The sequence below is a fragment of the Dendrobium catenatum genome, unplaced genomic scaffold (genome assembly GCF_001605985.2).
Source record: "Dendrobium catenatum unplaced genomic scaffold, ASM160598v2 original_scaffold_92254, whole genome shotgun sequence".
Lineage (NCBI taxonomy): Eukaryota > Viridiplantae > Streptophyta > Magnoliopsida > Asparagales > Orchidaceae > Dendrobium > Dendrobium catenatum.
Genome location: NW_021410695.1, coordinates 53 through 72,141, shown reverse-complemented (window position 1 = coordinate 72,141; position 72,089 = coordinate 53). Strand labels below are relative to the sequence as shown.

The window sequence follows — 72,089 nt, the reverse complement described above, 5'->3', positions numbered from 1 at the left end:
TCCTCGAGAGCACCGGCGCGGAGGCCCCAACAGGGGGGGGAGTTTAATTTTTAGGGCACATAAAAGTTCCCTTACCTCTATACCAACATCCACCTTAGCGACACCACTATAAGATATCTTAATAAATTTTGTGCCATAATAGATATCTACTATGGCACTTTAAAGTGCCCTAATAACTAATAATTTTTGTAGAGTGGCCATGAATATGGTAGGTACCGAGCTAATGATTTGACGAAGAATCTTCATGTCTCCCTGTATAGGGCCAATTTTTTGATAGGCCAGAGTGAGTGATGTCTATTGATCTATTCAGGTTGAGTCTCTCTTTGACTTTCAGGTAAGTACCACTCCTCTTAGATTGCACAAGCAAATTTCTCTCGCTGGCTCCCTTAAAAATGAGTTCCTCCATCATGAAATGCTAATCCTACTAAGTATTGAGATAGCATATTCCAATATACTCATATTCCAGCTTCAATTGATTACCTCTCCAACCTGCAGACATTTTTTATTTACACAGGGATGCTCTCAGGCTCCATCACGTCCAAGCTTTGCAACTACTTTAAGCACACACAAATCTGATTCTCTATTAGAACAAGCACATCGAGTTGCTCCCATGAGAGCACGGTAAGCCATCTAATCTGCAGTAGGGGTGTCAATTTTGGACACGATTCAAAAATTCGACTCGAACACGACACGAAAATTTCGGGTTCGGGTCAAACCAACCCGAACCCGGTCAGATTCGGGTTTGAGATTTCAACCTGTTTTTTTTTTTTTAAAGTCGGGTTCAGATTGACCCAGAAACCCGAAATAACCCAATTTGACCCGTCATGTCAGCCGTCGCTTCTACCAGCCATCCGCGTCAAGTTGTCGCATCTGCCAGCCGTCTCGCATTCGTTTCCCGCTAATAGGGTTGTCGGTTCACCCGGTCGCATACTCGCATCCGCCATCCACGTCAGTCTCGGCGTCTCGCGTCTTCCATCCTCTTCGTCCCACTCTCACGCACCACGGCACGCTGGCACCGGTCCGCCTTCACTACCTTGCCCGGGTCAAATTGTCCCGAGATCGAATTCATGTAGCCCTTCTACAAGCCGCACAAACCCCGCGAAACGAACTCTGAAAAGAACGGGAACTGGGTCGATCTATTCCAATTAGACTCAGGCTAATACATAATCCAGGAACTGAGCTTGCCGCTTGGGCGCCCTCCTGAGCGAAAAGAGAAGTCGTCCATATCTCCTGGTAAGGGAAGGCTAAGACGGCGCCTTGTCGCATTGTTTCGGAGGAACCAATCCGCTTGTTCGAGCGCCTTATTTATGAGGGCGATAGTGAAGTGTATAAGTACAGTTCAAGCGCTAGGTGAGTTTTCTTTTGACCAGAATAGTATCAGATTAGTTCCGAATTCGACCCAAACCCAACCCGTGACCCGAAATTGACACCCCTAATCCACATAGGCATCTTCTCTTGCTGAACTCGCCCTCTGGATTCATCCAAGAAATGTTTTGCAGCCAATTCAATTTTTGACGCTATCCCACATTCCCTTGGAGCTGGACACAAAACTGGTATCAAGCTTAATTTAGCTAATCTCAGTGAGCTTTGGATCTTCATTATACTCTTCGCATGGCAGAAGGAGCTCAAGGAAAGCATATATACCTTGGTGTTTTGGTTCCTTCACTAGCCTTGAAGCCTTGGACCTTTACCTCAATCATCGATCTCATTGGCTCCATTTCGCTCGGACTCTTCCTTCTACAAAGTCTCATCAATCTGTTGCTCCTGTCGGAGATAATATCAATCCCTTGTCGCCTACGTGTCGGTTGAAATCGCATTGGAGGCTGCATCCCCTCGCAGATCGGCGGTCTTATTGGAATCAACTTCCTCGACCTCGGAGATGAAGAAGCTAGTGACTCTTTCAGAACTAGCGAAGCTTCAAGTAGTTTTAAATAATAGAAATATTAATAAATAAAAATTAGTGTTAATTAATAGAAATATTTTCTAGTTGTTAATTAATAGAAATTAACTGCTAGATTTTCTAACTATTGGTTAATGAGAATTAGGGTCAATTAATAGAATCATTAATTAAATAATAATATTATTATTTAATGATTGCATAAAATTTTAATATGATTTAATTAGAAAAATCTTAACTTAAATTTCATTATTTATTAATTTATTACTTAATATAATTTAATTAGAAAAATCTTAACTTAAATTAGTTCGAGTATTAATATGTAATAAATACGATTAGATATAATTTTGATTTTTTTATAATTATATAATATAAATTAATTCTATTACTAATAATTATTATTAAATTCTTATTTGAACTAAGAAACTTTAAATCCTATAATAAATATTCAAATGTTCATAGAATTTATAGGATTTAGGTGTTATTTAGGATGGCTTTCTTATGTTTAGTAATGTTGCCAATTAAAAAAATAAAATTTTAAAATTGTTGGAGAAAGCAATTTTTTGTAAATTTTTTTAAATAATAAAAAATAGCAATCAATTAAAAATTATAATTAAAATTTAAAAAATATAATAAGAAGAAGATTGTCTCAAACAAAATCCTTAATCTCTATCATGCTAAATAATTTTATGAATTTATCACCATGAAACATCATGAGGATTTAGTACTCCATATTTAGAGGAATTACTCAATAGTCCGTAAATTGGATAGCGTGACGTGTCTGGATTAGCTTCTGAAAAAATTTGGACATTGCATAAAATAATCTCTCTAGGTGAAAAATTATTATGTTCGGAGATCAATTCCCACATTATTCAAGTGCATTGGATTGGATGAAGTGGCCTCCGCAGTCGTCTAGTCACAACACGTAATGATCTCTCAGATGTTGGGAAAATTATTAGGTCCGGTCACCGGACCTAAAAATAGGTCCGAACATCCAATTACAACTCGCCACGTGGACTACATTTTTTTATTGCGCTTTGATTGTGCTTTACCTACACTTTACCTACACTTTACCTGCGCTCGACCTACGTTCACTTAAAATTTTACGGACACGTGTATATTCCACATGTTAATATTTTATTGATGTCCGGACCTAATAATTTGCCCGTAGGTTGGGTGTCTATGAATAAACTAATACTTGAAGGAAACTTGCTCGCCAAACCAAGCCCCGTCTCTCTCTCGCTCTTTCTCTCTCTCTCTCTCTCTCTATCTTACTCTGCTCGAGGGCAAATTATTGCATCCGGTCACTGGACGCGGAGATAGGTCCGGATAATAATAAAATATTATTTTAAATTAAGCGCATCAAAAGCGTAGGTAAAGTACAGGTAAAGTGCAGGTAAAGCGCAGGTCAAAGCGCAGGTCAAAGCGCAGTTAAAAGCGCAGGTAAAGTACAGTCAAAGCGCAAGTTAAAAGCGCAGATGATGTGGCAAAGTTTTATTGGATGTCCGAACCTATTTTTCGGGTTCGGTGACCCAATGCAATAATTTGCCCTGCTCGAGCCTCCCAAAATGGAAATGGGCAAATTATTGCATCCGGTCACCTGACAGAGTCCGGATCTCTCTCCGTCTACTGTAAAAATGCAGGTACTGTAGCATAATGTGCTTTACTGTAGACAGAGATCCGAACTCTCTGTCAGGTGACCGGATGCAATAATTTGCCCCCAAAATGTGATCTGAGCAACAGTCGCTTGGGTGGCGGCATTCCGGACGAGCTCTGCGAGATCCAAGGGCTAGATATTGCATTGAAATTGTGCAGAAACATGCTTACAGGGCCGATTCCAGATGAGATTTTTAAACTTTGCGAGCTCGCCGAGCACGACCTCTCCCACAACAACCTCGATGACAGCCACCTCCGCCAGTTATCTCTAATTAACTTTCCTAAGTACAAACTCAACGTCAGCACAAACGATGAGGTCTTGATTGTGAAGAAAAAATCGGCTACAGTTATTTGACAGGTATATTTGTTTTCATTAAAATTTGGTAAATCAGATTTGCAAAACCTATTGAAGATTACTTCACTTGGCCATTTTTTTGATTCTTTTCTACACTTAACGCGCACAAGTATGTACATTTTGCCCAGTTACTTGGTCATAGCCCTGATTGAAGTATCTTTCTTATACTTTATAGATCCTCTTTTGATTGATCACTAATGTAAAACACATTACACAGGCTTAATTGTACTTTTTTTTTTTGCTTGGATAGATTTGTTATGATAGAAGACTTTGGACACCCAGAAAATTGCTTAAAATTCATAAATTATTATTGAAACAGCTTTTCTATGGTTCCTCTCTTCTATTTGAATTATAAGCAAAATAACCTCATTCATATATTAATTAAGGGGTTTTAGCACAACCTGTTAAGTACATGCATGTGTGGAGAAAGAAAAGGGCTTGGTGGAGAGTTACTTCTGCAAATGAATTAAAAATGAATGAGGGAAAAAATAAAAGAGTGAAGTAGAAAAAAAGATCTTTTAATTATAAATTCTTCACTAATGTGAGGCAGGTTTCTCTTTTATGTATTTGATTCATACCAATCAAGCAATGAGGTACAAATAAGCTTATATAGTGTGGCTAGTGGACATTAGTTAAGTTAGATTTGTCAGTGAGTTCATAGACAAACAATAAATAGATGGACTATTTAACAATTGCATCACAATGAATCACCATCAATGTTCTAAGACGAAACATATTTTATCTTATTGTGAATATAAACAAAAAAGTAAATTATTATGATACTATTGTAAGCATTGTACTTCGAGCATAATCAAGACAAAAATGTCTCACCAAATCAGGAGGCATGAATGGCATTTGAAAGCTTGATCATAGCTGTTGTAGAGTATTTAAAATAAATGCTGATAAAGCTATTTTGTATCCTTAAAAATGAGAACCTGACTTGGAACTTGAAGTATCGCCATTCTTTTTTGCTTTTGATAGTTTATCTTTAGGGACTAAAAGCTCCATATGGATGTTTTGCTCTTGCTTTCTTCACCCGTAAACACTATGCAAATCATATGTTATTAATCAAGATTTCAGCCACCACTAAAAGAAGACCTGCATGGTTAGTAAAGAAGAAGAGCACAGAGATAGAAGCAATTTTCATGCTATCTTCATTTCACTAAGCACCAGATATACAGTGAGAATGTTTTTATAGAAGTATTTGGGGAGCAGGTCATTAGAGGTTGTCAGCCGGCCGTTTATAGTAGTATGCGGTACCAGGTGAGTGCTTTTGTGCTGCTGAGGTAGATGGTGCACTATAATGAGGTTGAGTCGCATGTGTAGTGAGAGGTGTGTTAACAACCCCCATCAAATAAACTATCTGGCTGACAGATAGTTAATTTGTCAAGCAGAGTTGAGAATCTGATGGCGGATAGAGGCTTGGTGAGGATGTCCGCCGGCTGGTCAATGGAGCTGATGTGAGAGACTTCGATTGTTTTGTTTTTGATATGATCACTGATGAAATGGTGATCTATCTCAATATGTTTGATTCTCGCGTGAAATACTGGGTTGTTCACGAGAGCTAGTATGAAGATGTTGTCACAGAAAATCGATGTGGGTGTTGGTTGAGGGACTTGGAAATTTGCCATTAAGCGGCATAACCAGAGGACGTCGGAACTTGCTGCGGCAAGAGCTCTGTATTCGGCCTCCGTAGAAGATCTCGCCACAGTGGTTTGTTTCTTCACACTCCAAGAAATGAGGTTTTTGCCGAGGTAAGTGCAGAATCCAGAAATGGATTTTGTCTTAAGTGTCTGCTGCCCAGTCTGCATCACTGTATGTGGAGAGGTTGAGTGTGCCTTTAGAGAGTGGTAGACCATAGTGGGTTGTCCCCTTGATGTACCAGAGAAGACGTTTAAGAAGATGATGGTCTTGAACGGTCGGGTTGTGCATATGCTGGCAGATGACATTGGTTGCAAAGGCAATGTCTGGCCTTATTACCATGAGATATTGCAGGGAACCTGCAAGTTGACTGTAGAGAGTTGGGTTTTCATACGGAGTGCTGTCCGTGGCAGGCCGCGAGTGCTTTAGGGAGATTGGGGTGGCAACCAGTTTGCTGGAGTCAAACCCAGACGATAGCAAGATGTCCCTAGCATAGTGTGACTGATGCAGAAAGAGGCCGTTGGGAGTGTGATTGATTTGAATGCCTAGGAAGAGTTTGGCAGTGCCCAGTTGTTTTAATGCAAAGGTTTGTTGGAGCTGGTTCAGCAGTAATTGAGTAGTTTGCGGATGATTTCCTGTGGGGAGAAGATCATCTACATAGATGAGCAGGTAGAGTTGAACCTGTGGTGTAATGTAAAGCAGTAGAGACGGATCGGCTTGGCTGAACCGAAAACCGAAGTTTAGGAGAAACTTGGTGAGTTTGTTGAACCATTGTCTTGGGGCCTGCTTTAGGCCGTAGATGGCCTTGTTCAGTTTGCACACGTGACTGGGAATGTTCGGGTCAGTGAATCCCTGTGGTTGCTGCATGAAAACTTCTTCGTGAAGGTCTCCATGGAGAAATGCGTTAGCAACATCAAATTGGAGCATCAGCCAGTTTCTCTGGATGGATATAATGAGGAGTACTCTGATGGTTGGCATCTTAGCCACTGGGCTGAAAGTCTCATGATAGTTGATGCCATGCTGTTGGTTGTAGCCCTGTGCAACTAGCCTCGCTTTGTGACGGTTTACGGTGCCATCGGCGTTTAATTTGGTCTTGTAAGTCCACTTGCATCTTAGTGTGGGAGCATGGAGAGGAGGAGGTGTGAGGGACCAAGTCCCTTGTTTTTGCAGGGCCAGGAATTCGACTGACATAGTGTTTCTCCACTGGGGTAGTTTGGCTGCCTGAGAGTAGCAGGTAGGCGTACAGTTCAAGTCTGTTACATCAAGTAGATCGAAAATCTTCTTTGGCTTGAGACGAACGGTTTGAAATCGTGTTTGCATTGGGTGTAGGGGAGGTGGATGGTGAGGTGAGGGGTCTGGTGGGGTAGTGTGAGAGATTGGGAATGTGGGAGGAATGGTTGTTTGTGGGAGTTCCTGTGTGGTTTGTGTGGAGATGGATGCAGTGGGAGTTTGGGTGTCTGGTTGATGGGAAGATGAGTAGGTGGAGGTGGTAATTAGTAGTAGTGGTGGAGTGAGAGTGGTTGTCGTGGGTATCGGTTGATTAGTGGGTTTTTGAAATGGAAATTGATGTTCTTGAAAGATGACATGGCAAGAGATGTGGAGTTTTTGAGTGTGAGGATTGTAACAGCGGTATCCTTTGTGAGATGTGGAGTAGCCAAGGAATATACAGGGAGCGGAGCGAGGAGCTAGTTTGTGAGGAGAGTGTGCTTGAAGCCAAGGAAAGCACAGACATCCAAATGTTTCGAGGTGTTCATAGTTGGGTAGATGTCCATGTAGAATTTGGTAGGGAATTTTAAGTTTGAGGGAAGATGTGGGTAGCCTGTTAATGAGATAATTGGCAGTTTGAACAGCTTCGGCCCAGAAGTTGGTTGTGAGATTTGCTGCGTGGAGAAGGGTGCGGGTCGTTTCAATGAGATGTCTGTGCTTGCGTTCTGATACTCCGTTTTGTTCCAGGGTATAAGGACAACTGAGTTCGTGGTTGATGCCTTGAGTTAGCAAGAATTGCTTGAATTGTTGGCTGGTGTATTCTCCACCTCCGTCTGAGTGAAGGGTGGTTATGGGAGTTTGGAATTGAGTTCTTATCATGTTATGAAAGTGTTGAAATTTTAAGAGACTTTCGTTTTTCGTATGCATTAGGTAGAGCCAACAGAACCGAGAGCAATCATCCATAAAAATAATGTAATAACGATGTCCATGGGAGAGGGAACCGGAGAGGGACCCCAAACGTCTGTGTGGATTAAACTAAATAGCTTGGATACATGATTGGCTTCCCTTGGAAAGGGAAGCTTGTGACTTTTGGCCACTTTACATGAAAAACAGAGAAAATTTGAAGAGCTAATACATATGTTGGGTAGTTTAGATAGAGTAGTCATCATGCGGTAGTGAGGATGACCAAGTCTGGCATGCCAGAGGGAGATGGAGTCGAGCTTGGTGCTGAAAGCTTGAACGGAGTTGCGGTGAGGAGTGTGCAGAGGGTAGATTCCATTTTGATTATGTCCACGGAGAAGGATTTTGTTGTCCCGGAGATCCTTAATGATAAAGCCATTGGAATCAAAATGAGATTGAACATTGATTGTCAGTAGTGAGATGGGAAATAGAGATTAGATTGTGTGTGAGTGAAGGTACGTGAAGTAGATGGTTGAGTTGGAGCTTACGACTGGTGTTGGGCAGGGGAAGGATACCAGCACCATTGTGATGGATTGGAAGAGACAAGCCACTTGCTATTGAGACCGTCTGTACCCTGATATGGAGTCGAGAGTTGCAAGTTGGAAATGTACAAGGTGAGGTGGGTGGATGCTCCAGAGTCTAGAATCCTGTCGATTGTGGAGTTTGGTTGATTCTGAGTAAGGAGTGCTCTGTTGTTATAGGGAGATGGAGGGACATAGTTGGAGTTGTATCTATGCCAACATGCCGATGCTAGATGACCAAGTTTTCTGAAGATCTGGCATTGAGGCCTGTCAGCATTCTTTGTGGTGGTGGGAGCCTGGGAGGTGATCTGTTTGAGCCCGAGGGTAAACTGAAGGGAGCTCCTCGTCCTCTATTGCTTATGGAGTCTAATGTGCATCCACGACCTCTTGAAGCGTACAGTGCTTGGTGATCTGGATTTGAGGTTTCGTCCTGCTGTATCTCCGATTGGAGGTTAATCTCTTCGCTGCAGAGCAACGAGTACAGTGACTCCAGCGTTATGGGATGAGGCGAGGTACGAATTGCTGCCTTGAATGGATTGTAAGAGGGAGGCAGACCCCTTGAGTGTGTAGAGGATGATATCCTCTGTGTCTATGTGACAACCCGCAGTCGCTATGTTGTCAACTAGAGATTTGATTTTGCTGAGGTATTGTGATACTGTTTGGTCACTCATTTGGGTGTTGTGGAGTTCATTCTTTAGCTGAATGACTCTCGACCGATTCGTGGGTGGCAGGTGTAGCTCCAGCACAGTCCAAATTTCATTTGAAGTCTTGAGATGAAAAAATGTAGGGAAGCACCGATGGAGATATGGTGGAGTATAATGCGGAGATAAGGTTCTGATCCACAAGCTTCCATAGCTTGTGATCTGTGTCAGTGGCTTCGGGTGGGCGGGGAAGAGTTCCGGTGATGTATCCATTAAATCCGTTTGCTGAGAAGGCCTGGAAGATCTGTATACACCATATGGCGTAGTTGTCTATCATGAGTTCAGTGTGCACGATGGACTTGAGATTGGACATTAGAAACTTGAGAGGAGGAGGTATTATCACATCTGCCATGGAGGTAGATAGAGTGGATCAGGACGAAGACTGAGAGACTGAGGTTTGTTCCGTCATCTCTAGGGAAGGAGAAGGACTACCAGACGTTCATGTGCTCTGATACCATGAAAGAAGACCTGCAAGGTTAGTAAAGAAGAAGAGCACAGATATAGAAGCAATTTTCATGCTATCTTCATTTCACTAAGCACCAGATATATAGTGAGAATGTTTTTATAGAAGCATTTGGGGAGCAGGTCATTAGAGGTTGTCAGCCGGCCGTTTGTAGCAGTCTGCGGTACTAGGTGAGTGCTTTTGTGCTGCTGAGGTAGATGGTGCACTATAATGAGGTTGAGCCGCAGGTGTAGTGAGAGGTGTGTTAACAACCACCACCTACAGAAATTGCCTCCCTCAATCAATTTTTCTAATGATTAAATCTCAGCCACTGCCTTCTAACCAACTGAGGTTAATATAGGAACTATACTGCTTTAATCTCTTCTATATATAAATGTGCTCTATTGCACTGCATTGTATGTTTTTTCTAATGAAATGAATATACGCGTTATATCTCTTCTACATTTATATCTTCTTCTAGTTTGAGTTTTTCTGTAATTACACAATATCTGAATGGGTTCTGCTTCTTTGTTTTGATAATTTCAACATGGTCTCAAAGATGTTGTCTTCTGACATTCTATTGTGAAATTCTATGAGCGGTTTGTGGTATGTTCTCCTTTATTTTTCATGGATTCAACAATTATTAAACTTTGTGACATTTCAATTCCTTCTCAGCTTAAATTTCTTATATCCAACATAAAAAATATTGTTGCTACACAACTTCTTGTTGATAATTACCCAACAAGGCGCTCTCAAATCCTCAAACTATTTATTTGTCACTCCATTTGGACTACCCTTGAGCGACTGGTACAATCTACAAATCGATCGTGTTATTCAACTTAAAAATGAGCTTCACCTCAATATGAAAAATCAGTCCATGACTGATTATCTTTCAACTGTGAAACACATAGTTGACAATATTTCAACAACTGGAGGTTCTATTGATGTCGAGCCTATATATTTTAAGACATCTTTTCGTACAAAGCTTTCTGCGATCATCCTCGATGACCTTTGAGTCTTCTTTGTAGTGAGGAGGTAAACTTTGCAACTAAAGCTTGTAAAGAACTTACTCTTGCTGACTCCACTCCCTCAACAGGTTTGTAATTTGCTCTTACATATGTCCATGGTTGCGAACTTGGTTGATTTCCTCCTGCTTAAGGTCATGTAAAGCTTTACCCAAAATTTTCTCCTACTCTATTCAATTGTCCCAGAACTCTCGTGGAGTGCCAAATCTGTGGCAAGTGAGGTCATTCTGCATTCAATTGCTGGCATCGAGCATATCTCACTTATACTCCACCAACTCCACCTGTTACCCATGCCTTACTTATTGACGCCTCATGTTTTTCCTCTCCATGGCACCTGGACAGCGGTGACTCAACTCATTTAACTTGTGATTTTTAGTATATCCAACAACCATCCCCTTATTAAGGTTCTAATCAGGTTCTTGTTGGCAGTGGGAATACTCTACCAATTCTCACTCTGGCAAGGGTCTTCTTCCTAAAATGTGATGAAAACTTTTCTCAACTCCTTTGCTTCATGTTCCTAACCTCTCTCACATAATGTCCTTTCTATTGCTCAACTTACCAATGATACTAGCTGTTCCATTTCTTACGGCCGCATCTTCATCTCCAGATATGTCAACTTTGACGAAACTTCCGTATTTCCATTCAATGCTTCACCTTCCAACATTTCTACAGCACCATCACTTGCTATACTTTCTAGTTCACTTCCTCATGCTAGTTCAACACTCCCAATTCACTACACTTATTCGAAATTCTTCAACACCCTTACACAAACAACTTTAAATTCACCGTTCAGTATAGGAAAGTAAGCAATTTTTGGTGAAAAGCTCCACTGCAAAACAACTAAATCCGTCGCTAAATAAGCTTTACAGTGGATTATATTCCTTTGCTAAAAGTAACGTCGGAAAAATATTTGCGTCAGACATAATCTGTCGCAAATATTTTGTGACGGTTTTACGGTTGATTTACGATGGATTTAAACTCTAAAAACAAACATACTCATTTTAGAAAGCCCGCACAAATTTCGTCACAAATATCGACGGATTTGCCGCTGAAATACTGACGAAATTTTTGGCAGTCTTATGACGGATGCATCGGCCACCCTATACCTCATTAATAACATCAAAAATTTTCATCGTAATTTGCAGTGGAAATTCCGTCGCAAATTGTGATAGAAATTTCCTCCGCAAAATACGATACAAATACGTCGTATCATTGTTTGCAGTGGAATTTTCATCGCAAATTCACTGGAAACTTGTAGCATAAACAAAAAAAAAAGCACTTGATATCAATTATTCAACTTTTTAACATTCACAATCCAAGTATTTTATTTATGCATTCGTTTCATGCATCATACATGACACTAGATAGATTCATTTATATATTACATAGTCCATGATTTATATTTCTGAATTAAAATCTTTGATTCTTTAGGATTAGAACCCTCCTATCTTGCATGCATAGCACGGTTGATTGTACTTAGGATGTTAGCTGGCAGCTCACTTCAGACAAACATAAGCTCAAATTGTACAACTCTTAGTGTGTCTTTTTTAAATCCTAAATTAATTCTAGATATATGGTTCATTCTTAGATGCCAAATTCAATCTTTGATTTTTTAAACTCAAAATTTTAATCAAACCTTTTATATCTTCAAATCTTAGGGTCCAAAAAGTATAAAAAAGTATTCATATATTAGTTAAGCATGTATAGAATGCTCTGGTGAAATCTGTTTGCAAAAGAAACGCCTAACGGTTCAAAAAATTCATTTGTACAAACTTATGTTAATATTTTAAATAATTTCAATTAAAAAAGAAGCTTCTTATTTATATTTCTACAATTCCTACAAAATTTAAAAAAAATGTTATAATTAGAGCACAATAATATCTATGTTATGATGAAAATAGTTTATGAATTGGAATTATAATGACTCCTAAAATATTATTTGGCCATTATATGTCAAATATATATCTTTTAAAATTTAAGGGGTTATTACTCCCTCAAACCGCAGAGGTTTCAACCTTAGAAACATCTATAAATATCTATCAAAATCATTAAACCTGCTAGAAGAAATATGGCTATGAGCCTCACTTATCAATTGGGCTACCAAATTGTCAAACTATGAAATAAAATTAGAACTGACAGTAAGAGTAGTACTCTATTGACTAACACTGCTCAGTTGTCATATTAGGGTTGTACGAATCCATTACATAATCATAAATAGCACATAGTTGAATGGGCATGCAGATGAAAAAAAACAAGAATGAATTTCCAAACATTACAAGAACTATCCCAATCGATTAAATATCAATTTTTATAGCTCTGCAGTATCCCAAAACAAATACTCTGATATCAAAAAGAGAAATTCTCCCAACCCAACTCGATATGACCCACAACAGATAAGTCGTACAGTGTTGAATTGTGACTGGCTAGCCCAAGATCTAAGTTTTAAGTGACTTTCATATTTTCTTATATTTTAAATTTGCACATTCCAAAGAGGTTATAAGTAACTTCTATAAGCAGAATAACATACCTCATCCACAAAAATTTCTTTTTATTTTGTTTATCATAAAATATATATATATAATTTTTACACAATCATAGTATATAGCTATTGAATAAAACAAGAAAAATAAATAATTAGTCATGATTATACAAAAAAAGAAAATGGCTCTACAAACTTAAAAAAAAATAGATCCTAAATACACAGCTATTCAACGGGCTCTTATCCTTTACCTTGACATGAAATAGAAAGCAAAATAAGTGTGAGCTAACCCAGCTCAGTAAGTCACAACACCAATCTAAATTTCTATAATATTCATTTATTATACATTTAGCTTAATGTAAAATCAATTCATCAGAATTTAGCATGTTGAGCATAATGAAAATTACAAATAATTAAAATAAAGCATACCATGCACTAAAAATAAATAAATAAGTACTTTATATATTATAGCAAAAAGTAACAAATTCCTCTCACGTCGTATACCTTCCATTAGAAATAGATATCAAAATTCAAGCCCTTATGACTTTCACTTCTCTTTTTATGACTTTCAATGCTTAACACATCAGATATTCAAAACCAAAATGTGCATTAGTGAATTACCTTTTTCAGGTTGAGTCAAAATAGGTAGAATAATACACTAAATCCGGAAGTGTTACAATATCAATGATATGTCTATTGCTACAAATCGTATTTTTCATGCTCGAATCAAACACATTGATATAGATCATAAAGTTGCCAGAGAATGTATCTAAAATGGTTGTTATTCATCATGTCTCAAGCTACCAAGGATCAATTGGTTGACATTCTCATCAAAGAACTACCAACACCTCACTTTAATCTCCTTCGTGACAAGTTGATGGTTTGCACTCCCCTCAACTTGAGGGACGGTGAAAGTGATATTGATTAGAACATCTCACCAATTCGCCACTTACATACATAATATTCTTCCTACAGTTTAAACCATTGCCACCATCAAAAACTATCTCCCGCAATCAACTTTTCTGATGATTAAGGATTCGTTTGGGAAGACTTTTATTTGGATACTAGAAAGCTTCTTTAAGAATTAGTAAGAAAGCTATTCCAAACGAAGCCTAAATCCCAAGCACTGCCTTCTAACCAATTAAGGTTAATATAGGAATTATACTGCTGTAATCTCTTCTATATATAAATTTTCTCTATTGTATTACATTGTATGTTTTTCTAATGAAATAAATATGTTCTTTCTTTCTCATCTACGTTTGTTCTGTAATTACAATATTTGTAAGCATTCTACTTCATTAATTTGATAATTTCAACAAGAAGAATGACCTTTAGTGGGAGTGCGACAATCTTTATTAATACTTAAAATTCTCATAAAGCTAGCCAAGAGAAAATTAATCAAGTCGAATGAACTAAAAGTGCCTTACTTAAAAATTTTTGTAGGCCTACCTAAAAATTCATTTTTTTTTTAAAATAACATTTAGAGACAAATGATTTGAAAAATAATAATAATTTATAGGAACCATTATTAAGAAATTTTATAAAAACAAGCACATAATGGTGCAATCAAGGGCGAACGATGGGATGGTCAAGGCTTAGGATACTTACGAGGTGATTTGATAGCTCCATGATCTGTTAGTTTGTGGCTTTGACTATCAACCAAGAGGTTTTGGATTTGAAGCTTAAGTATGTGATGTGTGTATGAATTTGACTGAATTAGCTCAAAAGTTCAGAAAAAGTAAAGCCACCACTACTTAAGAACAAGGCACCATCCATTCTGTGTAGCTATAGGAATTGAACTGATCAAGTTAGTTTGATCCAATATGATCTAAAGTTTCGGCAAGTTGGAAGTTATTCAGGCTCCTGGCTCAAGCACTCAGGCTATTATGACTCAGTGAAATGCTATATACCTAAACTTAGCTATGACGAACACATCATTCTGAATTTATGTAGTCATTATTTGAACTAATTAAGATTTTTTTTTCCCCAATTTTGAGTTTTTTTCACATTAAATCACGGTGTTCTTTATTTCTATGGCATTTATTCTTTTTATTTGTGTTTGTTGCATGGTTGTTCTTTCCCCCAATAACTAGTATCAGAGCCATATTATTTAGTTCGAGTGAGAGTAATTGCTAACGAAGCAAGATATAAGATTGTGAAGTTCAACAGTTTAAATTTTGCATTTTGAAGGATGCAAATTGAAGATTTGTGCTAGAAGTATTTATCGTTGGAACGAATCACCAAAAAGTTGGATTCAATGACTATGGAGGACTGGGAGGAGGTTCTTTATAGAATAGCCCTAGGTTTGATTCAACTTTCACATTCCTCGTCTCAACATAGTAAATGAGAATATTATAATCCTTCTCATGGTTGCAATAACTAAGACATAAGAATTCGCTGGCCTCAAATAAAGTGTTCTTGATGAAGAAGTTATTCAATATGAAGATATTAGATAACACTTCAATTGCAAAGCACCTTAATAATGTAAACATTGTGACGAGTTAGTTGTATTAAGTTGGCATCAAGTTAGATGGTGACATGAGAGTGTTGCTGCTATTATCTTTATTGCCAGATAGCTCGGATGGGCTAGTTAATGCTATGTGTACTTCTTCAAGGAGTTTAAAGTTGAACTCTCAGGATATTGTGGGTTAGTGTTTAATGAAGCGATTATGAAGAGATTCAGAAGAAGATGAATGGTGAATCTTTAAATTCTACTCTGAATGTTGAAGCAAGAGGATGGAGTTTAGAGAGAAATCCAACTAAAGAGAGATCTAAATCAAGGAGAAGAAATTATACTTCAGATAGAGTTAAAGTTGTGTGCTAGACTCATGGAAAAAAAAAGTCACTTGAAGAAGGATCGTACAATCTCAAAGAATGTTAGCAGTGGGGGTCAAGATAAAGGTCACACTGGAAATGTATCTGTAGAAGAGTTTCAAATAGATTCTCTAATTTTGTCTTTGGATAATTTTAAATTTTAAGTTATAGATTCTTGTGCTTCATTTCATGCAAGTCCTAACAAGGAGACACTCAAGAGCTACACTAAAGGTGATATGGGCAAGAGGTATTTGGGAGATAATAAGCCCTGTAGCATTATAGAACAAGTAGATGTTGATATTAGATTATTAGATGGGTCAACTTTGAGATTCAAGGATGTTAGGCATGTTCTTTATCTAAAGAGGAATTTAGTTTCTAATTTAGTTTATGTGAGTGTGCTTCCAAACTATACCATGTGACATCATTCATAGGAGATGTGTGGAATGTGATAAAAGGGGTTTTGGTTATAGCTCATGGTAGTATTGAAGACACCTTATATATTATCAACAAAAGATCAAGCTCTCTTGGAGTAGATTATTCATATTTTTATAGAGGTCTTTGGCATCGCAGGTTTCATCATATGAGTAAAAAAGGCATGTATTCACTTCTTAGTAGAGGAAAGCTTCATTGTTTAAAATTTATAAATATAGATTTTTATGAAGATTATGTATATGGAAAGAAACAAAAGGCGAGCTTTTCAAAAATTGGTTCAAAAGTAAAGTTAAAGAAGCTAGAATTAAGGCATACTGATATATAGGGTCCCACAACAGTTTCTTCTATAGGAGGTTATTCTTTATTCTTTCACTTTTATTTATGATCATGGTAGAAAAGGTATATGTGTACTTCTTAAAATGTAAGTTAGTGTGTTCTATATTCTTAAGAACTAAAATGCCATGATTGAGGTTGAGACATGTTTAAAGCTCGAGTGTATTAGATAAGATAATGGTGGCAAATATCAAGATAAGAAGTTAAATGAGTATTATACTTTGAATGGGACAAGGCATGAGCTTAATGTTCTAAGAATATCAAGCAAAATGATGTAGGAGTGCACATGAATAGAAATATCATTGAGTGTGCTAGGAGCATGAGGCTGCATGCAGGTCTACCCAAACAAATTTGGGCAGAGGTAGTAAATATTGTTGTTTATCAGATCAATTTGGGTTCAGTTCCTTTGACTGAGGGATTACCTGAGGAAGCCTAGAGTGGCAAGGAGGTAAGTTTATCTCACCTCAAAGTTTTAGTTATTCATTATTTATTCATGTTAATGTATGATTTAGGAGTAAGCTTGATCTAAAATCTTTCATGTATACATTTATTGGATATGGATCATCTGAATTTGGCTATAAATTCTAGGATTATCATAATCCAAAATTCATCAGGAGCAAGGATATTAAATTCAATAAAATAAAATGTACGAGGATAGAAATGAGACTAATGTAGATTCTTTCAAAAATACTGAGATAGATGATGATGATGATGATTAAGAAGATAAAGGTGAAGAAGTGTAGAGAGTTCCTCAGACACCTACTACTGAAATCAAGAGAACCAACAGAATCTCAAGACCAACACAAAGGTATTATCCTTCCTTATATTATCTATTTCTAATAAATATTGGTGAACCAAGTCCTATGATGAGGCCATTCAAATTGATGATTCAAAGAAGTGGGAGCAATTAATGGATGATGAGATGCATTCACTTGAGTTAAATCAGATTTAGGAGTTGAAAGAGCTACCAGATGGCAAGAAAGTACTACATAATACTGCATAATAAGTGAGTTTACAGTTTGAGAGAAGAACCTGATGGTACCAAACACTACAAAGCCAGGTTTGTAGTGAAAGTTTTTTAGCAAAGGGAAGGAGTGAACTATACTAAAATTTTATCTCAAGTGATGAAGATGACTATAGTCAAATTTTTACTGAGCATTATAGTAGTGGATGATTTACATCTAGATCAAATGGATGTAAAAATGGCATTTCTTCATGATAACCTTTAAGAAGAGTTGTACATAGTGCAACCTCAGGGATATGTGATTACAAGTAAAAAAATGGTGTATAGTCTCAAAAAGAGTATATATGGGTTAAAATGAGCACCAAGATAGTGATATAGGATATTTGATAGGTTTATATCAGATAATGGATACACGAAGTGTCAGGCAGATCATTATTTCTTCTTCATATATTTTGATAGATGTTATATCATTTTGTTGTTGTATGTGGATGACATGTTGATTGCAGGGTTAGATATGGAGAAGATAAGATATTTGAAGGAGCATTTATCAAAAGAATTTGAAATTTAAGGTTTGGGACCGGCAAAGAAAATTATCGATATGAGAATCCACAGGGATAGAAGTGTAGGTATATTGAAGTTGTCTCAGGCAGAGTATGTTGAAAAGGAGCTACAAAGATTCAACATGAGTGAGGTAAAGCCAATTTGCACTCCCTTGGGTAGTCATTTTTAGCTATATGTAGAATAATTACCTAAATATGAAGTAGAGGAAGAACAGATGAAGAGGACTCTATATGCTTCAACAGTTGCAAATTTGATGTATGTTATGATTTGTATAAGATAAGATATAATATATAAAGTGAAAGTAGTCAGCAAATTTATGAGTAGCCCAAGTAAACTTTATTGGGAGTAATCTAAGTGGATTCTCATGTACTTGAGAGTATCATTTGACAAATCTCTTTGCTTTAGAGATGCAAGGATATGTCTACAGGGATATGTAGATTCTAATCTTGCTGGAGATCTTGATGACAGTAGAAGCACAACTGGTTATATCTTCACTTGGAGAAAGACTATAGTGAGTTATATTTTCAAGTTATAGAAGATATTGCGCTCCCAACTATAGAAGTTGAGTATATTGCTATCATTAAGGTTAGCAAGGAGATGATATGGTTGCAAAGTTTCATAGTTGAACTTAGCAAGGGGTAAAGGAATGTAAAGTTGCATAGTGATAGCATGAGTGATATTCATCTAGCCAAGAATATTGCATTCCATACCAGGATAAGTCACATATAACTTTGATATCATTTCATCATATTGCCTCTGGAAATGGTAAGTTATCTTTGGAGAAAATTCATATAACCAAGAATCCTATAGACATGCTGATGAAGACAGTGACAATTAATAAACTGAAGCTATATGTAGCTTAGTTGATCTTCATGAAAGGTGAGAGCAGAGGTGAACAACAATATAGATACTATGATTTGTGTTACAGATCAAAAGAACAATGGATTACAATTAGCTTTTATGTTGGAGATTATTAGTTATGTGTGGAATCTGATAAATCAATCAGGTTGCACTATTTCCTCGGATCTCAATTCAGTATATCGAGTTCACTGGAGGATTATAGGAGGTCCTTACCCTATTTGGGTTCTGACACTCTGGCATTGTATTCTCGAGCGCCCCACTACTATGCACTTGAGTGCCCAGCGCTGCTTACCCGAGCGCCCTAGTGTTACATATTTTTATTGGAGAAATAATATAGGGCAGAGCATTGTGGTGCTCTAGACTACAATGTTGCAGCACTACCTGGTAGACTGGGGACGAAGAATGGAACGTCGTGGCATGACAAATTGGCAGCGTGGTGTTGCGAGAGGGGCTGACAATTTTTTTTCTCGTTTTTCATTAAGGGGCATCCCTTGGTGGTTGTTGAATGGTTTTCTCTTTGTTTTTTTGTGAGAATAGTGTAAGAGAGGAGAGACAAGGAGAGAGCAAGAGAGATGAGCGTTCAATATTATTTCTCCCAAATTTTTTATAGTGAATTTGTTGGTGTGGTATGCTCCGTGGGGGTTTTTTTTTTTTTTTTTTTTTTTAGCTTTTCTATGTTAAATCCTGTTGTTCTTTATTTATGCTACATTTACTCTTTCTTATTTGTTTTTCTTGTGTGGTTTTACGTTCCCCAACATTTTAGCCCACACTGTACTTTTAAATATGAAATTTTCATTTAAACTTTAAATTAAAAATTAGGAGAAAAAATATAAACAATTTTGCATATGAATACCTGATATATTTTATAAGAGAATTGGGCCATTTTTTTACACATCTTTAAGTTTGTCAATTATTTTCTCTCAATAAAGTAAAATAAAATTATTAGATTACACACACACATATCAAAATGTCATGAATGTCTATCAATTTAGTTATATTATCATATGATTTAATTTTATCTAATTAAATTTTGATTATAATATATAATAATTAATCATAATAAGAGATGATATATGTTCAATAATATGTTTAAAAAAAATAATATCACCCTAGCATAAAGTTGATGTCATCCAAAATCACCTAGAATAGGTATGAATCTCAATGCATATTTGGATTGAAAACTTCAAATTTTAAATTCATAATTAATTGCACTATGATTCCTCAAAATTTAAAATAAATTAAATGTCTTTGTGAGATTTGTGTGTGACAAGAGTGCATATGGTCTTCACATCAAAGGTGGTCCTATCTGAGTTCGAATCATCCTGGATCAAGCACATGAAGTGAAATTGAAAACTTCATGACATTAATTGAATAACCAAATGATTTATAAACCTTTGATGCTTATATCCAAAATGAGCATCGTAACAAAATGAATACAATGAATCCAAGATCGCCTAATTTCAACATAAGAATATTTTATTTTGAGAGCACTAAAGCTAAGGATCCTAGAACATGAACAGAGCACCAATACTAGGCCACCATTCAACCAACACCATTAGGTATCGCTTGGTGCGGTTGTTGGAAAACCACTCGAACGTTGCTGACAGATCACCGCTTGATTGCCACCTTCAAACAACTGCCAAATGGTACCATCAAACAAGTGTCCATTGTTGCTATCAGAACATAGCTCTTCACCTTCATCTCGTCACCATTCTTCAACTAATTTCATCCGACTTTAGTCCTATAACCACGTCGCTTGACTACGGAATGTCGATAACTATTGCCCAACTACAATCTCTCGATCTCAATCTCCTGAGTAGGATTTGCTAACTTCTATCACCCAACTATGATATAGTGACCACATAGCCTGACTGCAGTCCACCAACCTCCATCACCAACTATGGCCCACCAGCCCTCGTTACCCGATTGTAGTCTGCCACCCAACTATAGTCCTAAGACCTCCACCAACCAACATCGTTCGGCTGCAATCCTGCGATGAACTTCACCTGACTACAATCATCCAACATTTATCACCCGACTGCGATCCTTCGGCAAGCATCTCCCGACTTCATCTCTCTAACTACCATCACACGACTACTATCCTTTTTACCTTTGTTGTCCGAGTGTAATTCTTAAAACCACTATTACAATCTTATAATCATTACTTATCGCTACTCTAATGCATGATAACTCATCACATACCATCTCTAATAATATCAATATACGTCATCACTTATAAGATCAATACACATCATCAACATCAACTATAACTTTGAACATGAGCATTAGAATTTATATTATATTCTTTGATCTCTAGTATTCCCTTTTTCAAATGAGTATGATCAAATAAACAAGCAAATAATTTTTTTTAAAGATAGCTCTCATACCAGCGGCTCTTCCAACATCAACCTATGTAATTAATGAGAAATATTAGTGCAATCATATCACAGGCTGTTCTCTTTCCTGCCATTTCCACGTATGAACTCAAATGGCTCTTATAATTCTTACACTTGTTATTATCAATGTGTGTGATGAATATTTATGTAAAACTAAGATATTAAACATTTTTACATTTCTAACTCATAAATGTTATAATACGCAATAAAAATATTCTGTTTTTTTAGCAAAGTCAAGAATTGCGGCATCTTTGCCTCTTTTTTTTTTTAATTAAAGAGCTCTGTATTTCTTTTATTTAATAATTTAATTATATCACACAAATTTAATTATAATAAGAGATAATATGTGAATCATAATCATTTTTTTTTTCAGAAAATAAAGTCAAAGTCATTTTTTTTGGGGACATTTAGGCCATTTAAGGCAAACTCACACAGACAACGCATACACAGAGACTCGAATCTTAGACCTCTTAGTTGGAAGCCTTAGCTCTCAATCAATAGGCCAAGAAGAATTGTGTAGTCGAAGTCATTTAAACAAGTCGTTGTCGGTCCACAGCAAATTATTACATAATCGGACCCACAAACATTTATCCTTTTTTTTTTTCTTTTCATATTTTATCTAAGTTTGCTAATTTTAAATATTGTGTCTATAAATGGAACACAACAAAGGAAGTCGACCAACCATCTCATTAGGTGGACTACCCCACCAATGATTGCAGAATAATTGGGGGCTCTGTGCAGTAAAAAAAATGGAAAAATAAATTATATCAAAATTCATCACTAATCAAAATAATATAAACCATCCCATAATGTGTCCGGTTTTCTATATAAAAATAAAAATTTGTTTTAATTAATTCGATAAGAATCTTACTCATATTAGCTTTATTTTAATTGGAGTTTATAATCATAAGAATTGTCTGCACTTAGGCGTATAAGTGATCAAACCGACTCATAAGTTGGCTCAGGGTGACACAATAAATGATTCATGAGCTGAGCTCGATGAGCTAATGAGGCAAGCTTGAGCTAGTCTTTACTCAACTTGTTAGCTCTCAAATCGGCTCATTAAAAAATATTAATATAAAATGCACTTAGTATATAGGATTTTAAGAAAATAGTTGTTAAAATATTTAAAATTTATGTCTCACTTTCTTATATTAAATTATTCATCATTATTCTTCTTCTATTTTATCTTTTTTTTTTTTTACTATTTTATTATAATAATTGCTTGAATTATAATAATTTATCTCTTTCGTAATAAATAAGCAGGTCCGGGAATCAAACTCAAGCTCATAAAATAAAGCTCGAGCTCGAGTAATTAATCAAGATCAAGCACAAGTCAGGTTTCACTCGAGCTCGAATCAACTCATTTATACCTCTATTTACACTTATGGTGAAGTATCTAACAAATAAAAAAGTGTCCACATATTTATTTGGATTATTTAACATAAACTATCTTAATATATAAAAAATTTGCTCATTAAGTAGAACTAATATTTCATTAAAAAATTTTATGAGAATATCTTCATCGAATTTTGATTAAGAGAAGTTTTAAAATGGTTCAATTTACTTTATGTTAAGTGTAATATATATAAAATAAATAAATATTGAGATCTATCAAAACAAAAAATTGATCTGAAGACCATGAGCTTATTTTTTAAAAAAAAATAGCAAATTAAAAAATATGTTTCTTTATAATTCATTCTTAAAAGGTGTGGCAAATTAAACTTAATCAATTAAATTGCATTTATCTTGTTACTAACTTATAAAAAAACATTGATATAAAAAAAAATTTGGTTGATATGTCCTCAAAAAACCGAGTTAATGTGATAGAATCTCAATGCACATTTGAATTAAAAATTTTGAAAATTAAATTTTGAACCATCAGAACTCCAATTTCAATGAATATTTTATAATCAAACTAAATGTCTCAACCAGACAGATTTATCAATACTAAAAGTAATTCAATCCAACTCTAAATGAGCCTAGATATAATATGTGAAATGCAATTAGAATCATTGCTTATAGCCAAATCAAGTATAATTAGAAGCATAATTTGAAACACATCGATATTAATTAGTTGATCAAACAATCTCAGAATCTCATATATTTATGGTCAAATTGAGCATCTCAACATGATAAATCCAGTAAGACCAAAATCCTGAAAGAATGGTATAATGATTAAAGAAACAAATACAAGTCATCAGATGAAGTGTTTCGGATTTTGATTATATATGTTGGACATGTCACTCTAAAAAAATCTATAAATAGATCCTCACTATCTAAATAATGAAGTACGCAAACCTTACCTTGAGATTCTTAAGAGTTCAAAGCTTCAAAAAATCCTAAAGCTCCACCTGGAAACCACTGTTGGACCACAAAGCTACTGTTGTCGTTGGATCATCAGCCTTCTATAGTCCTCTGATCAACATTACCACTATTGGACCACAAAGCCATTGTCGCCGTTGGATCATCAGCCTTCTGTAGTCCTATGATCAAATTGAGCATCTCAAAAAGATAAATCCAGTGAGACCAAAATCCTGAAAGAATGGTATAATGATTAAAGGAACCAATACAAGCCATTAGATGAAGTGTTTCGGATTTTGACTATATATGTTGGACATATCACTCTAAAAAATTTATAAATAGATCATAACTATCTAAATAATGAAGTACGCAAACCTCACCTTGAGATTCTTAAGAGTTCAAAGCCTCAAAAAATCCTAAAGCTCCACCTGAAAACCACTGTTGGACCAGAAAGCCACTGTCGTCGTTTGATCATCAGCCTTCTATAGTCCTCTGATCAACATTGCCCAGCTATAGTCCTCCAAAAACTATTGCATAAATGAGGTCCTCTAACCATCATCATCAAAATATGATCATCTGACCACCATCGCCCTATTATGGTCCTCCAACTGCCGTCTCCCAATGTTTCGATACTCTGACCACCTACACTTGATTATGATCTTTAAAACTCCAGTGCCTAACTATGGTCATTTGATCACCATTATACGTATGCAATCCTCAGAGCATGGTTGTCCAACTGTATTTAGCTTATCACCATCGCCAAATTGCAGTCTCCTAACCACCATCGTCCACATGGTCCTCTGACCACTATCGCCTAATTGCAATTCTCCAACCACCATCACCCAATTATGGTTCTCTAACTATCATTTCCCGACTTCAATTCTTCGACCACTACATCCACCTACATTCTTCTAACCATTGTTTCCCTTCTACAGTCCTCCGACTACCATGGTCTGACCATTGTTGCCCAACTACAACAATTCGATCATATTTACCCAACTATAGTCTTATGACCAACATTAATTAGTTGACTACTATCCTCTGAACATTTCCTAACTACAATAACATTTGCTAACTTCATCACCTATTTTCACCAACAATGTCAATGTATGCCATTTCCAAAATTTAATGTATGTCTTCGACACCAACTTTGACTCATGACATCAATACTAAGATTTATACTAAACTTTTTATTCTCCGATCTCCTCTCTTTAAAGGGGAATAACCAAATAAACAGTAAATAATCTTTTGAATATAACTCTCTTGCCACTGTTTTTCCAACTTTCACTATAAAGTTCGTTTCGTACAATTTATGTCTGCTATATTGCATCAATACATTTCCCAATAAAGAGAAAGAGCATCATTTGTAAACGATAATAAACATTGGCATACTCTTTTCAATTGTGTCTATGATTTTTTTCTTATATAAAATTTTCATATAAAAACTAGGGTATCTCTTGCATCATCTTTTATTTGAGCGTATGTTGAATCTTCATACAAATGCTAAGAATATTAAACTCTTTCTCTACCACTGTGAATGTTCTGGCACACAACATTATCATTTCACTAATTTTACTTTAAAACAAGCACAAAACAAATTTAAAATAAAATTATTTCACATTATATTAAATTTTCATCAAATCAAACAATTTATTAGAATAAAAAACCCATCTTTTTTTTTACAAATTTTACCAATATATTTTTTTATAATTGCAGGCACAAGTTGGACACAATGCCTCTTCCACAAATTTCAAAAATAAATATATCAAATATATATAAAAAACCAAGTTATAAGCTAAATTCAAACATCGACCGATGCGATTAGATTGCACGCCGCTAAACCTCATTGGTATTGGTACTGAGACGATCAAAATCTTATTTATGTAAAAAATATAAATTACATTTATGTTCTTACACCATATCAAACAATCACCAAACCAAAATCAATTTCAACTCAAAATTACATATTTCTCCTTTTGTTTGCTTGCTAACATTAGTACCCATGTAAGTTTAAAAAAATGAGAGAGCTCCTCTTGGCCACAAAGTGGTGGGTGTGGTTCTTCATAGATCACTTATGTGTTATTATGTGCCAATCACCATCAATTTGGCTGTGACTTTCAAATTGGTGTCCTTAATTTAGACGACTGGTGGTTGTGGCTGTGATAACAATGAATCTTTTTATATTTGTCATGATATTTACTCTGTCTCACTAATGGCCAAAAAAAGTCTGATATATAAACTTTTAAAACTATTTTAAGAAGCAGTAAAAAAAGTTGTCCCAAATGAAACCTTAATCAAGTTGGTTTAGTTCTATAGTTAAGGTAAATTGAAGGTGGTTTAATTTAATATATATCTCTTTAATGAAAATGGATTATGTGAGTTCACCTTAAGGTGAGCTAAGGTCTATTTATTAAGTTTAAGAAATATATAATGGGGATTTCTTTCAATAGGTAATATATGGAGGGATTGTCTAATGGATCTTACAATACAACAAAGTATTTTAGCAAAGCAGGAGTATTATCTAATATATGCGATTGGCATTAAGTATATATGATGTACTTATTAAATATTAATTTTAAAAATTACTTTAAATTCATAGATCATGGGTTATATTTAATTTTTTTTTTTAAATAATCATATGATTTGATAGTAAGGCTTCGTGTAGGACAACTTTTGACCACTATTTTTTCGTTGCTTTCAAAAATATTTGTACTAAAAATTTGCTTTAAAAAATAATAAGAAACTCATCACAAATGATGCTTAAGTTTTTAATATGTTGAATTGAAATTAAAAAATACCTCTCAATTTATCCAAAAAAAATCAAAATCAAAATCATGCAGCATCTCCAAAATAACTAGTTATATTATAAGGTTATAAGGCCCTATCTTCATTTTATGGCTTTGGTTAAGACAGTTTTCTTTAAGAGAAGATGGGAATAGGAGGGGCTTCCCATTAATAGAATAAAAGAATGAGTTTTTGTTATGCTTTTAGAAGAGATGTCTACAAGTAGAAGGACCTACCACTTATTTTGATTCCATAAGAGTTGTCTTGAAGTAGAAGGAGCATTATAGTCGGGTGACAATGGTTGAAGGATTGTAGTAGGGCAATAGGGTTGGGAGACTTTAGTCGTGCAATGGAAGTCTAAGAATCCTTCTCGGACAATGTTCGTCGAATTTATGTTCAATGGTGGTCGAAGGATCACAATCACAAGACAATAGTCGAAGGTCAAAAGATTAGGGTTAGGAGATGAAGGTCAAAAGACTATAGTCAGTCGAGAGTGGTCGAAGGATCATAGTTAGGCTAAGGTGCTTTAAGGACCATAATCAAACAATAATGGTCGAATCGAAAGATCGTAATTAGGTTATAAAGGTTAGAGGATTGTAGTTAAGCGATGATGACTGAATAATCAAAGTAGTACAACGAGGGCCAAAGGGCCATAGTTGGGCAAAGATAGCTTAAGAAACATAATCAAAGATAGTGGTCAGACGACGACAATCGCTGAATGATCATAGTCAAATGATAGTGGTAGGAGAATTGAATTCAGAAAAAAGTGATATGTGGATCGTTTCAAACGAAATGTTCAAATGATCATAGTTGGGCGATGGTGGTTGGAGAACTATAGCTGTCATGATGGTGCTACAAGGGTGGTTGAACGATATTTCAATGATAGTGGTTGGACAATTTTTGAATGCCGACAGTCAGGAAGTGATTTAACGACAACAGTTGGGAGGTGGTTCGATGTTCGCAGTTGGGTGGTGGTTCGATAATGCCGATTGAGCTGGGGCTCAATGACGATGATCAGACAGTGGCCCAATAATGCTGCTCGAGTGGAGCTTCGAGATTCCTATTGTCTATGAGCTCTCTTAAATTATAAAGCTCAAGTTCAAACTCTAAATCCCTAAGACCATGCACCTAATTCATTATGAGAGCACATTTCATTCTCCCCTAAACAAAAAATTATTAGGTCAGGTGACCTGATGTAGCTCTACGTCTGGTAGCCAATAATATGTCGCAACGTGCTCTTACTCTTTACCGCGGGGCCCGACGACCCGCCTCGTACCGGAATCCGGGATTACTATGTTCGCGTATTGCTCGGTATTACTAGGTATTACTCGGTATTGCTAGGTATTGCTTGGCAATAATGAGAAATACCGCTCTGTAAAGACCAATACCGAGCAATACCTAAAAGAACTCGGTATTGCTCGGTATTGGTCTTCACATAATGGTATTTTTCATTTTTGTCGAGCAAAATCGACCAATACCTAGCAATACCGAGCAATACGCAAACTCCCGGGTCCGTTCCTAGTCTGGTTGTCGGGCCGCGCGGTAAATAGTGAGAACACGTGACTCCTGTTTACTGCTTACCGAATGTAGAGCTACGTCAGGTTATCGAACCAAATAAAATTTCCCCCTAAACAAGCCAATAGCCTTCTAAATATTGTGACATAAGCATGCAAAGTTTTTTCGTTCTTTTTAAAAGAAATGGTGCCATTTATAATTTTTCATTTATATCAATACTTTGTTACCCCCCAATCTTTATTCAATCACTTACCCTCTTTTTCACTCGCTTTGTTTGACTAAGATAGCCCAACGGAAAGTCAACAGTAAAAATAAAACTTTTCTATTTTTCTAATTTTTTTACAATATTTAGGTCAATTAGAATAAATTCATTCACATATTGCATATGCAAGAGTCGAACTTAGACATTTTGATTGTTAGTCAAAACTCTCAACCTGTAACAATCCAAACTCTTAATTATCGAGATATTGTTCGTTTTGGCCTAAGGGTATCATAGTTTTGTCATGTTTGTCAAACTTTTGAGGAGGTGACTCATCCAAAAATTTCTCCGAAATGACGACCCTTAACTGTGAAGTTTCGTAAAGAAATTCTAACAATTACACCAAAAGATGCGTTGATGTTTAAGAGTTTACTTTTTTTAGTAAATGGGTTTCGTAATCTCCCCCACTTAAGTAACTGGCATTCTCGTCAGCATCTTTATCCTAGAATCATCTGCCATATAGATAAGATTTAAAGGTGGCTCTTACAAATTCAAGTGGTGACTCCCGCCACGTAGTGTTTTGTCTCATATAGAGTTCAAGAGGTGGCTCCCACGACGTAGCACTTGTCTTTTATGGCTGATGTATTGCTCTGACAAACTCTTAACTATTGAGATATTGTCCGCTTTAATCTAAGAGCTTCACGATTCTATCCTGATAGTGTAACTTCTCAGGAGGTCATCCATCTCAGAATTTCTCCTTGATGATCACGCTTAACTGTGAAATTTCTTAATGAAATTTTAACAATTACATCAAATGACACATCGATGTTTAAGAGTTTAGCTTATTTTTCTAATTAAATTGAGCTACATTATTCTTAAAACAGGCTGAATATTTTTAATTATAGATAAAATTGAGCTACATTATTTTTCTAATTAAATTAAAAATATTAGATGAATATCTCTCTTACACATGTGGCTAAGAGGGCGGGGGGTCCACACCAAAGAACACGTGATCTTATATATAAAATTATTCGTGCAGGCTGAACAATAAAGCGTTATTCATATTCTAATAATATCTTCATTATTTTCATTTTATCTCATAACATTTAATAATTTTTAAGTTTTCAGTATGTTGCTCTTATTTTTCAAAAAGAACGCACAGTATTTTGGATTTAAAAAAATAGGGAGAGTTAAGCTTGATTTGGGACAATTTTCCAAAATATTTTTCTTATAAATTTTTTTTTTTGGAAGCAATAAAATATAGTGGTAAAAAATTAATCCAAATGAATTATTGATTTGTTAGCTGAATGATTCTGACATATTAATAATTATTTGAATTTAAGTATGAAAAATAGGTTGAATATTTTGAATTATTTGATTGTATGTAAAATGAATTTGGAGATTTTTTTTTGTTAGGTGTATGGTACATTATTGAAGCGTAGGGATAAGATTGCCTTCTCATTATTTTAATATTAAAATAACTAATATTTGAACAACTTTTTAATTTTCTTTATTTTTAATATTTGAGCAACTTGAATATTTTTTATGTCTTGAATTTCTTCAACATAGAATATTAGAAATATAGAAATGGTATATCATCAGTAAATTGTCTCGATCAGCACAAATTTTGAGGCAAATTTTTATTGAAAACTTCTAAATTTAAATTCAAGACTATCTGAACTTTGATTTTAACAAACTTATAGTCAAATTGAACGTCTCAAAAAGATGAACCCAATAACTCTAAATTTGACATAATACGAGGCCAAAAGTGTTCAAATCAAGGACCCGAAGCACAACTGGAAGATTCAAATCATAAATTGGGCAATCAAATGATTTTCAAAAGTGACATGCTTATAGTCGAATCGAGTGGCTCGACGAGACAAATCCAACAAGCCAAAGATCGCTAAAGTCTGATATCATTAAAGCACTTAAATACTTGATAAACCATCCACGATCAAAGAAGTAGATATTGCTCGTCTATTTGAAACACTCTAAACATATCCTTGATTTTCTTAATATTTGCTGGTCATGTCACTCCCAAAAAACTATAAATAGACTTCTCATTCTTCATTAATGGAGGAGGGAGCAAGGAAGAGAAGAAAGAGAGAAAAGAAAAAGAAATCAAAGTTCTCTTACCATTAGACTCCTCCTCGACCACCGATCGTGGTTGTACATTTGTCAAATTTCCGCCCGGCCATCAACTATCTCCAGACTTCCGCCTGACCACTAATTATAGTCAAACTTCTGCCCGGCCACCAATTGAAGCCGGATTTATGCCCGACCACCGACTATCGCAGGACTTTCGCTTTGCCACTAATTGTCGCAGGACTTCTGCCCGACCACTGGTTGTCGCCTGACTTGCACCAATTGACATCAAAATTATGCCCATCCACTGACCTTAGCCGAACTTCTACCAGGCCACCAGTCGTCATCGGACTTATGTCTGTCCACTAGCTGTCACCCTACTATGATCTTTCCAACCTCCGTCGTCTGCCGACGACGGTCCTTCTGACCACCTTCACCAGACTATGAACTTTCCGATCTCTATTGCCTGACTACGATCTTTCTAACCACTTTCTCCCCACTACAATATTTATGATCTCCATCGCTCGCCTACTACGGTCCATTCGAACACCGTTGCCCAACTACGGTCTTTCAAACCTCTACCTCCCTACTATGGTCCTTCCAACCACCGTCGCCCGACTATAGTCCTGCCGACCAAATGAACATATCGACATTGATTTTTCCAACTTTCACCATGCAATGCAATCTATATGATGTATATTTGCTAAATCAAGCCAATGTCTTCTTCCCAAGGAAGGGCCTCATTTGTAATCAACTGCAAACACTAGTGGATTCATTTAAACTGGGCAATGCCCCCTGTTTTTTTCTCTTTTTCAGGGGTTTCCAAGTAAAAACTCTGGTATCTCTTATGAACGCTACACCCTTCTTTTTTATCTGATTGTGTGTTGGATCTTCATATAGAGCTAGGAAGTTAAACTTTAGATTTCTTTATCACCGCAAATGTTCTAGTCCGCAACAACAACAATTAATCATTTTCATTAGAGCAATCATAAAAAAGAAATAAGATATTTGCATAATCTAAGGGTAAATTCAAATTATCAGATTTGTCTCATAAAGTAAAAATGCATACGAAAAAATAAGTTCATAGTGCAGATGTGTTACACTCAAATGATTATCATTAAGTTCTACTAGGGCCTACTCTTTTTTGCATCCGCCCAACACTCTAGGAATAGTTAATGTTTGTTATGAGATTTGCGACTACTACTAAGTATCAATCTTACTAGATTATGATGATTCGCTCTCTTTCTTATCGACTAACTATTTCATATAGTAATTATTATGTCCGGACAAAAAATAGAAAATCCGGACGTATACCGAGCAATACCAAGTTTCAGGTGACGTGACGCATGATTATTAGTTTATGGACGTGTCAGGTGACCTGACGTAATAATTGCTCATATTTCATAGCATAAGTTTCATGTTAGAATGACGCTACTTTAAAAAAAGTATAAAGATCAAAATGGGAGAAATGTTAATAGTATGCATATTATTGATATTTCTTAGGAAAATTTTACTTATTGTTATTTCTACATTGCCACTTTATCTCGTGTTCACTCGTGACTAATAGAAGGTATTTATAGGTGAAGGAATGATTTATTGAAAATTTCAATTTTTTTGCAGACTTTTTTAGATTTTTTTTAATTAATAGATTTTTAAAATATTTTTCTTTAAAAAAAAAAGTAAAGCCTTTTTGGCATTTAAAATTCTCAAGATTTTTTTCGACATTTAAAACTCAATTTTGATACTTTCAAAGGTCAATAGTCATAAGAGTAAATTTTGACAAAAATTGGGGAGTTTAAAGTTAAGACTTTCAATAATTATTTTCTTCAACTGCTAACAATTTCAGAAAAGGCTAAAATTATTATTAATGATACAGTACTTGGTTACAATTATGATTTACGATATAGTAATTGGTTTCAATGCGATACTTGAATTAAGAACTTCCAAAATTAAATTTAAGGTCACCCAAATTTTGATTTCAACAAATTTATAGTTAAAAAGAACATTTTGATAAGATTACTATTGCGACGACACGAGCGTTTCAATTTGAGTCAAAATAAGCTTAAATCTAGCATCTAAAGAGTAATTAAAATTTTTCTAACACTATTTGATGGACCAAATGATCTTCTAATCTTACATGCATATACTCAATGAGATTAGGATCACTCGATAGATTATGATATCATAAAACACTTAAATATTAAAAGATTAGTAATGATAGAGTGAATCAACACGAGGTCATCTGATGAAGTGTTTGGATATTTTGACTAAAATTACAAAAATAACAATCAAAATAATAATAAATAAACATTCATTTTCTATGTTGAAGGGATCTCAAATTTGAGAGAGGGCGTGTAGATCTAAAGAATTCCAGAGCCATGTTTGACTTTGGACGTCAACGGTTACTACAAGCAGCAATCATTGCATGGCTATCATTGCTCAATAGATGTCGATAATTTTCGTCATCAAATCACCATCACCTGATCTAGTCGATATAACCCACATGCCATTGCCTAATTTGTTGTCACATGAATGACATAACTTAACAGTTGTCACTCGATCATCGTTGCTTGATAGTTTCACCTGATGACAGAGGTGCAAACAAGTCGAGTCGAGCTCGAGTCATGCCTAACTCAATCTTGACTAGTGAGCCAAATCCCGAGCTTAAACTCGAGGCAATCTCGAAAGGTGAGCTCCGGATCGATCGGCTCGCGAGCCAGCTTGCAAGGCTGCCGGTTTCGCATTCACAGTGCGCTTTCGCTTTTGCTTCGACGTCCGAGCCCATGTTACATCCACCTTTTGTGTTTGAGCATGTCCGAGCCTGCCCTCGTGGTTCTAATTTCGACCACATTAGAGCCCACTCACACAGCTCTGCCTTATGCATCCAAGCCTGCAGTTCCGATTTTTTTTTATCATTTATTTAACAACAATTAAAACTATCTAATTTTATTTATCTGTAATAATACCAATAAAAATTAAACTATCAATTAAAATATCAATATAGACAACTGTATTCATTTCCAAAGAAAAAGTATATTACTAAAAATTTATACAATCAAATCATATTATTCTGTCATAAGTATAAAAGAATATCTAATATAATAAGAATCTAAACCTAAAGGGTCATGACCAATCTCACACTCCTACTCTCTTATCTTGATAATAAATTATTTAACCATATATAATAAGCTCAAGTGCACAACAAATAACTAAATCTTATAATTGAACTCAAAGCATGACAAAGGAGCAATATGCATGTCCATAATCAAATCATAACAGTAACATTAATATAATCACAAATCAATACAAAAATAGTAAAATATACGTGCAGTGGCAATAAAGTCTATAACAAGTAAAACAATACAATACGAAAACTAGTAAAGTAGTGTAATGGAGAAATTAGTAACTAGTATATATGGGTGTCAAATCACTAAAGTAGTCATCATATCATTACCATCAATCAGTAGAGAAATCATATAATTAGTTAAACCAAAAGCTCAATAAAAACTATAAGAACTATATCAATATAGTAAAACCTTAGAATAATCTACACATGATATAAATATGTCACATGCTCAGCATATTACGTGCTTAGTATGTCACATACTTAGTATCAGTATAGTGAATTAATAGTATCAAATAATATCGATTTAGGTATATCAATAACAGTAAAATAATATAGCAATAGTAAATTTGTACAGTAATAATAATACGTACATTAATAAAATAATATCTCAATTGCATACATTTCAGTAGTCAGATTAAAGAAGTAAGGAATTTTGGCTTAATTGGTATTTTTTCAGTATCGTATCAGTATTAGTAAATTGTTAACTCGGTAAATAGAGTCATCACTCTTTATCCATCGGCACAATAATTATCTCCTTATAAATTTAAATCAGTATCACGTGAAGCAATAGAGGATAATATCAAACTATAGTATTTAAAGAAAAGCCCGTTGACCCACAATCTTGTACAAGTCAATCAGTCTCCAATTAACATCAATGAATAACTAATCTTTATTTATTTTTTTCCCTCACGCACATTATTATTATCGTCATATTATAATAGTGATATTGATCACTTATTACTCAATCACATATCCACATTAATTTTTAATGAATTGTAGTAAATAAAGTATAATTGAGCTTAATTCAAAAAATATCATAACAGTAGGCAATAGAAAATTCTACTGAGCATAAATTTATATTTTCAGAAATTAATTAAATTTCTAGAGATCATATATAACAACATTATGTAATTTTAATTGAACTAAAATATTATATTTATGTCAAAATAAAATTTTGATTTAGTAAAAATTACTGATTTTTTAAAATCACATAGTAAAAAAGTTTTAAAGAATACTCAAAATATTTATAATATCAATATGTCTAACATATAAAAAATTACGTGGTGAAAAATTTATTAAAACAAAATTATCCTCATTTTCAATAACGAAAATTTAAATTTGATCAAAATAAATTCTACAGATACTAAATTATTGAAATCAGAAATAAGATAATGATTCCTAACAATGAGATGTGTAAATCTCCTAATAGGATCGATCTATGAAAATAACTCAACGACCTCTAAATCCTAGGTCTCATTTTCTCTCTCCCTCTATTTTCTCTCAAATATCACTTTTACTCTTTTTAGCCAAAGGATTAAGGGATTTAATTGTTTTTAATGGATTATGTTAAGTGATTTTAGATATTTATAATAAAATAATAATATAATATCAATTTAATTATAAAATTTAATCAATTTTTAGCATAAAATTCATAATTCGTTAGGTTACTTCATCTCCCCATCATGTTTTTGGCGCCATTGTCAGGGAAGAATTTACTTTATTTGCAAATTTACTATATTATTGAATTAATTATATAATTAATCATATTATATTCTTTTATTCTTTTTATTTTAATTTTATTGATTACATATATGTGGTTGCATGCTTTCAAGACATAAAGGGGAGGCACATTTAAATTTTAATTCTAAAATTAAAACCAACATAAAGATTTTTTAAATGACCAACCTTGTTCAAAACTTAGATCATTCTATACCTCTTAAGGCTTTTGCAAACCCTTTAGCTGATGGAATAAACAAAGTATAAATAGACTCGCATTCATGCAAATAATTTTGAATTAAAACCTACAATTATTCAGATGGTACAAAATTCTTAGTTTGGAGGAACTCTTATTAAAAACTCTAACATACATTTAGGAAGTTTCTTAGAAATTTGTGTAATATTTAAGTATAATGGTGCAAGTAATGATATCATTAGACTTATATTATTCCCATTTTCTCTAAGAGACAAAGCAAAATATAATTAAATTCTTTACTCTCAGGCTCTATTATCATATTGAATGAGTTAACCCACAAATTTTTATGAAAGTATTTTTCCCCTTCTAAGACTGTCAAGCTTTGAATGACATTACTTCTTTTACTCAGTTAGAAGGAGAATCTATTTATGACGGTTGTGAGAGATTCAAGGAGATGCTTAGAAAGTGTCCTCATCATGCTTTACATGATTGGTTGATAATTCAAACTTTTTACAATGGAATGGCATGATCCCTTAGAGTCATAATTGATGTTGCAGTTAGAGGTTCTTTGATACCAAAGCCTTTTGAAAATGCTTATGAATTAATTGAAGAAATGTTAACAAATAATTTTCAGTGGCTTACATATAGACGAATCCTAAAAGAGTGGTTGAGATTTTAAGAAAAGATTATTTATCTATTTTGACAGCTCAAGTTGATGATATTTCTAAAAAATTGGATGAATTGAAGGTTAATAGTGATCTTAGGAGATATAGAGTTGTTGCGTCAAGATATATAGCGTTGCCCCACAGAACCTGAATAAACATATCATGCAAGGAATATGAAGGAATCCTTAGAATATATTATTCTCAAGTTAGAAACACAAATGAATAATCAATCTAATGCTTAAAAAAATTGAAGGTCAAATAGGGCAATTAGCTCTGCTAATTTATTATCAAAACTTAGTAAAACACTGTCATAATATACAACTTAGAAGTAGGAACGGATTAGGAAACCCTTATAAAGAGAAAGACAAAAAATGTATAAAGTAATTTTTAAAAAATATATCTAATGTTTATTGATTTATTCTTTTACATATGATATGTAAAAAGACAAAGTCTGAAATATGATTTAAAGCCATTTCCCATGTGCTCCACCCAACAGTAAAATCTTTATTAGATGAATAAAAGTCCTATAGCAAAAAAAAAAAAAAAAAAAAAAAAAAAAAACAATTTAAGAAAATTTTTAACTAAAAAGCTATTTTAGAAAGTATTAATTATTAAAATCAAAGCCCTTCAAAATTGATTTAAACAGGCTTAAATTTGAATTGGTTCTTACCTTGGTTGAAATCAAGGTTTGGACATTTACTTGAGTAGGTTCAAAGTGGGATCACGAAATTCAAATTGGACTCAATGACTTTTGTTGTTGCACTCCCATCGATGTTTAGCCCCAACGATTTACATGTCACTTGCACGGTCAATTCTTGGTCCCATTGAGCTATTTTCAAGAATTTTTAGTCCATCACATGTTATCGATTTTTTCAATGCCTACTTCTATCGAGCTCTCAAATGAATTATTTCTTCACAAAGCATTGATCATGTTCATGCCTTGCCTTGGTGTGCTCCTCTTCTCCTTCATATGCCATAGGTCTCCAGTCCATGCATTGTCTAGTACTACGAGCTCTTGTCATGAATGCCTCCACACATCATTAGTTAAATATTCTCCTTTCACATAAATATCTCCCTCACAAATAAAGATTAGAATGAATTACAAGTCAAATGAATAATATGCGAATGCAAAATGTTATCTTTCATTGGGGTAGTTTCCTTCAAAATGAACATTCCGACTCATTTCTCTAAATAAAAATATTATCCGAAAATTCATTCAATTATGAGTGGTATCATGCATAAAATCCAATTCTTTTTTTAAATTAGTTAAATCTCTAAATTTTCCATTTGCATATCATGATACTTGGAAATTAAAACAAATTTATATTTTTTAAATTAAAGACAACTAAATTATTAAAATCCTTAATCTTCACACTAATCCTCATAATTACTACACCAATCCTTATACCTAAATCTTATAGATTTCATTGAATCATAATAAAAACTACTACTAACAAATAAAAAGGAAAAAAAAATGATGACCTATCTAAGAAAAAGAAAAAAAAAAGTTTGGGTTTCATAAGATTCACAATAGAATCATTGCCATTCGACATAAAATATAAGCCGCTTTGAATTTGCCATTCGACATAAAATATATGCCGCTATGAATCACAAAATTAAAATAAAAAAATCATTAATCTACAAGCTCATAAAAAATAATTGCTCAAATTTGAAATAGGGTAAGAGCAAATATATTTTTTTCATTAAAAATCACACTAAGATAACAAATAGCTCCAAAAAATTCTCAATCATAATCAAGCTCTCCCTTCTAGAAAAAAAAATCAAAATATTATAATACATTTTATATCAAAAAATACTAATTATATATTTATATTTTAGTTCATACGTCACATATTATCTCAAATAATTACATTATTAAAAAAATAAATATAATTAATTATTAGATTCTAAAATAAAATTATTAGACATTTAAAAATATAATTATAATGAAAAAAAATGAGATACAATTTTCTCAAAAATATACAATTAAAATATTAAACAATAAAAAGATATACGCATAATAAGATAATGCCCCACCTAATACGACATATATCAAAAAATTCTGAGAGTTATTTTTCAACAGTAGTCGTCATCATCACTGATATGCATCCGCCAACAAAAGCTTTGAACGCCATTCAGACGACGGCTACTTCGCGACGAGTTATTTACTGTTACGGTGTAACGTTGAAGCTGTAAGGGTTGTAAGAATTTAATAATACAGAGGATTAAGTCCGCCATTTAATTATTTTTAAACGCAAATGCTTTAATTGTTTGAAGGAAAGGGCCATATAAGCGCGAGCGGCATCACGCCTCGGAAACATTGCTTCCACTTTTCAACACCCGCCGTCTCTTTCTACTGTGTTTGGGGGCTAGAGAGGGAAGACTCCGCATGCTGAAACCCTCAAAGTTGTCATCTTTTCCGGTGGTAGGCTTCGGAAGCTGTGGGATTTCCGCTTCTTCTTCTTGTTTTAGTAGCTTTTTGTTGCTGCTTTTAGTGAAATGCTAATCGGGGACTTGGTTCTCTTTTGATAGTTTTTGTCAGATCTAGCGAAGGGTTATCTTCACTGACAACAGGAATTAATGTCTCAGGGATAGGCAGTGAAGCATGCTTTGCATGGCTTCCGATTTTGTTAGGATAGCGCTTTCTAGATGCATTTATGAATTTGTGTCTTTTGCTGAATCTGTCTTTCTTACTTTTTCTTATGGGAAAGAGTCGAAAAAAAGGAAATTTTAAGCTTTCATTAAAAAAAAAAAGGGTTAGATAGTAGTTAATTGAGCGCTTGAGTAGCTGCTTCCGTCTCCTGAACTGCTCAATCATTGCTACAGTTCTGTTTGAGCTATTTTTTGTAGAATTATTGACTTCCAAATTAACTGTAAAGTTTGGTAGTGCTCAAAAAAATTTTTTTTTCTGTTGGTATCAATAGTTGCGACATCACTAAAGTATGAGTATCGGTTTTTATTTTTTGGCGTTGTAAATTACAGTGTTTCAGAGATAAGGATAATGGATTTATAAATTTCTAGAGACCAAAGGTTATTTCTCTATAATGAAATCTTCATGTTCTTAGGGCATGTCCAATCTTAAAACCTATTTTTCACTTCAAAATATATTATCAAACAGTAATTCATTTCCAACTGAACTCCATTTCTAAATAAAAAAAAAAAATTATGTGTACATTCTTTCTCATCTCTATTTATATATATATTTTTTCTAACATAAAAAAACGGGTTCTGAATAGTGCGATGTCAATATTGGCTTCACACTATTCACAAGCAAGATAAATTGCAAAAATGCGTTTCTATTTTCCATTCGAGTGGACGCTTGTTGGAGCTGCAAAACAGATGAATGATGTTCGGTTGAGATGCCTTTATGATGAAATTCTTGCTAAACAAAGAGTTTGCCTATTGTTTGTTTTTTGTATTTTTTTTCTATTGTCTAGTTGTTGATGTTGACCGCAAATCCTTATTTACATCTAGTAGACCTTTACTAAATATTCTAATTTTTTATTACTTGGGATGGATATCAGAAAGTTGGTATTTTTTTGCCAACTTCTACTTCTGTGATTGTCCTCTCATTTTTGCATGTAACTCTCACAATACCATGAATCACATCATATTATGAATGAAATGATTGATTTTATTCATTTCCATTGCATGTAAACCGTAAGAGTGGTGAATGCATTGAACAACATGTCTAACCCGTTTATTATATGTATCATATAATTTTTGGATCAACATTACCCAATTTATCCGAATTTGATCCATTTAACCCAAGTAACATTACACGAACATGCTTAATCAAAACTAAAATATTAATCAGGTTAATTTCAAGTTAATTTTGAGCTATTTGGGTCAACCAAACTTGATCTGAATAATAATCAAATATATAATTTAGACTTGAACTCGACCTGAATGGTAATCGGGTCAACTTGAGCTTGAATTTTTCGGGTTGGGTTATCGGGTCAGGTCATTTATTGACACCCCTAAATTTATATAATTAACTACATACTTATGAAAAAGAAAAAAAAGATATATAAAATAGCTAATACAAGATATAAGGATCTATAGGCTTCAATGAAGTTAGATGCATTAGAGAGTAATAAGATTTTAGTTAAAGAAGAAGATCATCGAGAATAATTAAAAAATATTACTCTGACAAATTATTAAATAGGAGTTTAAAAAATTATGTTGGAAGAGTATAATGAACAAAAATTTTATGGAATATTATATACTGATCTAAAAATCAAAGTGAAATTAGCTATAAAGAGGATGCATACAAATAAAGCTTTTAAGTTCAGATGAGATAATAATTGGGACTTGGAAAATTAGGTAGGATTAGGATACTATAGTGGTTTTGCTTAAAAATCTTTTGAAAACTTAGAGGATGACAAATGATTGGAGAAAAATATTTGGGTACAAATCTTATAATAAAGGAAATGTTTAAAACTGCACTAATTATAGAGGAATCAAACTTATGTGATATATTATTATGCTATGGAAGAGAGTAATGAAAAATGAACTTGAAATGCTTCATAGAATCTATTTAGTGTAGGATTCTAAAAAAACTTTAAATGGTTAGGATAATGCTAATGATGGTGTGATGATTTTGTTTGAAAAATACATGAGCTTAGATCATATAAACTTATATTGATTAATATTTTTCATTATCATTCTGCACCTTTGCAGGTGAAAAGGACCTTATTGGAGCACTGTTAGTTGTATCATCCCAACTTGAATTATCTTAAGCTCAATGCAAAGGACTAATGGAGAACAATATATAGTTCTACGGAGTGGAAGATGAAGCTTGCACAGGTTCACCAAAAATTCAATGTAGTTTGTTTAATTTGTAATTATTGATTGCTTAGATTGTGACATCTATTTAACCACTCATAGCTACTCTTAGCTAACTATTTCATGGAAAAAATAATCAACGATCATTCATGCATGACAAGACAAATTGAGCAAGATTTTTCAGAAAGCCCATGGAATGTGATTTGTTGTTCTTCTTTTTTCGTTTTGTTGTTCTATTGTGGTTGTTATCATCTTGGCCTTTGTTATCTAAACCTGCCAATTTTGAACCTCTATATCATCTTGGCCTTTGTTCTCTTGTGGGTATTTCCTATCAATCTTCGGAAAACAACGAGAATAACGCTTCTAAACTCCAATGAAAACCATAATAAACAATTAGTTTTTATTGCACTAATCAAAGATATGGAAGAAAATAGCAAGATACAGTTGATGCTCAATTCGAGAGGAGGATCGATCTCTCCCAAATTCTCTAGACACCGCTAGAGTCCAAAGGAAACCTAAACCTTAGAAATCTCAAATTTCAACCAAATTCAAGATGCCCTAACCCTAGGAAAACAAAATATTTAATGCATACAGCTCAAAAGAAAATCTCTAAACAATCCTTACATTCAATTTCCCTCCTAAACTCCCTTCAAAAATCTTCCTAAACGGCTCTATGAGGATCTCGGTCGGATTGCGCGTACAGGAAGAGGCGGACTCTTCCGCCTTTGTTCAGCTCGGCCGTCCCGCGTGGACCGGCTGAATCGGTCTAACAATACTCCCCTCCCAAAGATCCACCTTATCCTCAAGGTGGAATTATGGAAACTGCAGCTAAACCACTTGATTAATGGAACTGGACTAAAAAATGTATTGATACTGGGTTAAATGCTCCCTGCCTCTAGCATCTCTCTAATCAATCTCTCGATCTTATCCTTCTGGATTTGGGGATGACGATATGGATGAACAATGATAGGTGAAACTACTTCCTTCAAGATGATAACATGCTCGTGTTCCCGCAGAGGAGGCAACCCCTAAGGCGACTAAAAAACCTCTCTAAACTGCTGAATCCATATTTGTACTAAAAGAGGAATGTACCCACCCTCCTCCAATCTGATCCCATCCAGCCTATGTAGTTCAATCAGATAATCTTCCCCCACTTCCTGTATTCTCCTCACATTGGTTTTAAGTGATATCATGACTTTGGTGAGCCCTGCATCTCCCCTGATCACTACTCTTCTCCCCAGTTGATCTTGGTGTCCCCCAAGGTTTGCAATCACTTCATCCCCAAGATGACATCAGTTCTTCCTAACTCCAATGGGAGATAATCCCCCTTCACCTGAACCCCCTATATGGTCAACACTACTCCCATACATATCCCCTAGCTCGTCTCTACCTTCTCTGTACCCATCCTAATTCCATAACACCCTGTATCCACCCATGTCACCCCCAATTAGTCCACGACCTGGTTGGAGATGAAATTATGGGTAGCCCCACTGTCAATCAACACCACCACCTCCCTGTCTGTTATTTTCCCCTTCATCTTCATGGTATGATTCAGAGTGAATCCCACCATTGAATTCAGGGAGACCTCCATCACGTCCAAATGCAGCTTGTTCTCCTCTCTTTCTCCCATCCTCTCACCTTCGTCCTTAGTTTCCTCGCCATCACAGTCGGTGAGAACTTGAAGAGTTCGATCCCGATACTTGTGCCTTGGAGTATATTTCTCATCACATTTGAAGCATTGTCCCTTCGCCCTCTTCTCCTGCATCTCCCTCTCCATCAGTCTTTTGAAGTTCCCCCCACTTCCTTCTCTTGCTGGATTCTCCTGGGGAGTCTCATTAATGTTAACTAATGCAGGCCTCTTGAGTGCTAGAAGAGTGGTCGTCATCCTGTAAGAGCCTCCTGAGCTGCTACTCCTGGCTCCCCTCTCTAGATTCCTCTGATTTTCAACTAGCTGTGCCAACTTCATGGCCTCCCCCAAGTAATGAGGCATCAGAACTTTCATTGCTTCTCTGACCTCTGTCTTCAGCCCCTTCATGAAGTCCCCCTCCAATATAGTATCTGATAATCGCTCCACCATACTAGCCAGGTGCTTAAACTGCTCACGGTAGTCTGCTACTGATCCCTCTTGCACTAGAGCAAAGAACTGCTCATAAAAATCTCCTCCCCGGTCGGTTTGGAAATGTTTTATTATGCAGTCCTTGAATTCTCCCCAGCTCCTGATGGGTCTCCTCTGGTACCATGACAGTGCCTTCCCCTCCAAACATAAGCCAGTTGCTGTCAGCTTCTCTTCCTCCGTTAACTCATTGATAGCGAAGTATCTCTCCATCTTATAAATCCACCCATACGCATCTTTCCCTTCGAATATGGGCATATTCAGCTTCCTCACCTACTGATCTCCCCCGTTTCCCCTTATTCCTCCATAGCTTCCCCTTTCCCACTTGCTTGGCCCTCCCCACGTCTCCCGGTTTTCCCTTTGCCCTTTCATAACCCAAACCCCCTTCAAATTCCCCTCTCATTCTTTTAAAATCAGCACCTCGGCGGCCATAATATCCCTCTCAGCGTTCCCAATCAACACCCTTTTGCTCCGCCCCTCCATACCCATGCCTTTCCCCATACCTACCTCCTCTATCCTCCCTCTGGAAAGGCTCCATATAGGGTTTTCTTCTTTCTCCCTCCACGATCTCCACTTCATCTTCCTCCCTACGAATTTCAGAATTTTTGTTCTTCCCTTCCAACCCTTTTGCTACGGAAGCCGCCGTTTGGTTGTGGATTTCTAACATTTTTTTCATCATGTCTCGGAGATCGGTAACTAGTCCTTCCATGGAGGAAATCCTATCCTCCACCATTGTCTTGATTTGATTCATCTCCCCTTCAAGTCTTTCTTCTAGCGCATCCACTTTCTTGGTCGCCATCTCTATCCGGATTTTTGTAGATTAAAAAAATTTGATTTTGGATTTGAAAAACAACAGTTTTCTCTTTCCCCAGCAAAAATTCAACCACCGAAATTTGCCAAATCTGCCCACTAAAAGTTCCAAGTCTTGCTCTGATACCAATTTGATAGGAAACACTTGTAGATCTCAAGTATTTCCTATCAATCTTCAGAAAACAACAAGAAAACGCTTCCAAACTCCACTGAAATTTTTTTTTTTATTGTAATAATCAAAGATACGGAAGAAAATAGCAAGATACAGTTGATCCTCAATTCGAGAGGAGGATCGATCTTTCCCAAATTTTCTAGACGCCGCTAGAGCCCAAAGGAAACCTAAACCTAAGAGATCTCAAATTTCAGCCAAATTTAAGATGCCTAACCCTAGGAAAATAAATTATTTAATGCATACATTTCAAAAGGAAATCTCTAAACAGTCCCTACATTCAATTTCCCTCTTAAACTCCCTTCAAAAACCTTCCTAAATGGCTCTGTGAGGATCTCGGTTGGATCGCACGTGCAGGAAGAGGAGGACTCTTCCGCCTATGTTCCGCTGGGCCGGTCCTGCGTGACTCGCATATTATTGGTTGTGGATAGATTGTTGTTTGGAACTCTAAACCCATGCAGTACTTATGTAGTTTTTCAGATTCTCACCATTAGCTTTCATGTTAGAATTGGGGAAACGTAAGTATTAACATTAGGTCAACCTTCTTTTGAGGAAACATATTAAATTCAACCTTCTTTCATATAATATTTGTGATATAACTGAATCAATTATATAAAAACAAAATGCTACTTGTTAAGGAATATGAATGTAGTTTAGTCTCTCATTGGAATGTTGAAATAATGTATTGGCAGTAAATTTGTTGAGATACCTAAATGCTTTAGCTTATGGGTGAAGTACACATCCTTCAACCAATATATTTTGCCTAATTTGGCTCTTTACTGACTCAAACAAGTGGTATAACGATTAAAACTGACAAATTGTTGTCCTCATGATCTTTGATCAATTCTCTTATGGCTTAGCAACTCTTAATTAAATTCTACAATGGCACCAGTGGTGTGCGAATTCATTCATGTGATTTAATATATGAAACCCAATTGAATTGTAAAGTTTCCTATATGAGAGGAAAATTATGACCGGTTTTATAGGGAGATAACAAAGCCGGTGAGGTATAAGGTTTGAAAAATGATGATTAATCTTTATTCAAATACTCATTTTTTCTTGTTCAGATATGTTAACCACTACTTGGACTAAAAATTTATTGACACATAACTTGAAAAAGTTCATTTATCCAAATGTATTTTTACTACATTAGTTTAAGAGTAAATTTTAGATGTAACAATTCTAATTGCCTTACTAATATTGCCTACTCTTATGCAATAAGTACTAAATGCTTTGGAGTTTCCCTAATTTTCTTACCCTTATAACACTGTCATCATCATATCATCTCAACCCCTTATTATGTGGAATCAATTTTATTAATCGTTTGTGTGTTTTAGCTGTGGTTAGCTCAAATATATATAAATCTTCACACATAGTTTTGCCATGCTTTTTTCTTGCAATTTCTTTCACATTTATTCTATCTTCCCTTATTTATGGCTACATCTTTGCTCTTGATTTGTGAACATCTTAAAGTTTATCTTCTATAACTTTAGCTTCAATTGACTTTGCACCAGTATATTCCAATATAATCGATGCTCGAACCTCTTAAAGTTTATCTTTTATAATTTTAGCTTCAATTGACATTGCACCAATCTATTCCAATATAATCGATTCATAACACCTTTGACACCAGTATGAGGTCGATTCCATAGGCATTCGAGATTCAATGGTTTTAGATGAAGGATCCTATAACCTTTCAGATCACCAAAACACTTTTTTGCCGTGTTCTACTAGACAAAAACAGAACAAAACTGTTACTTTGAAGAGGGAGTCTTTATTGGAGACTTTGAATATCTATTTCCCTTGCTGCTTGCTGATATTAACTCAGGATGGAATAGATTGATAAAAGAAGAGGTTAAAGTTCCCTCGATGTTTCTTTACCTTATAGCAATTGAATTGAAGCAATGGGCAGTACTTTTGATGTGATGGTTTCAAGAGGGCAAGATCAAAAAGGGGTGCGTTTTATGAAATTTGAAATTTAGTTTCCTAAACTTGTGATCCTTATTCATTTCTGATTTTATTCCATATATGGTATTATTTCCAAATCTAATAACTTTGCCTATACATGCACCCAAGCATGTATTAGATAATGACAATCGTGTACAACAATTTTTTGTATATGGCATCCAATAAGCTGAATGGTCCTCAAGTCATCAAAGCATGAATGAAAATCATCAAATTAGTAATCATTCTAAGGTAAGCTTATAGAATCAATTAAGCCAAGTTCCCTTTTAATATAATTAAAGCTTTTACAAGAAAGTGGTTTGGTAAATATACATGCAAGCTGTTGTTCAGTAGCTACAAATTCTTATAAAACATCTCTTTTTCCATCTGATATCTCATTATGCTTTGTTCAATATGCGGATTTGAGTTTTTTGTTATGCTATTGCACCAATATTGTCATGTCCACCGATCACATAGTCTACCGATTTCTATTTTAGTCCAAGTAATTGAGTGTAACAACAACAAACTATGATTACTCTTCCTCAACTCTTGATAAGGAGCTAGAATTTTGTTTATTATTAGATCAAGAAATTAAGTTTTGTCATGAAAGTTGTCGAAAGTATCCGATGCACTTTTTATTTTAAGTTTACAACCAACAAGAATAATATCAAAGTAACCTACTAAATTTAATTTAGTGATACCTTTAGGATACCATAGACCAAAAGACTTGCAAGATATTTAAGTATTTTCTTGAGAGTTGTATAATGTCATTCTATTTGATATGATTGGTATTGGGCAAACATGCATACATAAATATTATATATGGTATACTTTTTATAAGATATAAAATCCAACCAATCATACATTTATTTATTTTTTGTATCAACATCCATATTTGTTTCGTCCTTGTCAAGCTTAGTATGGGGCTTATGGGATTAGTGTGGAATCTAACATTCTTATTCCAAGTGTGATGATCCTTTGTATGAGAGTAGAATATATGAAAATATATAGGAGAGTATCAGTAATATAATGCATTCTATTGTAGGGTGAGATAAATGGTGATGATATGCATAATTATTTATATATATTCATGATATGCTCTGAATTTTGATTTTTTTTTTTGAGAAGAAATGCCAAATGCATTAATAAGAAAGAAACCTAGATACAAACTACTCAATCAAGGGCAACCTATCACATTCCTCCTTTAACAAAGCAACAAAGGAAGGAGGGATATTATTCTCACTAATAACATCCAAAAAAAAATTATACTCACAAGCTAAGTTAGCACAATAATTTGCTAACTTATTACATTGGCAATTAACAAAATTAAAGAACACATTACTAAAATTCTTCATGAACAATAGTTCTTCATGTTGTCCTCCCATCATCTTCTCCGGTATGCTATACAACTTATGGAGAAAGTTGATGGCATTTTGATTATCTCCCTCTATGCAATGCCATTTGCCTCAAACATTCAATTTTGAATAAAACTTCTCAAAGATTTAAAAGCCAAAAGCTCTAACTATGCGCTATCCCAATGGACATAGCCACATCCAAAGGCCATAAAAAATCTGCCTTTACAATCTCTCACCACTCCACCAATTCCAGCTTTGTTCGATTTGCATAGGGATCCATCAATGTTTATTTTTAACCAATTGGATGGAGGGGGGTGCCAAAAATTGAACTGTCCCGAAGACTAATTAGTACCACAGTTTCCCAAAATGATTTTTTCTTTATGTAAAGTCATAATACTTATGACTCTTGATGCAATAAAAACATCACTTTCTTCCATATCACCATACTTCACTCTATTTCTATTATTCCATGAATGAAGTAGCAAAGTTAGGTACAGCTTTGCCAAGAAAGGATTCCTTACCGAAATTATTTTTAGTTTCCTCATACAATCCGAGAAAGAGTAGAAAACCGGTACCAAGAATCCCCATGAGTTCAACAACCTTATTACCTATAGCAGTTTCGGACATGTAGCTGCACAATGATCAATGTTTTCTACCTCAAATCATCCTCTTGGACAAAGGTTTGAATCAACAAGTCTTCTATAAAACAGAAAATCTGCAGTTGGAATTGCATTCATACATAACCTCCAAATAAACAATTCAACTCGGGGATTAAGTTTAAGCTTGAAGAACCAAGGATCAACCTCTTCATGCATAACCTCAGTGTACCTAGCTGCTAAAGATAAAGCTGAAATGGATTTTCCAAACAACTTAAGCTCCATTCTATCTTCCTCCAAGTTATGAAGTATATCAATATTACTAATCAAATTCACAAGTTCCTTTCCAAAAAACTGGAAAAGTTTAGGAACATTCCAAGCTCCATTAACCATAAGAGAATCTAGAGTGACATATCTTCCTCCCAATTGGTTACGAACGTCGACCATTTATCTAAGCTTCGATTAAGAATCCACACAGCCTTCTGGATATCAATCAAAGAGCCTGAAGCTATATTTCACCTTAAGATCCCCTTGAGAGAATTCCACTCATCAATTACGATCCTCCATGTGGCCGAAGAACTCTTCTTCCCATCATTCCTCCACCAACACTTCCCATATTTAGCCACAATGTTCCTATTGAGTAAAGAGTTCGGATTGTTTACTAGATTCCAAGCAAATCTAGCTCTAAGAGGTCCCACTCTAGATATGGTGGAAAAAAGACCCAATCCTCCATACTCCTTTGGTTTGCACAAGATGTCCCAAGCCACAAAATGAAGTTCATGAGAACCATCATGTTTATTCCAAATATAATCCCTACAAACCTTGTCAAACTCTTTCAAAATACTCAAAGGAACCAAAGAATGAGAAGATATAAATAAAGGGAGTGTAAGAAAGACTGTCTTCTTCAAGGTTATTCTTCCTGCAAGTGAGATGAATATGTTTCCCCAAGCATTGAGTCTTTTTGAAGCTTTATCCAAGAGATGTTGAAAATCAGATTTCTTCAACCTTCTTAAAGCAACTTTAATTCCCAAATAATCAATTTTCTCATCCTCCTTAATGTTGAAGAGCTTTGATATTTGTTTTTTCTTTCTTCTCCCTGTACTCTTCCCCATTAGCATAGAAGATTTTTGAAGATTTACCTTCTGACTTGTCCACTTGCAATAGTCTTGAATCAATTGCTTCACTATTTTGATATTCTTCAACTTTGTATAAGAGAAAAGTAGAATATCATATGCATACAAGAGATGTGAATTTTTTTTTTTTTTTGCATTTTGTGATATTTTGATGCCATTTTCCAAGCCTCTATTCAAGAAAGAGTTAGACATTAATTGAGAGCACAAAATAAATAATAAGGGAGAAAGAGGGCATCCTTGCCGAAAGCCACATCTTCCCTTAATCCACCTTGAGTTGCTTCAATTAACCATAATAGAGAACATTGGATCCCTCACACATTCCAACATTAAATTTGCAAATCTAGAAGGAATACCCAAAATCTTCAGCATTTGTCTCAAGTTTGCCCAACACATACTGTCATATGCCTGTTCCATATCAATTTTGATTATCAAAAAACCATCTTTAGCTTTAGAGCACCTAATTTTATTGCAAACCTCTTGAGCTGAGAGTAGGTGATCCGAAATTGACCTCCCTTTCACAAAAGCAACTTGTTCTTCTGATATAACCTTATGTACCACCAATAGCAATCTATTTAATAAGACTTTAGCTGCAATCTTATAAATAGAGTTGCAAAGGCTTATAGGTCGGTATCCTGATGGAGAAACTTGATCTTTGACCTTAGGAATCAACACAACCAAGGTCTCTTTCCATTCATCACAAAGCAAACCCGAAGAGAGAAATTTATTATTAGCTTTGCATACATCTTCACCAACAATATTCCAATAGGATTTGAAGAAGGAATAAGTTATACCATCACAACCTGGAGCTTTATTCTCTCCCAAATTCCTGATAACATTCAGAATTTGTGAACTCTTAAATTCCGCCTCCAATCTGATTCTATCATCTTCATCCAATACTCTCCAAGGAATGGGCCAGTTAAGTAAAGAACAATCCTTTTCCCTCCATTTCACCTTGAAATAGTTTAGAAAAACCTCTTCTATCTCCTTCGGTTTCTCCAACATTACTCCATCCGCCCCTTTAATACGATTAATCCAGTTGCCATTTCTTCTAGCATTTGCAAAGGCATGAAAATATTTGGAGATAGAATCCCCTTCCTCCATCCACCTTACCTTAGCCCTTTGTCTCCACCAAGTATTCAACTACTAAGGTAGACATTAAGCTCATCCACTTTATTTCTCAAGAATCTCAACTTTTCTTCACTTAATCCGCCTTCCATAGCCTCCTCTTATTGTAGTTGTAACACCTCCTTCTTCAAACCATCTTTTAGAGATAAGTCTTTCAATTTAGCTTTACTCCAAAAGAACAATTCTTTCAACGTTCATTTGCATTTTTTGTTTAAAACTTACATATCATCTCCATCTGATGTAAACAAACTAGTTAAAAAAGCCAAAACAAGGAGAACAATGGGCAGAACGTAACCAGACTCGATTCAAATAGTAGCAATCATCTATAACATCCAAAAGCTGACGAAAAAAAAACTATAAGATAAGCCAAAAGAAACAAAAAAAATAAAAAAAAATGCTATCCTCAGACAACCGTCAGAGCGGGTTCCTCACATGCATAGAAATTTAGGTTAATGTAAGATAAGTGCTTAGGGCTAGCAAACCGATGGTCCACCACAACAAGATCGTCCAACCGTCCAAATTAAACTCCTCCAGCAAATGCTCCCAAATCAGTTAACAAACACCATCAAGAAGAAGGATACAAATAGAGTGAAACTTGCGGAGAGACGAAAGAGGTAAGAAGATAAGACGAAAGAGGAGAAGCTCGCAAGCTTTCATAGAGGAGAAGGAGAATGGAACAAGCTCGCAAGCTTTTCCAAGAAGAACTCGCAGGTTTATAACAAATTTGCTCTCAATATTCAACTCCCATTCCCTCTCAAAACATCTCATATTTATAGGCAAGAGAGGAGAAACTAAACAGCCCAAAAAACCCTTCATATTCTTAAGTTAATGAGGGAAATGAAAAGCTAACAGCCACATCATAATATTCCCCAATTCTACATAGGAAGCAAAGCACCAAAGCCACGAAAAGCCCCACAATAGCCACAGGAAAATAGCCCATGCGGAACCCGTATAGGCGGCAAGAACCAGGCACGGGAAAACCACCCAGCACAAAAAACTAATAGACAGCCATGGAAACCCACGGGACAAAGGCACGGAAACAGCCAGCTAGCATAGGAACCCAATGGACAAGCTCAGAATTTTAAGAAGAAAAGGGGAGGAGAAGAGACAAGACCACTCCATAATGAATCCAACTTATGAGCTTACCTTAGAAGATTAATGAGCTAGCAACTTAGAAATTAAGCTCAACTCCAACGAACCATCTTCTTCCACACTTCATCATAAGCCCCAAAACCGTGGACCCCAAGCACAACCTACCATGATCATTGGATGCCTTCCATCGTTGGATAGCTAAAAAAAGAAAATAAAAATAAAAATTACATTAACATACTATTGTTCAAAATAAAATAAAAATATTGAATAATTGATAGCATCAATTCCCCCTTGGTGGGAAATTCTCATCTCCTGATGAGAAGGCTTTAGCAACTCTTTCATAAAGCTCCAAATTTTGATTTTTTAGATCAGCAGCTTCAATCCAGGTACAATCAGTTAATGGTCGATTGCTCCATTTGACCAAAAACCTCTTATGTTCACCATGTATCATTTTAGTGATTTTCATATCAACAACATCTTTAATCTGATCTTCAGATTTTGCCAAAGGAGTAGAGTGTGGCAAAGTTTCAATGTCGACAGAATCATTAGAATTTCCTTCATATAAAGACAGGTCAGAAACATTTAAAATAGGAGAAGTGCCAACAATAATAGGTAGATCCAGCAAGTAGGCATTAGTGCCTAATTTTCGAATCACACGAAAAGGGCCAAATTTCTTTCTGCTTAACTTTCTAAAAGTACGAACAAGAAATCGTTGGCGACGAAATAAGCCATAACCAAGTCACCCACATTGAAATTCACTTCTTTTCGATGTTTATCAGCAGTAGATTTGTACTTAGTATTAGCCTTTTGGAGTTTTTCAAGGACCTGCTGTTGGACAGTCTTTATGTGGTCAAATGTTTCAAAAGCTTCAACATTAGTTTTATTAGGTAAGGGCAAGCCGTTTCTATCTAAAATGTGAGGAATAAGTTGCCCATAAATAATTTCAAAAGGAGTTTTGCTAGTGGAACGATTAACAGAATTATTGTAAGTAAACTCAGCCTGAGGTAACACTAAATCCCATTGAGATGATTTTTCTCCAGCAAGACATCTTAACAAATTTCCTAAGCTTATATTAACAACTTCAGTTTGTCCATCAGTTTGAGGATGATAGGCACTACTATATTGAAGAGTAGTTCCAAGTTTTGCCCAAAGAGTTCTCCAAAAATGACTCAAAAATCTATTGTCTCGATCAGAAGTAAAAGTACGAGGAATATAATGTAGACGAACAATTTCTTTGAAAAACAAATCAGCAATGTAAGAAGCATCAGAAGTTTTCTTACAAGAAATAAAATACGCCATTTTGCTAAATCAATCCACAATCACAAAAACAGAGTCAAATTTTCGAGAAGTAACCGGCAAACCCAAAATTAAATCCATGGAAATATCCTCCCAAGGTTTGTTTGGAATAGGCAGAGGAGTATACAAACCAGAATTTTGTGTAGTTCCTTTAAAAGTCTGACATATTTTACATTATTTAACTAGCTTAGCAATGTCCTTTCTCATATGAGGCCAAAAATATTTTTCTTCAACCAAAACAATTATTTTTCCTTGCCTAAAATGTCCTCCCAAACCCCAACCATTCAATTCTCCACAAGTTGTTCTCTTAAAGAATTCTTAGATATGCAAAGTCTAGTTCCCTTAAACAAAAAATCTTGATGTATAACAAACTGAGCAGAAGGATCAGTTCCAGAAGTAAGACAAGAATCCCAAATATTTTTAAAATCAGAATCACTTAGCATAAGTATCTTTCAAAAAATCAAAAGAAGTAACAGTCGGAAAAACATTTATCAACAAGTGAGATCTTCGACTTAAAGCATCAGCAACCTTATTCAAAACTCCAATTTTATGTTTGTTCATGCAAGAAAGAAACCCATTTGGCATGTCTTTTGTTCGGATTTTTTTTTAACCCAAAAATCGTAAAGCCTCGTAGTCAGTATTCAAAATAAATTCCCGTTGAATCAAATAGCATCTCCAGAATTTCAAAACTTGAACAATGGCATAAAACTCCAAGTCATAAGTAGAATATCGAGATCGAACATCATTTAATTTTTCACTAAAATATGCAATAGACTTTCCTTCCTGACTCAAAATAGCACCAATACCAACTTGCGATGCATCACAATCAACTTCAAAATCTTTTTCAAAATTTGGCAGACTAAGAATTGGAGCATGACTCATTTTGACTTTAATAAATTGAAAAGTTTTTTCTGCCTCAGGGGTCCATTTAAAGACTCCTTTTTTTAAACAATCAGTGATAGGAGCACTCACAAAACTGAAGTTTTTAATGAGTCGATGATAAAAAGATGCTAACACATGAAAACCTCTTACCTCACTGATATTTTTAGAAACAGACCAGCTCTTTATTGCCTCAATTTTTACAGGATCTACTTTGATTCCTTTAGCAGACACAATGTAACCCAAGAATGTCAAACTTGAAGTCATAAAAGAACACTTCTTTAAATTGATATACAATTTTTGTTCCCTCAAAGTTTGCAAAATTTGTTTGACATGAAAAAGATGTTCAGATGGATGAATGCTGTAAATCAAAATATCATCAAAATATACTACCACAAACTTTCCAATAAAAGGTCACAAAACATGATTCATTGTTCGCATAAAAGTACTTGGAGCATTTGACAAACCAAAAGGCATAACAAACCATTCATACAAGCCCTCTTTGATTTTAAAAGCAGTTTTTCATTCATCTCCAGGTCTAATTCTTATCTGATAATACCCATTTTTCAAATCAATTTTAGAAAAAATTTTGGCACCACTTAGCATATCTAGCATGTCATTTAACCTAGGAATTGAAAACCTATATTTGATGGTTATTTTATTTATGGCTCAGCTATTCACACACATTCTCCATGTTCCATCTTTCTTAGGAGTAAGTAAAGCAGGCACAACACAAGGACTTAGACTTTCTTGGATTAAATCCTTTTCCAACAGTTCAGACACTTGCTTAGAAAGTTCCTGATGTTCATTTGGACTCATTCTGTAATGTGAAAGGTTAGACAATGTAGCTCCAGGAATGAAGTCAATATGATGTTGAATGTTTCTCATTGGAGATAAACCAGTTGGTAACTCATCAGGTGTTAAATCAGAAAATTCATTAAGCAATGGTTGTATTTCTTTAGAAATCTCAAGAGTTAAGTCCGTTTCTTTTCCAAGCACCAAATATACCACATCAGACTGTGTTAATTCATTTGTGTTCAAAAGTAATTCAGGAGTGGAGGATTTTGCAGATTTCTTGTTCTTTTCAGAAATGTTTCTTTGTGGAAAAAGAGTGAACTCCTTATTATCTTTAATTAAGGTATAGGTGTTATTTTCTCCATCATGAATGGTTTTATGATCATACTGCCATGGACGACCCAAAAGGATATGACAGACTTCAAGAGGTACTATATCACAGACAATTTGATCCTTGTAAGTTCCTCTAATGGTTAAGTTCACAGTGCATTGTTTGGTTATAGGAACCTCACCCCTTCTTTAAACCAAGATATTTTATATGACTTAACAAGAGGTTTTGTTTTTAATTTAAGCTTCTTCACCATGTGTTGTGATACAAAATTTTCTGAACTTCCACTATCAATCATTAAGGTATAAATTTTTCCTTCAATAGTGCAGGTAGTCCTAAAAATGTTTATTCTAAGCCATTTATCTTCCTTTTCAATTTGAGCAGTTAAAACTTGTCGAATTACTAACAATGGTTCTCCTTCATCACCTTTCAAGTCAAAATTTTTCATTTCAGCTTCTTTTTCAGATTCTGTTTCGTTCTCTTCCTCTTCATCTTCTTTTATTTCTTTTTCATTCTCTATGAAGTTACTACGTGGAGGGTTATTTTTTCTGCAAGTAGCCGACAAATGACCATATAGACCACATTTGTAACAAGGTCCAATCAGTTTAGATTGTTCAGTAGGTTTAGATCCCATTAACCCTTTACCCTTATCCTGATTTTGACTTTCAAAAGCTTTAACTTTCACACCCGAAGTTCCCACAGAAGTTTGAAGTTTAGCCCCGCTAGTTTATCGCCGCTTATATGTTTCAGTTATTTTGTTGCTTTCTCGCAAATGTTGTTTTTCAATTTTCAAGGCCATGCGATAAGCTTTATCTAACTTAATGACATGATGCAAATTAAGTTGATCCTGAATTGTCCATTTTAACCCATTAAGATATCTGGTTACAGTTTTCTCCTCAGATTCATTCAAATCATTTCTAGCTTGCAATTTAAAAAAGTTTTTAGTGTATTCTTCCACAGTTTGATTTCCTTGACGCAAATTGTTAAATTCCTGAAAGATAGTTATTGAATGATCATAAGGTAGAAATTTTCCTTTCATTTTTTCTTTTATCCTATCACAAGTTTGAATTTTTTCTTTACCTCGCCTTAATCTATTATTTTATAAGTTTTTCCACCAAGTTAATGCGTGTTTCGTTAATTTTAAACTTGTGAATTTGACTTTTCAATTATCCGGAATTTCTTTCCATTCCAAAAATTGATCCATTTTCTCTACCCATTCAATGAATTGTTCAGGTTGTAATTTTCCTTCAAAATTGTGGAAATTAAGCTCAACTCCATAATGAATCCAACTTATGAGCTTATCTTAGAAGATTAATGAGCTAGCAACTTAGAAATTAAGCTCAACTCCAATGAACCATCTTCTTCCACACTTCATCATAAGCCCCAAAATCGTGGACCATAAGCCCCAAAACCGTGGACCATAAGCCAACCCGAGAACCAGTAGCAGCCAAGGACCAATCAAGCTAGAAAATCAAAGGTCTACCAAGCACCAAGCACAATCTACCATGATCATTGGATGCCTTCCATCATTGGATAGCTAAAAAAAGAAAAAAAAAACATAAAAACTACATTAACATACAATGTTCAAAATAAAATAAAAATACAGAATAATTGATAGCATCACCATCATAGGACTTCTTCCATAGTTTGGAAATAATACATGAAGAAGCATGAAAAGAAACCCACACATCTTCAAATTTCAAAAAATTCTTCTTCCTAACGGTTGAATAATTTTTTTTAAAAATGATAGGACAATGATCTGATGCCACCCTAGCAATATGCCTTTTCCAAAGCGAAGGAATTCAGCAAACACCTATCCAACCTTTCCAAGATCCTTCCTCCCCCACTTTTGTTATTACACCAAGTGAACCTTGGTCAAACCACACCAATTTCATGAAAATCATTGAGATTTATAAAAGTAATCATATCTTTGGAGCTTTGAGAAAAAACAAATTTCCTTCGTTCTCTTTTATCTTCTTGAGCCAAAATACAATTAAAATTACCTCCAATCACAGAAGGAACCTTCCTATGAGAGACCTCATGAAGGCATCCCCACAATTCCCTCCTCTTGAGCACCTCCTTACTACCATAAACAGTAGAAACCATCTAGGTCCCCTTGTTAAACACTTCCAAGTCTCCGACTACACGCTGCTCAGAAGACTTTAAAATAGAGAAGGAAGCAAGATCAGATCTCCACATCACCATAATACCACCTGACATTCTGACAGATGGAAAAGAAAGTAATCCCAATCCACTCCCATCATTTTTTTTGAAAAGCCATTCTATCCAAAGAGGAGATTTTAGTCTCTACAAAACCAACAAAAAACACATTAAACTCTTTTACAAACTCTTTTAAGTAAAGAGAGGCCTCCTTCTTAGCCCCTCTACAATTCCAGAATGCAATAGCATTCATTGATCAACCAAGGGGGGAGAGCCCCCGGCTATTAATTTACCATTCCCATCTACTGTCCTGACCCGAGGTAAAATTTTAACTGGCCCAAGCGATCTCAATTCTTTAGCTAGTTTAACTTTAGCCCCTTCATTATTAGCACCAACCTCTTTTTTCTCTAACACCCCCTATGCTCCCATTTTCCCATTTTCCTTCAGCATAGTGCTCTCCACAGTAGTCTCATCCTCTAAACCGTATTTAGAACCCTTCACAGATTTTTTATTAATTGCTTCAAGACAAAGCTTCTCCTCCACACCCTCACTTAAAGCTTGAAATTTGTTAACCATATTGATAGAAGAAGAAGTAGGAGTTGATTTTATTACCTTGTCATCACAAAATTCTTTCACCGAATTAGCAGACGGGTTATTGCACTCCAACTGGTTTGCTGAAACTTTAATACAGATCTCACCATCTAAAGTAATTTAACCCTCTTCCACCAACAGATTATCTTCAATGATCTTCTCTACTCCATCGCTTACAACAGCCTCCGTTTCCTTGTTCAACAAACTGACAGATAAATCAGTTTCAACAATGTCGGGTTTACTTTGGTATTTCTTTGCAAATACCTTCTATACCGGCCTCACATTAGGCACAACTTTATGATACTTCTTGTTCCTTTTGTAATTAACATGGACCCAAGGTCCATAAGTATTATTAACCTCCATCTCTTGTGCTGTCTTATTTTGGTTGTCTTGAACTTGCTTGCTTGTGACATCCACACTATTCTTCAACTCCATACTAACCTTCTTACAATTTCCTTTGTCATGGCCAACCATACCACATTCATAACAAAAAGTGGAAATCCTCTCATATTCCACTTTTTGAAAAAACCTTCCCGCCATGCCTTCCACCCAAACCCCCATGGGAAGAGGTTTGTCTAGTTCCACTCGAACACAAACCCTAGCAAACTCTCTTCTATCCCATTGGAACATGTTTCCATCCAACATCAATGGTACACCCACCATAGAAGCAATCATGGCCACATTGTTTTCATCCCGACATTGTAGAGGCAATTGAGGCATTCTAATCCATATAGGTGAAGTAAGACCTTACATCGAGGAAGGAGAGAATTCAGGCGACCACCTTTCCATTCCAACAATGTGACCGTTCACAAACCATGGACCACCCGAAAGAATTCCTTCCAATGCATCCGATGTCTTGAACGAACACAAATACCAACCCATCCCTAGGGTCGTAAAATGAAATTGACCAAAAAGAGCCCATTGTCGTCTCAACTCCCTAGCAACTAGATGTGATGGTATTTCTGATGCAAGCAAAAATTTGGGAAGGGCCCCAAATTTTTGCGAGCAAAAACAAAACTTTACTGGGAAATAAAAATGACACAATTTCTAAAAAAATAGACAAAATATGACTTTCAAAACAAAACATAAACTCCACTTTTATAAAATAAAAGGACTTACAAAATTTGACGCTTACAAACGTTTGACATAAAGACAAAACCTATTGATGCTTCATTCCATTAGAAGAAAGATACAAGTGGGGTGTAAACTTGCAGGTAGAAGAAAGAGATAAGAAGCCGAGAAGAAATGGAGACAAGCTCGCAAGCTTTCTCAAAGAGGAAAGGAAGGAGGGGAGTTGGACAAAGCTCGCAAGCTTTTCCAAAAAACAAACCCGCAGATTTTTCTTTCCAAAAATCAGCACACATCACACCATTTTATGCTTAAAAACATCTCTAATATATAGGCACAAAAGGGGAGCCAAATAGACACCTAAAACACATTTAATATCTTAATTAAAAGAAGGAAATAGAAGTCCAAAAGACAGCAAAATTGCTGCAGCAAAACTGCACTGAAAACAGGGAGCTAAGCCACGGAAATCCCCACCCAGCAGCCATGGGAAACCCAGCCAGCAAGGGATCCGAATATCTAGCATAGAAAACAGGGAGGTAATTCACGGGAAACAGCCAGGAGGAGGGGAAACGAGGAGGGCCACGGGAACAGCAACAGCCAGCAGAAACCAAGAAAACAAGCAGCCCAAGGCAATGAATTACATGGAAGAAACCAAAGAGACACAAGAATAGGAAGAGACAAGCTTGGGGAAATCAAAGAGACAAAGGAAAAGGGGGAATGAATCTAATAAATCCTCAATTTATGAGCTTAAGACACTCTACTAGATATTAATGAGTCGACATCTAGTAGAGGATATTAAAGCTTACCAAAAATAAAATTCAACTTGATTTGACCCCCCCCCCCTTGCCTACATCAATTTCTCTACCAAATACCTTTGCAACCAATGAGTTTTCAAGTTTCTTAGCATTCATGATTTCAGTAGCTTCCATTACTTTTACAGCTTTTCCATCCTCAGTGAAAACAACATTCTCCTTACTGAAATTTAACTTGATATACGGTTTTTTACTCTAAGGATTGACCATCCTTTTAACTTCCTTATTATTATCAGACACATTCACATTCACCGGAACTGCATTGCAATCATTACTCATAACAACCTTCTCCAAAGGAACCACAGACGGCTTAACATTGTAATGAATATTTTTGTTAATCGAACTCAAGGAATTTGCATTCACACTATTAACAATAGGGATTGCATATGAATTCCCGAATCTATTAACAAAAAGTTTCATTCCCGATGAAGAAGCCTCAGGATCAAATGACTTTAAGGGAGAAAAACCAGTCGATTTCAATACACGTGGAGTCTTACAATCAACATTCAAAGAAACATCTTTCCCTTACCTTCAACATGTTTAACCTTATCAGTTTGAAAACCAGCATTTTCATTAATTACTAACTCACCTTTAGCTCTTCGCCTGCGAACATCTTCAAATTCGCGATCAACTCCTGTCACCAGACGTACTTGCTCATTTCTATTCAGCATAACCATTCCACTAGCAGATGTGGTTTTCACATTCGAGGCCAGTGATGGCCGGCGGTCGTCCACCGCCATGACCTACAAGCCTGCCGAATTGACAGAGGAAAAACCAAGAATTTGGATTTTTAAAAAAAGAACTCTCTCTCTCTAACGGGAGCTTTTTTCTCTAACGGGAGCTTCTCTCTCTAGCGATATTGATTTCTTTGTAACACAAGCTTCTTCAACTAACTTAATTTGGATTTCTGAATTTTGATGTTGTCGAACATATATAACATGTGATTCAGCTATCATTTCGACTGAAAGGTGATGATCATATATATCATGGTAAGTATATAAATATTGTGAATGATAGTGCATATTAGGATGATAATGTATATCATAATGAACATAGTAATCATATTTTGATTTTCTCTCGTACTCAATAAGGATATAAGTGAAGGTTTAGGTGATTAGTCTAATAAACTAATTTAAAATGATAGGTTAAGATTGTGGAGACAAACAAGAAAATGTTTTGTTGTAATTGTAACCAGTTGTTACTCTTTAACTCCTAATTAGATGAGAGGAGGTGAGCCAACTTTGGAAAGAGGATTAAAACGGGATGGGAATTTCTTTTCTTTTTTAATCAGGGATCGGCATAGAGGAGTGGTTAGGTGTGCTTTGAAGAATTTTTAGAAAGATTAGAACTTCAGTTAGAATCAAAAAGGATTTTATAGAGTGAAATTTGGAAGAAAAAAAGATTGGTGGAGAGGTGGGTTGCTTAGAGGAAACATATTTTATGAAGATGTAGCAACTAGGTTGGCATGGTTGAAGTAATTATGGTTTATTAGAGTATGGTTTTTGTTAAGTCACACGAGGCATTGGGTTTAGTTTTATATCAGATAATTAAAAAGATATTGGTTTAGAAGTAATAAGTGGTTGGTTCTCATTCATAAGCTTAAAACGTTTTTGGTTGAAAATGCTCTCTAGCCTAACTTTAATTTTCCTTTTGGTTCACACTTCCTAAATATATTTGATTGATAGTTCAATCAGATGGAGTAGTTCATGTGGTTCATAGTTTTCTTGATCTTTCCTACCTTCTACAACGATTGAACAAGGTTCATACTTCCTGAATCCTTCAAATGATTGAGTGTATTATTAGTCTATGATACATGATGAGCTCAAAATGCTTACATTTGGGGGAAGTGATGACTAATATGGCAAGCTCTCATGTGAAGGGGAGATTGTTAAGGAACATGAGCCTTTAAGTTTATTCTCACATTAGATAATTAAAAATATGTTGATATAGAATGCTAAGTGGTTGGCCTTCATTCATGAGCTTAAGCTTTTAATTTGAAAATGGATTTAACCACTAGTTTATTTGGCCCTACTTTCATCCCCCTTATGGTTTTTACTCTCTAATAATTGGGTGGAAGGAAAGTCTACATGGTTATGAATCTTCTTGAATCTTTCTTTTGGGATATGGTGTTTTGTGTGTGTGTGTGTGTGGTGATGAACCAAGCATAAAAGTTATAAAGGATTGGAATTCTAATGAGAGTGGAACCAATCCTAAGGAGAGCAAGGAAACTAAGGCTTTCACCCAGAAAAATAGTGATAAGAATGGAGGATATAGAGAAAAAAGGAATTTTCAGGACTAATGAGACACAATTAGAATAATCTTTTTGCATTGATTCAGATTTGGAATTGTTTGATTTTGATAAGAATGGAGGATATAGAGAAAAAAGAAATTTTCAGGGAGGATTGTGTGTGTGTGTGTGTTTGGGCCAATATCATTGTTTTCTATAAATAACCTGATTTGCATAAGCTGAATTTGAATCGAGCAGGATTGTCCAAGTGCTGCCGAAATGCAACCACCTTCACAAGAATCTCAAGGTAACGAGCAGAATAATGGAGGCAGTGAGCCTCAGGTAGCAGATTCTAATTCAATATCTGCTGCAAACAGTGATAACAGAAAAGTCTCCCGTGAAGATATTGAACTGGTAAGATGCCGTGCTGGTAATAATTTAATTATGGAATGATTTAGCTGTTTCCCTTAAAAGCGTGTTACAATATGCTCCCTAATCAGTCCAAAAATTTCTGCAGGTTCAAAATCTGATAGAACGGTGCTTACAACTTTATATGAACAAAGGAGAAGTGGTTAGAACTTTGTCTAATCGTGCTAGAATTGAGCCGAGCTTTACAACTTTAGGTGGGAGGATTATTTTATTGAGTTATTTTGTGGTCAATACGTGCACATTGCATAGTAGCATTTGATATAACTGTCAACTTGGAGTACCTTTTCTGTTATATAATAAATTAGGAATATTATTATCGAAGGATGAGCACCTAATATAGTTATAACCGTGCATTCTCCCTGGAATCTATGATAGCTTGCTTATCGATGCTACCATATATGGAGTTTATTTTGTTAAGAAGAAATCCATATTCTTCACTGAAAATAACTTTGCTTCCTTATTCTGCTTCTCAATGGCTAAATTGACTGCAATCACGTGAAATGATTCCTAAGACTTTCTAAAGCTACTTCAAATCTAGATTGATTTACTATAATCTTCTCCTCATAGGCAAATTTTATATTGCATTACTAAAGTTTAACATTTCATCCCATATATGATATCAACTTTGAGAATTCAAATGAATTCCCCTACCCGTTTCCTGTAATCTTCTCTACAATAAATATACTTTTTTTTTTCAAAAACTTGCAACCTAAAGTTTCTTTAAAGATAGAACTTTTAATTACAAACATTTATTACTATAAATTATTGAATAGCTTAGCTACTAATTGTTTTACTTTATTAAAAAATTTTAAAGTTATAGCTTGTATTATTTAATACTGTAAGATAACTGCTACAATTTTAAAAAGAGAGATTGTTTGACTAAAAGAATTAAGTAAACATCAAAATGAAAACTTCTAAATTTTTGTATTATTCAATTTGGTGCATTCTTTACAAAAACACATGCAAAAATATGGAGTGTCAAATGTATAATTGCCATATTCTATCTTAAAATGGTTGCATCTAGTTTAATAATCATTTTCTTTTTGTGCTATTTCAGTATGGCAGAAGCTTGAAGAAGAGAATTCAGAATTTTTCAGGGCTTACTACATAAGGCTAAAACTGAAAAAACAAATCCTTATGTTCAATCATTTACTAGAGCATCAGTATCATATGATGAAATATCCTATTCCACTTAAGGTTCCCCTGACTCCCATGCAAAATGGGATTCATCCTATGCCTGGTACTTTCTTTTACTTAAATAGCCAGCTTTCTTTCGAATATTTGGGAATGGAATATGCTTCTGTAAGTAATCTCTTTTATTTAACTATTTAAATGCTAGTTGCTGTTTCAAACTTGAAAAATAATCCTGGACAGTGAACAGAAATTTCTAATTACTAGCATGCTTTTAGGTACATGCGAAATGAAAATGCTTCTCTTCATGTATGGGCATCTCTTTCATTAGAGGTATATAGGGCTGTTTATGGGCCGACCAGATCTATCAGAAATATTACCAAGTGAACCTTTTTTCTTTCCTTTCATTAGCCATCCTCACTGATTTTGTTCTTTTAAACGTGTCAAGTGAACCTCATGAAATGCTCTAGTATGACTTTGGGCACTGCACAGTTTCCAAGTTTTGTTTTGTGCAGTAAAGCTTGAAAATTTTTTCAGTGGTTGCTTTAAGACAAATCAAGTAAGTTCTTTTTTACAATTGACATGAGAATTTTGATTGATACATTGGATGGCTTTCAAGTCAAACTTCCAATTGCTTTGCTGTTTATTTTTTTTAATGTATTTCTGCTTTGATAGATTGTTTTTTCCAGTGTTTATTGATTTCTTGTCTTTTCTACTTTTTGATAGAGTTTTTTTTTTATTTTTATTGTTAGAATTCTACTAGTACTGTTTTAATATGAATTTCTTTTTCAGTCTGCATTTCTTGTATGACTAGTTGAACAATGCATGTTTTAGCATTGTTCCTCCACCCTCAATGCACGCATATGCTTGTGTCAATATGTTGGAAAGCAATTCTTTGTTGGTCTATGGGAGCTTTGCCTGTCTTACTCGCATTAACATGATGGTTTACATTCACATCATTCAAATCTACATATTTTGGTCGATCAAGAGCTTTTATTGGTCACATAAGATGGCTTCTGGTCGACCAAGGTCTTTTTGGATGAGTAGAAACATTCCTAGTCAACGAAGAATGCATTTAATGATCGACTTGTACCAACTATGTCGTTGTGGCCGAAGAAGGATGGAGCTTTGACTATGTAGGAAAGCAATGCTTTGTTGACCCACAAAGCTTTGCATTTCCTAACTAGAATTAACATGGTGATTAACATTGGATCACCACATCATTCAAAATTTGTATTCTTTCTCAACTAGGAGCTTTTATGGTCACACAAAACGGCTTTTGATTGTTCAAGGCCTTTCCAGATGAGTAGAAATATTCCTTGTCATGTAATGATTGACTTGGACCTACCATCGCCGATGCGACCAAAGAAGGTTGAAGCTTCCTCATGTGTAAAGAGCATTATTCTATGTTGGATATAATTTTTAGATGCCTACCTTGCTTTTTCCCAAAAGATTATATTGAACATATTTATGTAAGATTTTCAAAACACGAGTTATTTGCTTTGATATTAACTAGTAAACAAGTCAAAATTCTCTCATGTCTTGAGGAAGATTGAGTGACAAAGTTGCATCATATCTAATTTTTGTTGTCATCTTGTTATGCTGTAAAATAATGCTCAAGCAACTATCATATGTACCGTCAAGTGATATTGTAATTTTTGCTTGCCTCTTTGTGTTATTATCATTCTTATTCAAAAAGGACATGTTTGCAGTGCAGTTACCAACCTACCTATGGGATACCCAGTCATTCAGCAGGCTCAAATGCCAACAGCAGCTCAACCTAATATTGATTCTATAGGTTGTGGGCTATCTAGCTGTCATGTAGTCAATGGTATTCCTGCACCTGCTGGCTTTCAACCCATTCAAATGAATTCTGGAAATGAGTAAGTTCTATTTTTGCCATAAAATGTCTACTTATGTCATTATTATTTTATTAAAAATGATATGCTGATTCTCTGACCTTGATGAACAATCTACATGCTAGCCTGATCAACTTATTTTTCATCTCTATCCCACTGTGGCTTGATGAATTTTTTACAGTTCCTCTTATTCGAGCTGATAGGAAAAATCTTAAATTCTTCAGAGTTGTTTTAATTTGGTCACTATTAGTCATCCACATATTATTAATCTGCCTAGCCTAGTGAATTTGTGTGGCTTTATATATAAATTTTTAAACCATTTGATAAGATTAAGGCTTTGTTTGGGACGGCTTTCTTACTGTTTCTTAAAGCAGTTGTTTTATAAAAATATTAATTAATTTTTGTTCTAAAAAGCTGATTTAAGAAGCAGTAAGAAAGCCGTTTTAAACGAAGCCTAAATTGTCTGTTTTGCGTTATATTTTAAAATTTTCCAATCATTTCATAATTGTCCTTTTTCCTTCCCAATTTGTTGTAGGAAAAAAATGCTATTTTGCTCACAATATAAGTTAAATTGCTTTTTGATAGTTAATGTCATATCTGCTGCGTTTCTTGGAGTTCAAATCCTACAAATTGTGCAAGTGTTGTGCCCAATCAAGACTGGGTGTTGGCACTTTTCTGAATAGCTTATTTTCTAAGTATCCTTCTTTTATTCTCATGTCCACTTAGTACTTTCCTTATCAACTCTTTTATCAGGTTAAAAAAGATCGAGTAGTCATTTTTTTTCCAATCTATGATACGTCCTGTTATTTTCTTAGATGCCTTACTTTCTGTAAAACCTTCACCTGATTTTTTTCAATTTCCCATGGACAGCAGAACTTTTGAAGCAGCTGCAGCTGCAGCTCCATGCAGTGTTGTGTCAACTGCCACCGAAATGGCTGTCAGCCCTGCATCTGCAGCATCAAGCAATCATTTCCCTTTTACACCATCTGAATTGTCTGGTATGGGCATGGATACTTCAGCTTTGGATCCAGCATTCACATCTAATTTTGAGACAGCGGGAGGTTTGCCGGATGATGGGTCGAGGGACTCCATCAGATCCTTAGGCCAGCTCTGGAACTTCAGCCTTTCAGATCTTACAGCTGATTTGACAAATTTGGGAGGTAGAATGCATATTCATGTAATGCTTACAGTTATCTGATGCGAGTTTTCTTATTTTATTTTTTGAAAATTGAGGCTCAAATTAAATGATGAAAGAGATGATGAAATGAACCTGTAAACGGACATGACAGATTCAAGCAATATAATCTTGTGGTAGAAAAAACAAGCATGCAGTTAGAAAAGAAAAACAAAAAGAGGGCTCAGAAGTTGTGCCGAATGTATTTAGGGTGAGTCAACACGGTAGCGATGCAGGTATTAGTGAACCGTAGAGATAGCAAATAGCATGGTAACAGGGTAGAGCCTGCCAGCCCAAAATTAGTTAAAGGCATACTCATCATTGTCAAAAACCAAAAACCATGAGGTAGTGGTGAGAGGATGGTTTATGAAAAGCCATAAGCATAAGCAAAACCAAATACAAACACTGTCCAAAAAACTTAGCAGGCTACCGACAGAAACGCCCACTAGTTGATATTAGTATAAGCAAAACATGAATAAAATAGTGGTAGAGAAGAGAGAGTCAACCAACAATGGCAAAACCAAAGACCAACATCTTCCATATAGAGCACTGTGCCACCATAGAGAGAAGACCAGTAAAGTGTTAAAATTATCAAAGCAAGCTCAACATAAGATCCGCTAACAATAAACCAACATAAAACCATGGTCTCTACAAGAACGACAAAACTGCTAAGCCAAGAAGGAATTCAAGAGATCCAAAAGATCGAAATTTTGCCTCGACCTCTTAATTTTAACTTACGAAAAGTATCTAACCTTGAAGATGGTGGTAGAGAGGCTGGTATTCTTGTGGCTGTATCTCCTGTCAGTTCTTTCTCTCCGTATCAATAAGATAGCCAATGCAGCAGATTGAGAGAAAACAATTTTTTTTAGAAGTGCAAGTATTGGCCATGTCCTTCACATATTCCAGATGTAAAAGAGTAGAACTTATCAAGAAAGTATCAATCCAGGGCAGCCACAACTTAAGCAAGGCAATGGAGAAAGGCAAAAGAAGTAAACTGATAGGAAACACTTGTAGATCTCAAGTATTTCCTATCAATCTTCGGAAAACAGCGAGAATCCTTCACAAAAGTCCGCACAAAACCACGAAAACAATATATAATTTGTATTATTTGATGAAAGGGAAACGAAAAATAGCAAGATACAATTGATCCTCTATTCTAGAGGAGGATCGTTCTCTCTCAAATCTCTAGACGCCGCTAGAGCCCAAAGAAAAATTAAATCTAAGAGATCTCAAATTTCAGCCAAATTCAAGATGCCCTAACCCTAGCAAAACCATTATTTAATGCCTACAAATCAAAAGGAAATCCCTAAACAGTCCCTACATTCAAATTTCCCTCTCAAAGCCCTCAAAAAAACTTCCTAAAAAGCTTTACTTGGGCGGTCGGGCCACTCGATCTCCGTAGGAAGCGGAGATCCCGCGTCATTTGCGAAGTGCCGGTCCCGTGCGGACCGGCTGGACCGGTCTAACAATACTCCCCTCCCAAAGATTTACCTTGTCCTCAAGGTGGAAATATGCTCGTGTTCCCGCGGAGGTGACCATCCTTGAGGTGATTGAAAAATCACTGTATTGTTGAACCAAGGGCTGCACGGAAAGAGAAACATCCCCTCCCTCCTCCAATATGATCGCATCCAACATGTGTAGTCCCACCAGATAATCTTCCCCCAGCTCTTGTATGTCCCTAACTATGGTCTTAAGTGATGTCATGGCCTTGGATAGCCCTGCATCTCCCCTTATAACACTCTTTCTCCCATCAATCATTAATTCCATCGTGAGTGCTCCCCAATTGTCCTTGGTTTCCCCCAAGGTTTGCAACCATTTCATCCCCAGGATGACATCAATGCTTCCTAACTCTAGTGGGAGAAAGTCCTCCCTTATTTGAATCCCCTGGATGGTCAACACCACTCCTTTACAGATTCCCTGGCCTTTCTCCACCTTTCCTGTACCCATCATCACTCCATAACAACCGCTGTCCACCAATTTCACTACCAATTGGTCGACGACCTGAGTGGGAATGAAATTTTGGGTAGCCTCACTGTCAATTAGCACCACCACGCAGAATCCACATCAAACACATCAGACAATCTTCCCTTTCCCAGAAAAATACCTATAACGGATCAGGCTCTGAACTTTTACTCCAAGACCTCCTTCCCTTTCCCAGAACCTGAAAACCACGCAGAAAACATGGATGAGCTACACAGCTCTGCAAGACATCAAACCTCCGATCAAAATCCTCAGAATCCACATCAAACACATCAGACAAAATCCGAACAGAAATCAGATCCACAGAATCGTACCGAACAAATCAGAACAGAAATTATACAGATCGGATCGAATCAGAACAGAACAGACATACATCACATCAGAGTCTGACAGAACGTAACAGAAGATCAGAAATCAGATTAAATTCCATATCAGATCAGAATTTATTATCAGAACAGACAATGAATCGTACGGAAATCATAAATTCATATCATTCAAATATATCAAAGTTCAGTGAACAGATTCCTGACAATGACAAAAAATCTAACGGATTCTGGCCCCTTATGGCCTCCTTTCCCGAACACTGACAGGAATCTCTCGGATTCTAGCCCCTTATTGCCTCCCTTTGTGCTTCATGGAACACCAGTAATAGTGGCTTATAGCCATCAAAATAGGAATTTATCATCGGAATCCAGAACAGAACTTGGTTTTTAGATTTCAGAGCTATTTCAGATTTTCATTGACACTGACAAGGATCTCACAGGATCCGTGACGTCCCTTATAACTCCCTTTTCAATAAAGCACACAAACATAGCATGTCATTTGCAGAATAAATCCGGACAATTCAGAAATCATACGAAAAATCCAGACGCATAACGGCAGTCACTACCGAATTACCTACCTAAGACAATTCCTAAAAACTTCAAAACTAATACTCAAATTTATCAAGAAATGTTCACACAATAACTCATTGCAAAAGACTCATCATTTATATCTTTACTGCCCAGGACTACGACATATCAGACATTCATCACGAAAACAGTCGAAAATACAAACACACGCCGAATCAAATACCCTTGGATCCACATAAATCTCCAGAAAATTGAAATTCAACGTGCACACTCGGAGCACCATCACAGAATACACATCAAAAGTTATCGATCGGTAAATAATCTGAACCAATCAGGACAAAAATAAACAGACGAAATTCGCTTACTAAAACACAGCAAATCGGTATAAAAAGCATTGTCAGAAATAAATAACCAGTAAATCTACTACCAACTCTACACCGTTCTGAAAACAATATGAGAAAGGAGGAATGTGCTTACTTTGCGTACAACCATTATCTGAAGCTAATAACGTACGGACGAAAATGGCCCGTACGGTCGCCCAAAAATAACTTTTTCCAATTTTGACCCTCGACCTTCTCTCTCCTCAGTGCATAAGTTTAAGCACTATAGTTTATTTTTTGATTTTCTCTATCTATTCAAAATCTGACATGATTCTCAGCTAAATAATACACTAAATCATCTGATACGGCTCCCTGTGCCAGATCTCACATCGTCTTGGACGATCTGACCAACAATCTACATCGTCCTGGACGATATTCGAAGGAACGATAATTAATTTTATAAAACCTCTTGCTTCTCTGACTTGTGCCATGCTCTGATCGTCCCGGGACGATCCATACAAGAAAATTTTCCTGTAACTTTTGTACAGATTCTGGAACAAAATTTGAACTAATCATCCCAGGACGATCCTCAATCGGCCTGGACGATATGTACAGAACTGCTGTTACATGGGCCAACTTCATGGCCTCCCCCAAGTCACGAGGCATCAAAACCTTCAATTGTACTCGGATCTGTGCCTTCAACCCCTTCATGAAGTTCCCCTCCAATACTGTATCTGATAATCGCTCCACCCTACTGGCTAGGTGCTCAAACTGCTCCTGGTAGTCTTCTACTGATCCCTCCTATGCCAGTGCAAAGAATTGCTCATAGAAATCTCCTTCCCGGTCGGTTTGGAAACGTTCTATTATGCAGTCCTTGAATTCCCTCCAGTTCCTAATAGGCCTCCTCTGATCTCTCCACTGATACCACAATAGGGCTTTTCCTTCCAAGCACAATTCGGCTGCGGTCAGCTTCTCCTCCTCCGTGAGCCCATTGACGGCGAAGTATCGCTTCACCTTGTAAATCCACCCATACGCATCTTCTCCTTCGAATATGGGCATCTTCAACTTCCTCACCTTCTAGTCGCCCCCATTGCCCCGGATTCTTCCATAGTTTCCCCTCTCCCATGTGCTAGGTGCACCCCATGTTTCTCAGTCTTCCCTTGCTCTACCATAGCCCAAACCCCCTTCCAAATCCCCCATTATGTCTTCAAAATCAGCACATCGACGACCATAGTATCCCTCCTAGCGTTCCCCATATCCACCCCCTCTCTCTTCCCTCTGGACAGGCTCTAGATGGGGCCTTCTTCTTTCTCCTTCCATGATTTCCACCTCATCTTCCTCCCTACGAATTTCCGAATTCGTACTTTTCCTTCCCCTCTTGCCACGGAAGCCGCCATTTGATTTTGAATTTCTAACATCTTCTTCATCATGTCTTGGAGATCGGTGACTTGTCCTTCCATGGAGAAGATCATTTCCTCCACCGTCATTTTGATTTGATTCATCTCCCCTTCACCAATCTCAGGTGGTCTAATGTATTTGTTTGTAGGGATGGGTCTTCCACTATCAAATGCCTGTATTGCCATCTCAATCTACAAGCTAATTGTTGCTTGTGTTATGGATTTTGTTAATGCATATAGGAGATACTCGTGCATTCTGCAGTTGACTGTTATTGCTTGCAAGTACAGTACACTCGACCTCATAGGAATTATTGTGGGAGTTCATTGCATTCATTATGTATAAACCAGCATCATTCATTGTGTGTTAATTCTCAGCATCCATAGGCAACTACATTATTTATCCTCTAGTAGACTGTTGTGGACTGGAGGAGAGTCGTAATGCTCACTATACATTTTCATTGGTAAGATATTGCTTTTGTTGAAGGCTCTTGCATATCTACCTACAACCAGATTGTATATTCCTTCTAAATTCTTATTGGTTTCGGAGTTGAACATCTTCATTTTTATTTTGATGTCAATAATGGAGCATTGCTATGTTGATCATACCTTGGTCTCTTGTTGTAGAAGACATGTATTCATGTCCTTCGTTTCTTACAAGATGAGTTGTATTTGACTCCATGTTGACACAAATTATAGGATGTGGCATTTGCTGTGCATCTGGTGATCCCTTAATGTTGATTGAAAAATCTTCATGTCTTTGGTTGCAAGTGTGTCATTGCATCCTCTACAAAGTTCTCATGTTATGAGTGATAGCTCGCATCCCATTCATCATAACTTTCATGAATCAGTGAGAGGATTAATCATGGCTTTGGAATCAAGCCATGTCCTTCACGATCTTATTGTTGCTTGCAAATATGTTATACTTACAAGTTCTTTATTTTAAAATGATTTACAATATGCATGGAGAGCTTGACATTATTGTTCATTTATGTATGCATATATATCTCCATCTTGCTTGTTACTTGTGAATGAGATGTGGTAGGGGCCCTCCTTGTCCATTATACATCTTTATCTGCTCATCTATGTCCGCTTGAATGATCAGGATTTGTTCATTGAGCCTCTCTATTTTGATTGTTCGTTTGTTAGAGTCAAAGTCTGGCTCAACTCAGATGCCTCATTCAGATTCAAGTTCACTTGTCTCCTGTTGTTCGTCTGATTTGAATTCAGTTAATATTCAAATTGAGTTAGTTTCAAGTCAAATGTGTTCAATCAAGTTCAAATTATGTTCAAAGATTCACAAGTCTGCTGTTCATTTGAGTCCAAATCAGGTTCAAGTGCGGTCTTATGTTCACCCAAAATTTTGGCAGCCTCCCGACGTATCTCCCGTATAGGGGAAACTATGGAAAACTGAACCTCCTGCCACGCAAGAGAAAAGCGTGTACGGTAGGTGTCCTCAGACATTGTGGCCATAAAATCTTCAATCCCACCGCATTAGAGAAAGGCGTGTATGGGTCTTCGGTACCTGTTTCAAAAGAGCACAGTTTACTTTCCCTATAGGTACAGAGCTGCGTACAAGTACTTAAAGTTGTCCCAGCCACGCTAAGAAAAGCGTGCCCACCAGACCTACTCGCCTCGCCGTAGGTGTCGCACCGGGTTCCCTTCCCACCATGCTAGAGAAAAGCGTGTATGGGCGGTTTGCCGGCTCGATATGAACGCCGAGGACAAGATTTTGGGTTCAAGAAGTTATACCTTGGCGACCGGTGAGGTGGAGGGCATGTGGATCGAGGCAAGATAGAGGCTTGCTGGCAGTTCTTTTTAATTAACTATAATTA

At 35.6% G+C, this 72,089-nt stretch overlaps 1 protein-coding gene and 1 non-coding gene across 5 annotated transcripts; one reads left to right on the top strand and one right to left on the bottom strand.

The window, feature by feature from the left end:
• Nucleotides 1–35,547: 35,547 nt before the first annotated feature.
• Nucleotides 35,548–35,652, bottom strand: LOC114578611. The gene has a single exon (XR_003699609.1). It is a non-coding gene; the product is annotated as a small nucleolar RNA R71 (small nucleolar RNA).
• Nucleotides 35,653–38,112: 2,460 nt separating this feature from the next.
• Nucleotides 38,113–65,748, top strand: LOC110092246. Of its 4 annotated transcripts, none has more exons than XM_028691951.1 (7): nt 38,113–38,260; nt 40,519–40,644; nt 61,375–61,530; nt 61,634–61,739; nt 62,603–62,785; nt 64,394–64,559; nt 65,406–65,748. In XM_028691951.1, exons 2-7 carry the CDS (start codon nt 40,630–40,632, stop codon nt 65,731–65,733), a joined length of 954 nt encoding a protein of 317 aa, XP_028547784.1. In that variant the 5' UTR covers nt 38,113–38,260; nt 40,519–40,629; the 3' UTR covers nt 65,734–65,748. The 4 variants fall into 4 exon arrangements, with proteins under 4 accessions (XP_028547784.1, XP_028547783.1, XP_028547782.1 ...); XM_028691950.1 differs by having other exon boundaries at nt 40,519–40,662; XM_028691949.1 differs by lacking the exon at nt 38,113–38,260 and adding an exon at nt 45,544–45,670 and having other exon boundaries at nt 65,409–65,748.
• The last annotated feature ends 6,341 nt before the right edge of the window (nt 65,749–72,089 follow it).

Excerpts from the sequence above, each read along its gene's own strand:
- LOC110092246 (XM_028691948.1), top strand. The coding sequence starts at position 45,620 with ATGGGCAGTACTTTTGATGTGATGGTTTCAAGAGGGCAAGATCAAAAA. Across the intron at positions 62,786-64,393 it reads TGGGATTCATCCTATGCCTG|TTACCAACCTACCTATGGGA; the intron begins GTACTTTCTTTT and ends TTTGCAGTGCAG. Across the intron at positions 64,560-65,405 it reads CAAATGAATTCTGGAAATGA|CAGAACTTTTGAAGCAGCTG; the intron begins GTAAGTTCTATT and ends TCCCATGGACAG.